Here is a 71,533-nt window from a genome sequence, read left to right on the forward strand (position 1 = left end):
GCCCAGCGACTGGCCCAGCCTGCAGAGCGCAGCGCTGCACAGGGCAAACTGGGTCTCTCAAGTACAAACACCTCTTGGGCCTTCGCTCACCACCCCTCCCCCGTGGACTCCGAGCCCATCACAGCCCTGCCGCGCTTCTCAGACAAACCCCGCCACCATTCACACAGCCGCACCTAGCGCAGGGAACGCAGCCGGAGCACAGACCCATGGTTCCCAGTGGCTGCTGCCGGCTCCCGGGGAGCAGAGGTGAGGTGCGTGGGCGTTAACCTTAACCTTGCATTTCCTGGGGTTCACAATCTGAGCTGTGCTGGACTCAGTGCCCTGGCAGGGCAGGAGCTATCGCCGGGCACCTGAACCCTGCGTTACCAGCGTGTTTTGTCAGTGACTGATCCAGAAGCAGCTCTCACAAGTGTGTCCTCCCCTGTTCTATGCCGCTAAAGCAGCTTCTCTGCAGACACCCCCAGAGCAGGTGTTGTGTTCCCCTGTCATGGGGGAGAATTCCTGCTACAGTCAGCTACTGACTGGGGGAACTGGGGCAAGTGGCATCATCTCCTTGGGCCTGATAAAATGGGAATAATTCTCCCCTGCCTGCCAGAGGTGTGGGGAGGGAGAAATCCAGGTATGATTGGGAGGAGCTGAGATGCTACAGCGTCTGTCAGCCTAGCTAGACACGGCCAAGACAGAATGCCGTCTCCCCGTTCCAGAGAGAAAAGCAGCCTCAGTCAGGCAACCCGGGCAAGCCAGCAACAGAACTGACAAGCCTGACAAACAAATAATGTGGTGAATTCATGTTACTGGGGCTGGAGCTGTGGGAAGTAAAACCTGGGTTTGGACAAGAGACAGCAATTCAATATCTGATGACTCTGGAAAGGTTGATTGGGTTGCTAGGAATCCCCGTAGCACGTTCCAGCGGGTGGGCGAGGAATGTGCAAAGAGAGAGTTGAGGGTTGATGGCTAGAGATGTTTTTTTTCTGGGGCCTGGCTGAAGGTGCCAGGAAGGGATGCTCAAGACACCAGAGACTAGTCCAGGGGGGGCTGTATGGTCCAGGCAACTGGGAAGGCGGCACTGAGACCAAGTTCTGAGGATGTAAGACCCAGGAGTTTCTGAGAAGGACGTCTGCCCTGGTGTTGCCGGCACCCAGTGCCGAGAGGCTGAACAACAGCTTGAGTTGGTTCGTTACCCGGTGTGCTGCACCCAATAATCACAACGGGGTGGAGAAGCAGAAAAAGTTTATTTGAAGCTTCAAAAAGGTACAGGGAGATTTGAATCTCAAATCCTGTACAACAAAGCAGGAAGTTACACAGGCTTTTATACATCCTTTTTCCCAGCATACTTATCCAATAGTAAGCTGCTCCAAGTATCCATATAGCCAGCCAATCCAGTTCCCAGCTAGTTCCCTGATTCTCTGTATCATTTGTTAAACTATACATAAAGCTGCTTTATTCAGCATTGTTCTTCCATATCTCCCCTGTTTGGCCTTGCTTAGTTTCAGGCAGTCTGACTCTGCAACATACTGTTGCAGATTCTCAGCATAACTGCTGTGTGTGCCTCCAGGCGGGGGGGCCAAGGACACTTGGGCCTAGCACGCAGAGCTGCTGCGAGTGCCTCCAGGCGGGAGGGGGGGCCAAGGACACTGGGGCCTAGCGCGAGGGGGCTTCATCGACACTCGTGGTCTTCCATCCCCTCGAGTTACCCAGTGGCCATGCCCCAGTGTTCCCAACAACTCCCCCCTTTGAGAACACTCAACAGCCTTGGCTCTGAGTTTTCTCACTTGGGCTACTTATTTCTTTACAATATGACTTTGCATAAGCACTTTGTGATAGCCCTGAAGAGAATGACTTATTAACTTTTGCAAAAGGGCCCTGACACATGATACCGCACAGCATAATACCAGTAATACAAGCAATACAGGAAAGAGAATTTTCAATAGCAGGCTAAATAAACCACCAAGCCAAGACGACAAACCCCAGCCTGAAAACAAGGTTTGCAACCAATCGTTCTCTGGGGCAGTATAGGCAACCTGTGCTCCGGCTCGGGCATGGGCCTCAGCCTGTACCACCTTTTCATAGATTTCATAACTGCTATCATTTACATATACACAACATCGGGGCCTGACGAGGGCACAAACCCCTCCTTGGGATGCCAAGAGATAGTCCAAAGCCAGCCTGTTTTGGAGGGAAAAGGTCCTGAGCTGCTGTACCTCTTTATTTAATGTTTTTTACTGCTGACCCTAAATTACTAACCGAGTCCTCTAACTCTAAGGCCACTTTCTCAAGTACCATCTGCAGCCTTATAGTATAGCGGCCTATGCATGCCAGGGCTGGCCCGGTAAACAGTGGCACTATTCCCAGTACAGAGCACCCTACCAGCTTCTCGGTTGTGAGGGGATTCTTCATATTGCCCTCCAATGCCTTAGTCAGTCGCCGCAGGGTTTTTTCTCGTGACTCAACAGAGGTGTCTCGGGCATTTCTAATCTTTCCTTTGGGCAGTGTGGCAGTTATGGAAAGATGAGGAACTCCATGAGCTATATAACAGCTACCTGTCCAGTTGGCTGGCAGTACCTTGTAAGCCTTTCGGCCACATACAAAATAGTGACCCTGTAGGGCCCAGTAAGGACTATTTCTTAAGGGGATTCCTGGGATATTTAAGGCTGCTTTTCCAAACAGTTCATATGCCCCTAGGGGGGCATCCCATCCTCCTAATTGGGTACAAGTGGGGGCATTTATAATTGTGCCATTCAAATTACACTCGCCATAGGGACCACTACAAACCCACCATTGGCTTGCTACATTGGAGATATTAACTGGACGGCAAGTTACATTTCCAAACCCCTTTTTTGTGGTAAGATTATTTGTAAGTGTTTCCTTAAAAGGGGAGGAACCATTACACCCACACTGTTGGCCTCCCCTGTTGGTTTTTATCCAATACCCATCAGCCCACTGTGTAATAACACAGGAGCTCTTTCCCACAGGATGCCCATAGGGATCAGTTTGGTTTCGGGTAAAACATAACACTCCCTCAGCGAGTACTGCAACTGAATACTCCTGGTCCTGATAGGTGGCTTGCTGTAAAGAGATCTTGTTCCAGAACGGTGAGTCCGTTCTTTCCTGCTCTTTGGTGGTGGCTAATTCTGCTAGGGTCAGGGGCAGCATATCAAGGGGCATTCCCGTTTTGGGGGATAGTGGAGTTGGAGCACACACCCAGCAATCAGTCTGGTTCGTTAAATTAGCAACATGGTGCGCAAGCAAAACAAAGGAGTTATGCTCCCGATATGCACAGTTTGGAAATACCAATACAGAGAATAACAATGTTACCCAATTAATTATCACCAGAGTCTTTCCAACCCAGGGTCTTTAGTACCTGGGTGGGCCCATTTTAGCATTAAGGTGCCCGCTATTTGTGTCTTTTAAACAGTAGCTTTAGCCCGAGATCGTCACTAGATGAGGAGTCAGCAGGTTGGACGGTCCACTGTCCTGCTGACGAGGGGGCGGTTACTGCCTTCAGACGAGAGTGATGGATCCAGTTCTTGTGTCCCTCGATCTTTGCCGCTGTATGGGAGACCAGCAGGACGGTATAGGGTCCTTTCCACTTTTCCTGGAGAGGCTCGTCTTTCCAGGTGCGAACAAGCACGGAGTCACCGGGCTGTAAGGAGTGGACGGGAGAGTCCAAGGGGAGAGGCTGGGAATCCTTGGTATACCTGTGAAGAGACAAGAGAACAGCAGACAGGGAACACATATACTGTGACAACAAAACCATTACCCAACTCCCATTCCCCTGACAGAACCGGGGTGCCATTCATAGGCCATGCCCTTCCAAACATAATTTCAAAGGGACTGAGCCCTAATCTACCCTTTGGGAGAACGCGGATACGGAGTAGGACGAGGGGCAAAGCATCAGGCCATCGCAGTGAGGCTTCTTGGCACACTTTTGAGAGATGCCGTTTAAGGGTCTGATTGGTACGCTCCACTACACCACTGGCTTGCGGTCTCCAGGGCGTATGGAGTTTCCAGGGGATCTGTAAGGCATGTGAGATGCTTTGAATGATTTTTGACGTGAAGTGTGTCCCATTGTCAGATTCCATCCACAGGGGGAGTCCAAAGCGAGGAATGATCTCCTTAACAAACTTGAGGGCCACTGTCCTGGCAGTGCAGTTACGGCATGGGAAGGCTTCCGGCCATCCGCTGAACCGATCCACTATAACAAGGAGATATTTGAACCCTTGGGTCCGGGGAAACTCAGTAAAGTCTATTTGCCACACTTGTCCAGGGCCCGGAGTGGGTTCTAGGGCAGCTGGTGGCACAGGATGTCCCGGTCGGGGGTTATTCTTTTGGCAGACTAAGCAGTCCGCTTGTACCTGGGCAGCCAGGGGTCGGAGTCCAGAAGTGATAAAGTATTTTCCCATTAGTTGGATAAGTGCTTCCCTGCCAGCATGAGTAGTTTGATGTAGTTTCTGCAGCACTGGCCGGATTAGGCCCTTTGGTAAGAGGACCTTCCCTTCTGGGGAATGGAGCCATCCCTCCTTTTCCCGGAGATCGAGTTTGTCAGTTAGCTGTCTCTCCTCCCCAGAGTACTGAGGAGTTGGAAGTTCCCCTACTGATGGGATAAGGGCATGCATATGGGCGTTCTCAGCCTGAGGGGATGGCAGGGTGGCAGCATGCTTAGCCTCTCTATCTGCTCGGGCGTTACCTCTGGCCACATCTTGATCCTCCCTTTGATGGGCTTTACAGTGTACCACTGCCACTTCTGAGGGGAGTTGTACAGCTTCTAGGAGCCGGAGGATTTGGGGCCCATACTTGACTGGGGAGCCTTGGGCTGTCAGCATTCCCCTTTGCTTCCATAGGCCAGCATGAGCATGCAGCACATCAAAAGCATACTTTGAATCAGTAAAAATGTTGACCCGCTTTCCTTTTGACAGTTCAAGTGCACGGGTCAGGGCTATTAGTTCGGCAAGCTGGGCAGAGGTCCCAGCAGGCAAACCTTCAGCTTCCACAGTGCCATGGAGGGTCACAACAGCATAACCCGCCCTCCTTTGCCCATCTATTACAGTACTGCTACCATCAGTGTACCACTCATAATCTGCATTTGGGAGGGGTACATCCTTTAAATCCAGACGGCTGGAGTACTGGACATCTATGATCTCTAAACAGTCATGTTTCTGTTCCTCTGTTTCTGGCAAGAGGGTGGCTGGGTTAAGGGAGGGGCAAGGCTGTAAGGTGACTTCAGAGTTCTCTAACAGCTTAGCCTGGTACCGAGCAATCCGAGCCTGGGTGAGCCAAAGCCCTCCCTTTGCATCCAATAAGGCTCGGACCATATGGGGAGTATAGATTTGCATAACCCCTCCCAATGTTAGCTTCTCAGCTTCCTCAAGCAATAGGGCAGTAGCTGCGACCGCCCGTAAACATGCCGGCCAACCCTTTGCAACCTGATCCAATTGCTTAGAAAAATAAGCCACAGGACGCTTCCATGCTCCTAACAGCTGTGTAAGCACTCCTAGGGCCACCCCCCTTTATTTATATACATACAACTGAAACGGCTTAGAGAGATCCGGCAGGCCCAGAGCCGGGGCTTCCATCAATTTTCTTTTCAGGATTTTAAATGCCCTGTCAGCCTCTGGGGTCCAATAGAAGGGGTCATGATCTGCTCCTTTTACACAGTTGTACAGGGGTTTAGCCCACAGTCCAAACTCTTGGATCCATATCCTGCAAAAGCCTGCCATACCCAGAAATGCCCTGAGCCGCTTACGGTTACTTGGGGTAGGAACTTGACAGATAGATTCCTTTCTTTTTTTTCCACTTGAACGCTGACGCTCCCCTTGCCTTAGCTGTAACCTGATCCCTCTCCACCTCAGACAACAGGGTTCTCAGGAGGATATTACAGTCGTTTCAATCGGCTTGTGACTACTGAGGCACCCCTCAAAGACTGAAAAAAACCTGCTTGCGTTCGTTGAGAATTCCCCAGCCTGTGTTTTAAAAGCTGCTAAGTCTATTGGATTGAATGGCACATGGGTGTAAACTTGCATAGTGGTAGCCTGACGTCCGTCTGCCCCTGGGCAAGCCACAACAGTCTCGGTAAGCAAAGGATAGAGTCCCACCGAGGGGGCAATCTCTGTAACCCGAGGCATCCTACCCTTATACGGTGGGAGTGTGGGGGCCGAAGGGGACACCGGCTCTGCCATTACAGTGGGGGTGGGGGTCTGGGGACTAACATTAGCTGCTACCGAACCAGTCGGAGTCAGATTACAGCGCTGTAAAATATCTGGTCGAGTACATAAAGTCAGAAACAAATGCGCATACATATGTTCATTCCATTTCCTTGTTCTCTGACAGAACAGGAGTAACTGAAGGATCGTGTTGTAATTAATTGACCCTCCTGGTGGCCACCACTCCTGGTCCTCTAGTTGATATTGAGGCCAGTCAACTGTACAGAATCGTTTTAATTGGCTCTTAGTCATCGGATCCGCACCAAATACCTTCCAGTTTGCTAGAATGCACTCTAGGGGCGTACACCGTGCCCTAACCTCTGAGCTCTGTCCCTGTCCCATACCTACAGGGTAACTCTGGGCGTCCCCAGGTTCCAACAGAGCATATAATCCGGATTTCAAAAGGTTCCTACCTTATCCAAGGGACCGGTTCTTCACCGTGGTCTGCAGCTGCTCCTCCCCCACGTCTAAGGGACCGGTTCTTCACCGCCGTCCACAACAGCTTCTCCACTATATGAGTGCGTTGCACCGTTGTGCCCTCCGGGGTCGATCAAATCGCGTCTCCTCCGAGGCCCCCGATGAACTCACCGGTGCGCGCTGGGCGTCGGTTCTTGCCGCAATCCTCGACCTCCAGGAGGGGTCCGGGCAAGGCTAAATTGCAGCCTCGTCGCCCACCCAGGGACACCAAAAGCTGTTGCCGGCACCCAGTGCCGAGAGGCTGAACAACAGCTTGAGTTGGTTCGTTACCCGGTGTGCTGCACCCAATAATCACAACGGGGTGGAGAAGCAGAAAAAGTTTATTTGAAGCTTCAAAAAGGTACAGGGAGATTTGAATCTCAAATCCTGTACAACAAAGCAGGAAGTTACACAGGCTTTTATACATCCTTTTTCCCAGCATACTTATCCAATAGTAAGCTGCTCCAAGTATCCATATAGCCAGCCAATCCAGTTCCCAGCTAGTTCCCTGATTCTCTGTATCATTTGTTAAACTATACATAAAGCTGCTTTATTCAGCATTGTTCTTCCATATCTCCCCTGTTTGGCCTTGCTTAGTTTCAGGCAGTCTGACTCTGCAACATACTGTTGCAGATTCTCAGCATAACTGCTGTGTGTGCCTCCAGGCGGGGGGGCCAAGGACACTTGGGCCTAGCACGCAGAGCTGCTGCGAGTGCCTCCAGGCGGGAGGGGGGGCCAAGGACACTGGGGCCTAGCGCGAGGGGGCTTCATCGACACTCGTGGTCTTCCATCCCCTCGAGTTACCCAGTGGCCATGCCCCAGTGTTCCCAACACTGGGATCTGCAATGAGACTTTCCCGTGTTCAAGAGGGTAAAGAGGGCACTTCTAGATGGACAGTCACTGAGTTCACTCCTGGCTTTACGTGCAAGTAATAAAGTAAGAGTTCGTTAAACAAGCCCAGAGTAGCGTTATGGTGACTGTCTGTTCCTGCCCGGGCTTTGAAGAGCACCTACCGTGTTCATCAGTGAGTAGCCCACTCCTGGGGTAGGGGTCTGGGATAAGGTAGAACAGTGGGAGAAGGCACAAGTAAAATTTCCACTTGTGGAGCTTGGTGGTGGCAGGAGATACATAACCCCAAAGCATAGGGAACCGGACGTTGTAACAGGCGGCTATATTATATAATGGGCACTAGGATCAGCAGATGGTGAGGGGTGGGAAAGGGGCATCTACGTGCTGAGGAGAAGATGATTATATACTGATTATCTGTTACTGGAATCTGAAATCGAAGGCCCAATCTGCATAAAGAAACAGGCTGATCTGCCCAGTGTAGGTTCTGGTTATGAAGCAGTTAAAAATTTGTAACCTCAGGGAAAATCCAGTTGTGAGTTTGGAAGCACTGACGCCTTCCGCAGCCTGAGGTGAACATCAGAACATGAGAACAGCCAGACTGGGTCAGAACAGTGCTCCATCTAGCCCAGTGTCCTGTCTTCTGAAGAGAGCAGGCAATTTGTGAGTGATACGTCCCCTGTCGTCCACTCCCAGCTGCTGGTGGTCAGAAGCTAGTGAGACACAGAGCACCGGGTTTCGTCCCTGACCATCTTGGCTAATATTGATGGACCGATCTTCCGGGAACTTATCTAATGATTCTTTGAAACCCATTATACTTTTGGCCTTCACAACACCCCTGGCAATGAGTTCCACTGACCGACTGTGTGCTGTGTGAAGACGTACTTCCTTTCGTTTGTTCTATACCCGTTGCCTATTTAATTTCATTGAGTGGTCCCTGGTTCTTGTGCCATTTGAAGGAATAAATAACATTTCCTTATTCACTTTCTCCACACTAGTCACGATTCTATAGACCTTTATCAGATCCCTTCTCAGTCATCTCTTGTCTAAGATGAAAAGGCCCAGTCGTTTTAATCTCTCCCCGTATGAAAGCTGTTCTACACTCTTAATAATTTTTGTTGTCCTTTTTTTGTACTTTTTCCAATTCTAAAAGATCTTTTTTTGAGATGGGATGACCAGAACTGCATGCAGTATTCAATATGTGAGCATACCATGGATTTCTATCCAGGCATTATGATATTTTCCCTGGTAGTTCCCAACATTCTGTTCACCTTTTTGACTGCTGCTGCACACTGAGCAGATGTTTTCAGAGAACCATCCACAATGTCTTCAAGATCTTTTTCTAATTTAGACTAATTTAGACTCCATCATTTTGTATGTGTAGTTGGTATTAGTTTTCCAATGTGAATTACTTTGCAATTATCAACAATGAATTTTATCTTCCATTTTTTTGCCCAGTCTCCCAGTTTTGTGAGATCCTTTTGTAACACTTCGCAGTCTGCTTTGGATTTCCCAATCCGGAGTAATTTTGTATTGTCTGCAAATTATGCCACCTCACAGTTCACCCCCTTTTCTAGATCATTTATGAATATGTTGAACAGCACTGGTCCCAGTACCAATCCCAGGGGAACACCTCTATTTATGTCTCTCCATTCCTTTGTTTCCTAGCTTCTCACCAATTACTGATTCATGAGAGGACTTTCCCTCTTATCCCATGACCACTCACTTTGCTTAAGTGCCTTTGGTGAGGGACCTTATCAAAAGTTTTCTGAAACTTCAAGTACATTATATCCACTGGATCCCCCTTGTACACATTTTTCTTGACCCCTCAAAGAATTCTAATAGACTAATGAGGCACGATTTCCCTTTACAAAAGCCATGTTGACTCTTCTCCAACAAATCGTGTTTGTCTGCTTGTCTGACAATTCTGTTCTTTACTATAGTTTCAACCAATTTCCCTGGTAGTGAAATTAGGCTTACCAGCCTGTAATTGCCAGTATTGGCTCTGGAGCCTTTTTTAAAAAATTGGCCTCACATTAGCTATCCTCTAGTCATCTGGTACAGAAGCTGATTTAAATGACAGGTTACAGATCACACTTAGTAGTTCTGCAGTTTCACATTTGAGTTACTTCCGAACTTTTGGGTGAAATCATCTGGTCCTGGTGAGTTGTTACTCTTTAATTTATTCATTTGTTCCAATACCTCCTCTAGTGACACTTTCGTCTGGGACAGCTCCTCAGATTTGTCCCCTAAAAATAATGGCTCAGATGTGGGAATCTTAATTGCTGCTAGGTTTTGAATCTTTGGATAGTTGCTCTTCAGATTCTTTATTGGCCTATCTAATTCTACTCTTACACTTGACCTGCCAGTGTTTATGCTCCTTTCTCTTTTCCTCAGTAGGATTTAACTTCCAATTTTTAAAGGATGTCTTTTTGCCTCTAGCCATTTCTTTTACTTTGTTGTTTGGCCACGGTGGCACTTTTCTGGTGGTCTTACTATGTTTTTTTTTAATTTGGTGTATACATTGAATTTGAGCCTCTATTACAGTGTTTTTACATAGTTTCCGTGCAGCTTGCAGACATTTCACATTTGCGACTGTATATTTTAATTTCCCTTTAACTAGCTCCCTCATTTTTGTATTGTTCCCCTTTCTGAAGTTAAATGCTACTGTGGTGGGTTTCTTTGGTGTCCCCCTCTGCCCCACAACACACAAGAATGTTAAATTGAATTATATTATGGTTGCTATTACCAAGCAGTTCAGCTGTAGTCCTCTAGTGTAATAGGTCCTGTTCTTCACTTAGGACAAAATCAGAAATTGCCTCTCCCCTTGTGATTTCCAGAACTAGCTGCTACAAGAAGCAGTCCTTTATGGTCTCAAGAAACTATATCTCTGCATCCTGTTCTGAGGTGACATGCACCCAGTCAATATGGGAAAGTTGAAATCCCCCATTATTATTGAGTTTACTATGTTTATACCTTCTGTAATCTCCTGGAACATTTCATAGTCACCATCACCACCCTAGTTAGATGGTTGGTAATATTCTTCTTTGCTTGGAGCTGGGGTTGATCTCTGTTAAACTTTTTAGCCTGTGTGTAGGTTCATATATTGTTTTAATCTGTTTTCTCTCTTTCAGCTTCAGAATAAATGTGGTGGTTAGAAGTAGCTGTGTGGCAACTTGTAACTGCAGGTGAGCCACTGGCCATAGCCCTCGGAGAGAAAGCAGAGCTCAAACATTGGCCTTTTAGGGAGTCTGGCTTGCTGGGGGTAGCACAGTGTAGGCAGAGAACTGTGCAGCAAGGAGGGACACTGGGATCTCCACGCATGAAAGGTGATGATTCAGGAGTCAGAAGCCTAGAGCAGGTGCTCTTAATGGACCACAGTGGGAGAATACAGGTGCAGTTGCCCAGAATTGCCCTGGTAAGTGCATATTCATAAGGGAAGTGATTTGGGAGCTCTCTCTTTCCTAGGCCACTAAGATCATTTCACGTAAAGACTTTAAATCTGTAGGCAAGCAATTGGAGAGGACTTCAATAACTTGTAAACACAAGGATGTATGGCTAAACCCACAGTGCAATGCCAATAAGAAATGCTGCCCAGGGTGTAGTATTTAAGCATAAGTGAGACTTTACTGAAGTTGAAGGGACACTGAACGCTTCTGCTAAGTTTCAAAGAAAGGGCCTGATCTGACAGCTGCCAGTGAGAGCTTGGCCATGGGCATCAGTGGAAGTTCTCACCATCACAGACCCTCCCTAGTCTCAAGGTTTTGACAATTTTTGTCTAGTAGATGCTAGAAGGACTTTGCAGCTTTGGAAAGGATGCTATCTGAGGAATGTCTTGTTAAATTCCCTTCCAGTTTTCTCACAATCTCTACTCCAGTCCCTGACCTGATTTACCAATTTTCAGACCACTCTGACTTTTCATAGGGGTTTAAAAAAGGTGCCAAATTCAGCTTTAAGCAGGGACACATCTGCAACTTGAACTCTGGAGAGGTGACCACCCAGCTGTCATTCCTCTCCGGTGTGACCCTGGCTCGGGTCTGATTTCAATGTTAAAACCACAATGTTCAGCGTAAGGCCTGTGACAAGAGCTGGGAGAGCAGCGTCCCTCTGGCCGCAGCAAGGCCGGTAGCAGACACGGCCATGTCTCTCAAAGGTCTGTGGCTTTTCTTCTCTCTGAACCGCGGGGAGCCCATGGCAGATCAGAGAGGGGCTGCAGCTTTTATGCTCCCTGCTCCCTGCAGATCAGAAGGGGAGAGGTCAGATCAGAGAGCCACAGAGACGTCTCTCTCTGAGACACTGAGGAGCAGAGAGAGACAGGCCTTCCCTTCTGCCGAATCCCTGAGGGGCTGCTGCGATTCTCACCACTTCTCCCAATGCTCCTGCCGCTGGGCCTCTGGCTGCTCTGTAAGTATGGACACAACTGGCTGGGTTTAGCTTGGCTTTAAGGGAGGACTGAGAACTGCTAATGAGTCACTTAATTATTTCTAGGAGGAATGTTCAAGGTCTCCTCTTTTTAGCTTCCACAGCTCCATCAATTACCATTGACACGTGTTACCAAGGGTTGCGGTGGATTCTCCGTCACTGGCAATTTTTAAATCAAGACTGGACATTTTTCTAACAGATCTGTTCTAGGAATTATTTCAGGGAAGTTCTCTGGACTGTGCTGAGCATCAGACTAGATAATCACAATGTTTAACTACTGTAAAATGATTTCAGTGCTTCATTCCAACTCATATTTCTGCTGCTGGCTTTGATTCAGAGGCAAATGCCACCAAATATGTTCTAAGAAAAGGAGTACTTGTGGCACCTCAGAGACTAACAAATTTATTTGAGCATACGCTTTCGTGAGCTACAGCTCACTTCATCGGATGCATGCAGTGGAGAATACAGTGAGGAGATTTATATACACAGAGAACATGAAACAATGGGTGTTACCATCCAGATTGTAACAAGAGTGATCAGGTAAGGTGAGCTATTACCAGCAGGAGAGTGGCAGGGGTGGTGGTGGGGGCAACCTTTTGTAGTGATAATCAAGGTGGGCCATTTCCTGCAGTTGACAAGAACCTGTGAGGAACAGTTGGGTTCGGGGGCGGGGGGGGATAAACATGGGGAAATAGTTTTACTTTGTGTAATGACCCATCCACTCCCAGTCTTTATTCAAGCCTAAGTTAATTGTATCCAGTTTGCAAATTAATTCCAATTCAGCAGTCTCTCCTTGGAGTCTGTTTTTGAAGTTTTTTTATTGAAGAATTGCAACTTTTAGGTCTCAGAGTAACAGCCGTGTTAGTCTGTATTTGCAAAAAGAAAAGGAGTACTCGTGGCACCTTAGAGACTAACCAATTTATTTGAGCATAAGCTTTCGTGAGCTACAGCTCACTTCATCGGATGCATACTGTAGAAAATACAGAAGATGTTTTTAGACACACAGACCATGAAAAAATGGGTGTTTATCACTAGAAAAGGTTTTCTCTCCCCCCACCCCACTCTCCTGCTGGTAATAGCTTATCTAAAGTGATCACTCTCCTTACAATGTGTATGATAATCAAGGTGGGCCATTTCCATCATACACATTGTAAGGAGAGTGATCACTTTAGATAAGCTATTACCAGCAGGAGAGTGGGGTGGGGGGAGAGAAAACCTTTTCTAGTGATAAACACCCATTTTTTCATGGTCTGTGTGTATAAAAACATCTTGTGTATTTTCCACAGGATGCATCCGATGAAGTGAACTGTAGCTCACGAAAGCTTATGCTCAAATAAATTGGTTAGTCTCTAAGGTGCCACGAGTACTCCTTTTCTTTTTGCAAACTTTTAGGTCTGTAATCGAGTGACCAAAGAGATTGAAGTGTTCTCCGACTGGTTATTGAATGTTATAATTCTTGACGTCTGATTTGTTCTATGTTCTGTTTTCAGTCATGTAACCCAGAAAGATGAGTTTTAGTACTGATGACAGCAGGATTTATGCAGCATTTATATTTTTATATTAACTTAGATTATTTTCATTCGTTGTAAGTCTAGTTTGAGCAGAGCGAGCGCGTGTCCATCTCCCCATGCTGGGAAGCTCTTGCCCAGCTGCAGTGTAGATGGACTCAGTGAGACGATACAGTCTCAGCTCACCAGCAGCCTCACCATCGTCAGGTCTATTGTAGGCAGCGTGACAATGGAGAGTTTCACGGCAGGATCTGGAGGATACAGAGGTAGCTTTGTGGATGTTTATGGGGATTCTTCCCAAGTGTAGGGACAAGAGAGGGGTTATTGGGAGAGTTAATGAGTGTTTGTACTGCGAGGGGAAAGAACCAGCAGAGAGTGAGAGATGAAGCGGAAGAGGGAGGGAGGGGATGAGCGATTAGAAGCTGGGATGAGATGAGTAGATGAGAAACTTCTGTGTTTGTGACAGGGAGAAGAAGGAGAGAGCTGTAGGATGTGGGGAGGAAGGAAGCAGTGGGAAGGTCACATCATATTGTGCCAGCTTTCCCTCTAAATACCTTAGTGAGACCCTGTGCAGAGAGAAGAGGAGGCGGGAGTGGGAAAATCTGAGGAGGGTGACTAAAGGGCTGGGGTTGTGGACGTGGCTGTTGATCTGAGGGGAGAGGTGCAGGGACTTGACTAGGAAGATGGCAGAACTGACGGAGGACAGAACAAATTTGTAGTGGAGGAAACCTGCCTGGGAACGAGATTCCCACCAGAGACGCTCGGCATCGCGAGACCAGGAGGACGCCCCGTGTGCTCATTACCATAATGGCAAAAGCTCCATGTATTTTAAATTTGTGTAGCTCTGATAAGCTCCCAACTGACCTGGCTGCACTAACGATGGGAATTTATATTTTAGTGCACAGGGGCGCTGGCTGCAAGTCAGGAAATCTGCCGCTCTCCTGGTGAGTGTTGGTGCCGTGTAACAACGTTAATTATAGAACAGAGGGGCCCGATCCTCAGGCACACTAAAACCTCTTAATAGCACTTGTGCAGTGTAAGGAGGCTAAAAGAGGGTGTAAATTCACACTCACTTTACCCGTGGGCTTTAGTGTAAATGAGAAGCAGGCCCTGTGTGTCTGGCGGGTGGGGCAGAGCACCAGGAATCAGGTCTCATGGGGGACACATTGGATATTGGCACTGACTGTAAAAAAGCCTGGTGCTGATTCATTGGGCCCGACTCCTTGTGACTTCAGTGGGAGAAGAGTCAGACCCACGGGGTGAGTGCGGGGGCCCTGAATCCAATGGGAGTGTAAATGGCAGCACACGGGATGGGGTGTAAATTGATCTGAAAATAGATGAAAGGTTGTACGTGGCAGAGCAGTGGAATTTGCACCAATTTGGCATCAGGTGAGGACCAAGTTCGGCCACTGGCATAATGGGAGCAGTTCCCACTGAACCCAAGTGGAGTTCCGCATGCTTCAGTAATGCCCTGCTTGGTGCGTACATGCCGCACTCCGGGCCTGCTCCACAGAGGGTGTGAGTGTGTCAGAGCCTCACTCACTTATGCTTTCAGCTCTGGAAGTCCCGGGGGTTCTGGCCATGACGACGGGTGTGTAAATGGGGGTTCAGCTGGGTTTCAGACCCAGAGTTCCTTGGAACGCAGGGCATGAGTTTTTATATCTTAAGCTGAAGCTCAAGTCACAGACCCTCCGCCCTCTGTGGAATGGCCCAGAGAGGACACACACACCCCAGAGGGTCCCACAAGTCCTCTGATAAAAGCAAACTTCTCCTGAGCATTGGAGGCCCCCAGCAGTTTGACTCCCGGATGAGCCCCACTTACAAGATGGACACCACCTTGGTCAACACACGAGGGGCTGAGCTCATCTCTCTCGCCCATTTTACAGATGGCAGTGACCTCACTCGAGGCGCGTCCCCCCTGCAGTCAGAGGTGTGATTAGAGCATGTGTAGACACGCCTGGGCTAGTTCAGATAACAACAGCAGTAACAACACGGCAGCCTGAGACACTGGGTTCACCCTCGAGCAGCTACCCCATTCTGCCGTGGCTTCACTTCTATGGCTACTCAAGCTAGTGCGACCAAAGCCAACGCGAGTCTGCTCCACGTACTGCAGCCACAACTTGGGATTGCAATGTGCAAAGTGCCAGGCAGGGAGAACCAGACCCCAGGGACATGGCTGCCGGTGGGGATAAGTCATCAAGCGAAGGCTAGTGACTCCACCCAGCTGCTTTCCCAGGTTGTGTCCTGCCAGTCCCCTTCCCTACGTGAAGTCTCTGGAGTAAACAGGCATAGCCCTGCTGGAGTTGGGGCAGCTTTGTCAATTTACTCCCAATGAGGAGCTGGCCCAAGAGGGATAAAAGCAGAAGAGCTGGAGGGAGCTGACAGGGCTGTAAAGCAGGAGGGGGCAGCTCCCCCTGAGTTAGGTGGGGCATCTGGGTTTGAATTTACAAATCCGGCTCATGAGAGTGAGACCCTTCTTCCCCATGGCAGAAAGTCCCAGGCTGAGGTGAGCCCAGTCCAGGGTGACACACAAGGGCCTGGCTAGTCTCTGCCATAATTCAAATGTCAGCTCCATGAGAGAGGAGCTGTTTCACCAAATAATGTTTCCTCCCCACGAAGGTGACCTCCCTGCCCCGACACTGATCCTGAACAAGGGCCCTACCCTCCAAGGGGACACCATCATACTGCTGTGCTTCGTCCCTATGGACACCTCAGTGACGCGCGTCATCTTCTGTAAGGACAGCAAGGAAATTTTAATGCTGCCCAAGGACAGAAACAAATTAATCTTTGAGTCAGCCCAGCCAGTGTCTCCAGAGAGCCCAGGGGAGTATTTCTGCCGCTACCAGCACAAGGACGACAGGAACCAAGAGAAGACTTCTCTCCCCAGTGCCCGCCAGTACCTGAGTGCACCAGGTAACACGCTGAATGAAGGGAGGGCTGCTTAGCACTCAGGGGGCAGGCAGTGGGGGTGCAGTGGGAGCAGCCAGTGGCAACTAGAGTAAAAGTTTCAAAACTTCCATCTCTTGTGCTGAACTCTCCATTCCTGAAGTCCAGCTCAACGCTAATTGTTTTGTTTTATTTTATTTAATGGTTGAACAAGATTCCACCAGCCCTTTCTGAGTTTTATGGAGGTGAAGAACAGGTTTAACCTCTTCAAAAAATGGATCAATCCTTAAATGAGAAATTTGTCAGGTGCATCGTCAGGAATGTCATATGGACTTTGCTTGAAGTTCAGAGCAGATGGGGGTAAACTAACCCGGTTGTGGCCATTTGAAAAACACCCCGGGCACATGCACAGCAGGAAATGATGCTAAATTATAAACTACTTGTGGCTGCATCTCTAAGTTCTGGGCACACATTATCCAGACCCATATTTTGCAATTCTCCCCTATCTAATGACCTTGGTCAAAACCCTGAGTTAAAATCCCTTCCATCTTTTCTTGGCACTGGGAAAGAGGAAGCTCAAAATCTGCCTTTGAATATTGCAGCTCCGACCCATCTCTCTCGTTTATGTTCTAGGGCTTATTTCATTTTAGAGACTCCATGGTAAGGGAACAGGTGCTCAGGCAGGGAACTCATTTAATATGTGGTGGATTCTCCATGGCTTGAAGTCTCTAAAGCAAGACTCGATGTCTCTTTCTAAAAGACATGTTCTAGCACAACAAAAGTTGCAGGCTGGAGATACAGATATCGCTTCTGTTATGCAGGCGGTCAAATCATCAAGTCCCTTCTGGCCTTTAATGTCTATGAATCTATTAATAGATAGAGCTAAAATATTTTAGTCCTAGTACCAACTAGATCTTAATTCCTTTGAATGCAAGAGAAAAGCTTCCATCGATTTCAGTGAGAGCAGAGTTAGCCCCTTATATATATGTCTCTGCCCAGTATCATGTGGAAGAAATTTAGGTTTTGTATATTTTACTTTGTGAGGCTGGGCACAAGGTGAAAAAGGCATATCAATTACTCAGGGTCTGATCCAAAGCCCATTGAAGTCAACAGGAGTTTTGGAACCCAGTTCAGTAGGGTTCCAATTAGTATCTGTTTTCTGGACAATGTATTCCTAATGTCCAGTTCACACCACCACTTGCATAGCCTGTGAATTCAGGACATTAGGGTTTCTCAAATCAGCTTCAATTTTTCAGTGACTCCCTTAGTTTACCAGTGGTTTTCCTGGTCACATGCTTTAAAGCTTAAAGGACTAATCAAGCAAGGTGCTGAGCAGCTGCAAATCTCAGTAGGCCCAACTGGAGCTGAGGGAAGCCAGGACCTCGTGCGGATTTGGGCTCTGAGTTCATCTTTCCTCACCTGGACTTTGGTGGAACTCAACTGATTCAGACCAACTGAGGAGCTGGTCCATTTTCTACTTTCTGAGTAACAATAAAGCCTGGTGAGCTGCTAGAGCCCTCTAGTCTGCATGTGGCACAAGACGTTCTTTTATTTATTTGATCATTGATTTTTTTGGTGTCCCCATATGATGATTTCAAACAGTCACATGTAATGACTCTACAATTTGTGGGATCCTGGGAGAATTTAAAATCCCACCTTTGTGTTGAGATAAAGAAAGCTCTTTTGCCTGTAAAAGTGGTGTTTTAACAACTATTTTGATTTTTACTCAGGTCAGTGGAAAATAAGGGAAATTAATTTACTGATTACGAAGAGATCTTTGTTTGTTTGCTTGCCCTAAACTGGAGGACATAAACCTTTTTGGTGTAAAATGTCAGATTGGGTGCTTGAATATGTGTGTTAATAATTAAGCTGCAGAATTCAGCTCCAGCTCTGAATTTTATTACATATTTGTGGTTTTCAAATTTTAATAGATTTTTAGCTTAGACCTTTTATCAAGTGCTCAACAATTTTGTTGTTTAACCATTTACTCCATTCATGATCAGAAGATCTTACAATCATTTTCCTCAAAGTGACATGATCCGCGGAGGCTGATTGATATTTTGGGACTTCCAGTAGACAGCCAGCAATGTACAGTTGTAGATTGAATGATTCTTCTGGATTTCTTCCAATTTCTTCATGACATTTGCTGTATTGGGTAAATAATCTGTCATAAAAAGATGACCTAATCAATCCTGATTGGATGAAACTCCATGGACAGTGCCGTGGAATTGTCAAAGTACTCCAGAGGAAGCGGGGCCATTAATCTTTAGAAGTGGAGGCAGATGGTGTCCCTGCCTAAACCATCAACTCCAGAAGCCATGTGACATCATGCCCTATGCTTCCTCCCCTACTGGCTGGCCATCAAATGGGTGATTGCCCTGTGATGTTACCAGCATATACATAGAGAAGTTAAATAAAAACATCAATACTCTTGTTGGAAGGTTAAAGCATAATACGACGATTATTTCTTAGAATTCAGAGTGACAACAGCAAAACCAGAGAGAGACAAAGCAGGCTGCTCCCTAAGGAAGCGAGACACTCCTCATACAACTTTACTCTGGGCTGGCTCTTACAATCCAGACTGACAGAAATCATATGACTTTCCTCGGAGCCCACAAGCCCACAAGCAGTACTAGGAACTAGCTCACAAATTAAAGTGATTGCCCTCAATTCTGCCACAGTTTTCAATACACCTCAGAACCCAATATCTAAGACATGTCATAGATAAGGCTGCGAGATTGTCATGGAGGTCACGGATGTTACCGCCGTGACTTCTGCAGCGCCCGGTGTGGCTGGCTCCAGGGCTGCCCGAGCAGCTCAGGCAGCCCCTGGGCCAGACACAACAGCTGCTGCTGGGGCAGTCTTGGGTCACTGCCCCCCGAGCCCCGCAGCAGCAGGAGTTTGGGTGCGGAGGGGGCTCAGGGCTTGGGGTTGGGGCATAGGAGAGGGGAAGGGCTCTGGGGGGGGGGCTCCCCAGAAGCGACAACATGTCCCTCCCTCTCTCTGCACCTAGCTCTGTGCTCTACCTCTGCCCGCAGGTGCCGCCTCCACAGCTCCTATTAGCCGTAGTTCCCAGCCAATGGGAGCTGCGGAGCTGGTAGCCTGCGGAGCTAGGAGCTTAGGGAGGGACATGTCACCACTTCCAAGAAGCCGGGTAGGGAGCCTGTCAGCCCCGCCAATCCCCCCCACATCACCAGCAGGGGTCCCGGGCTGCTCCCACCTGAGCACCTGTGGAGCCCCCACAGACCAGCCCCCCAGCTCTCATGGCACCCCCTGGGCTGCCCCTCAGCACTCGCAGTGACCCCCAGGCCATCCCCCCCAGCACCTCCCTCCCCCCTGCACACCCAGGGGGAATATGTTTATATAGCATTATCTTAGTTGTTAGGTTTAGTACATTGACATGACACAAAGTTTCAGGTTTTTTTTTTGGGGGGGGGGGGAGGCATATACACCTGAAATTTTGTGTGATGTCAATGTTCTTTAAGTCAGACATTGAGGAGTAGAATCTAAGATTTATGGGGTGATTTTACGAAGCCTGTGTCCTAGAAAGAAACCCCAGTCTATTGCTTTCACGCCCACGTACTTCTGTGGTAATTTCTGACATTTTGCTTCTGATTTATATACGGGTTTCAGATTATTGAAGGGAACCATAATCTGTACATCTACAGATATACTTGGGGCCAGCAACTCTGGAGGGGAAGCTTCTGCCAAAGATAACCAGTTTTCTTTAGTTCTGTGTGATTTCTCTGTAAGAAGGGGGAAGCCTTGCACTGAGATTAGACAATTTTGGCCTGTCCTAATTGGGAGCAGCCCCAGGGCGACAGCCTAACCCAGTGGTGAGTGTGTTACAAGTTTCTCTCACTGCCTAGCCACAGAGGCTGTGGCTTGTTACAGCCAAAGATGTCAGAGGCTTGGTTCTTTAGTTCATGAAACAGCAGCTGATGTTTTCGACTCTGGAGGTCCCCAGTTTAGTCCCCAATGTAACAGCCCAGATTCCAGTTGCTGGCACGTCTCAGAAAGGGCCCCAAGGGTGCAGAGCAGGGGACTGACACCAGCTGACCAGGTGCTAGGGCAGGATACCAGGGGGCAAAGAGGAAGCAGTGAGGAAGATCCTCGCAGGAGCGGAGCCAGGAAGGGTTACATGAGACCTCTAACCAGTAGGGCTGGGGTCAGTCAAAGGCCTCCCCCTGGCTTGTCCAGGATGCATCGTTGCTGGGTGAAATGCCCCGAACACACACCCCATGTATGTGGTGTGGGTGGGAAGCACTCAACAAAGACCCGTCCAGCCAGGCGGGGAGTGGGACTTGTCCTGTGCATTTGCTCCCACACTCAGCCCCATGGCGCGTGACCTCTCACCCCGCTCTCTCCCATGTTCCAGGACCTGCTGTTCTGCTCTGGGTCTGGATCCTGCGCTCCACCCTGGTCCTGCTCCTCATGACGGCTGCCCTGATCATCACCTGCAACGTGGAGAAAAGAGCCGTCACTCAGCCTGACCCGGAGCAACAGGAGAGGCCTGCAGGGAATGGCAGGGGAGAGCCCCCATATGCTGAGAGGAATGGCAGGGAGGAGGAGTAAGAAGAGGAATTCGGAGGTTTTGGGGGCCCATGACAGTCCCTGGGGGCACCCGGGGCTGTGAGGCACTTCACTACCAGCTGCCCCTGGCATGATCAAGCCTTGTCTGTGCCCACCAGGGATCAGCTCTCCGACTCTCCCGGCTACAGGCCACACAAGCTGTGCCCTCTAGGCCTCGCAGGGTGATCTCTCTCCAGGTTGGCAATAGGCACACTCCAGCCCCCAGCCCTCCGAGCATCCCCCTGCAGCACCCAGCCCCTGTCCCGCAGGGCACTCACAGCAGTCACAGATCCGCTGCTCCCAAAGGAACAGGGCCCCCAGCTGACCAGCTCCAACTCCAATGACCACCCCGATCAACGCACAGCTCTAGATCCCTTCATAGGGACACCAAGGACAAGTGATTTCACAGAGTGTAGAGATTCGAGGAGTAGCAAGGAGAAGGGTTGGAAAGAAATGGTTCCATGGCCAATAAAATCAAACCACCTTGACTAGAGCCTAGACTCACTGAACGAGATATTTTTATGTCTGATAGAGCAACGCTCACCCCAAAGCCTTCCAGGGTTTTACTCCAGGCTTGGCTGTGATCTCCTGTTCCTGAGACAAACACTGTCAGCCATCTCCTGGGTGAAAGGAAGCTCTTGTCCCCTCTCCTCTTTCTTTCTAGGTTCAGACCATTGTCTCTTCCCAGAGGAGGTGTCTCTTTGCAGACTTACCCTCGGGGTCCTTTGTCCTAGGCTTGGTCTACACTATCAGTGTATGTTAGTCTAACTACATCGATCAAGGGTGTGGAAAATCCACATCCCTGAGCTACGCAGTTATACTGACCTATCCCACAGTGCAGACAGCGCTGTGTCGACAGGAGGGCTTCTCCCTTTGGCCTAGCTACCACCTCTCATGGAGGTAGAGTACCCACGCTGAGAAACTCTCTCATAGGTAGCGTCTTCTCTAAGCAGCACTGTAAGTGTAGCCAAGCCACTGGAAGTGTAGCTGGGGGGAAGGATAGCTCAGTGGTTTGAGCATTGGCCTGTTAAACCCAGGGTTGTGAGTTGGGGATTGGTCCTGCTTTGAGCAGGGGGTTGGACTAGATGACCTCCTGGGGTCCCTTCCAACCCTGATATTCTATGATCTATGAGCCCTTTGCAGATTCTCAGGCCCACACCTGGCCCAGACAGTGCATATAACCTGTCTCCACAGCTGTGCTTTGTTCTGTGTGCTGATTGGCTCAGCCGAAGGGATTGCCATGGCACAGGAGATGAGCTTTTCTTCAACACTTCTGGAGCCTAATCTCTCACTTTTCACATCTCTCTTAAGCTATGTCCCATACAAACACCCTGCAGCAATGAAGATGCCCAGTGGGCTACGGACTCTTGGTAGAGACCTCTCAGGCCACCCTTTGGTGAGCTATTGTGCATATATCTCACCCAGGGGATCCCATAAAACTCTGTGCACCCCTCTGCCCTCGGTCAGTTGGCACCAAGAAGTTCCTGGGTCACCGGGGCAGACCAGAGGGCGGCTGGGATTAGAGAGGGGTCTGTGGGCTGCGTAACTGTGCAGCGATGTGTCCATGAGACTCGGGGCCGGGGGAGTAACTCACTAATGAGAATAGATGGGGCGGGGGGGGGCGGTAACTGATAAACATGGGGCAACAAGGAGTAGCTCCAAGAAGCAGCCCGCAGGCGCTCCTCTGTGGTGAGATCTGAACTTTATCTGAGGGCGTCTTCACTGGCAACGTTAAAGCGCTCTAAAAACCCACCTCCACGCGGGGAATAGCACGGAGGAGCACGGCTCCCAGTGCTGGTGCACTGTCTACACTGGCACTCCACAGCGCTGAAACTTGCAGGGCTCAGGGGGGTGTTTTTTCACACCCCTGAGTGAGAAACTTGCAGCGCTGTAAAGTGCCAGTGTAGACAAGCCCTTAAAGACAGAGCCCTGAACGGTGAGTGTGACTGAGTGCCTTTCTTAAAGGGACATGCACTGTTTCTGAGATTTCCCCAGCAGCCAGCTCACATTGTCTGTCTCTCTCTCTCTCTCACACAAACACACAGTCTCTTTCACACTCACCTCCCAACACATACTCGTATTATTGTTGTTGTTACTTCTTCGTACTTCCTGTAATGCACATATATTCTCTGTAATTTTATTCTTTCAAAGTGTGTGATTTTAGTGTTTTGACTGGTTTGTGCATTTCATATTTTTCATTTCTCTTCCCCTTAAATTTAATGCTTTGAGTAGTGAGTTCTAAAAGGCCTAACCTGTCCTGGCTGGAGTAATTATCCCTATGGTAACTTTTTAAAAATATATATTCTATCTAGTTTTTTTGTTTCTACTGATGGCACCCATAGGCACATACCTCGGTGCACATAACAAAATTTATTTTGCACATGGATGGAAAAAATGAGAGGGAACATTGCTATGGCAGCTCCCGCTCTCTGTGCCCATGTCCCGTAGAGACTGCGAGGCGACTATGTAAAATGGCCCTCCCGCACACACCCCAGTCCACGCTCTTCAGTCACACTGCTCTGTGTGTGTGTGTAAATACAGAGGAACCCCACGGCTTGCAGCAGTGTCATTCTGGGATCGTGCTCCTGTCCCCAGAACAGAGTCCGGCCCCGTGTGTGAGCAGTGACACATTCACTTCATAAGGGTTTAATTTTCATTCCTGCAGGACCTGGCCTGGGGAGAGGGAGCCGTATCCAGCAGGAGAGAGCTGTGGGCCTGTCCCAAAGGGTGCTGTTTGCCTGCCCTCCCTGGGGTTGTGTGTCTATAAATACTGCCAGGGCCGAGGGGATGGGGTTGGGGTTGGGGGAGGAGAAACTCCTGTGCTGGGAACAGGGACCAAAGCCTGCAACCACAGCCCGCGCTCCATCCTCATCTCACGCGCAGCGCGGGGCTCTGTTTAGAACTAGGCTTGGATGGATGAGATTGTTATTGGGAAATATCAGTAAACATCAAGTTCCCTGCATGCACACAAACCCACAAGAAAATATTTCCATCGATAATAATCATACATTTGCAGATAAGCAAAGTAAGAGAAATGCTGCTCGAGACATTGTTAGAGGTTGATTTTGGGATATTTACTGTATATTTTGACATGTGATTATGCCAATTTGTGTCTTAATGGTTAGAAAGCTTTAACTTTTTGCATCTCAACATCTACTGCCATTAAATAATTATTGTCTGACCCCCCCTTTAATTCCCTCCACTGTGAAATATAAATCAATAAATATAAAAACGTTGCTGAAAACCCATGATTTTAACCAATAGTGGACATTTAAACTGATAACAAAAATTTAAAAACCCTTAAAAATCAACATTGACATTGTCAAAATTATAAAGAAAAAAAATTAAAAATTGAGTTCTATGAAGCCTATTTATAACCCAGGGCTGGGACCTGCGGGAGCCACCTGGGGGCATCCTCCAGAAACAGACACAGCACATGTTATGGGGTCAGTCATGTGACTCAGCCACACACACACCCCCCAACTGATGTCCCAGCACTTCCATTGTGATCTGCCCATGTGATTTCAAACACCACATTTATCTTTGGCCTTTCCTCCTTGTTCTGGTGGCAACAGCTAGGGAGCAATTGCCGTAGCATGTCTTTCACCCGCCAGGACTCACAGCCACCTCTCGAGAATGGGAGTCTTGCAGGAGGCTTCCCCAACACTAGCATGATTACAGGCTTCAGCACTGTCTTCAGCAGATCAAAGGACAGCTGGTGACACCAGAGCCCTTTTAACTGATGGCCTGGCTGACTGGTTAAGGCGATGGACTGCTAATCCGTTGTGCTCTGTATGGCTGCATTCGAACCCCCCTTGTGGTCATTGGCCTTTGCTTCTTATCTTGGCCATGGCCGGGTTATTCCTCCATTGCTCTTCTGGTCCTTCCTGCCAAAGCAACTCTTACAATAAACAGCAGAAGAAAAACTTCCAATAAAACGGATGCCATAGCATGGCTTGTACTAAGCGGAACTTGAATCCTGTTTGAAAGACTGGGACTGTCAAGGCTGATTCCCCACTCTGGCACAAGGTGGGGGCCTGCTAGGATTCAAAAAATTAATACTGGCCACTCCAGGCTTGTATTAAACTCCCAAGGTTACAGCTTCTCTCTGACCTTGGATGGATAGATGTTGCCACCACCCAAGTGCAGAACCCCTTTGAGAGCCCAGGAAGGCGCACTTGTGAATTCCTTCCTCTGGGGTACCCTCAAGCCCTTTCACCGCCACCCACTCGGGAGAAGAGTTGAGAAAGAAAACAAAGGAAATTAGTTGTTGCCCCCAGCTAATTAAACAACATGCACAAACCTCTTAGGACACCAAAAACTCAATCCTGTTCTTAAAAAAGGTAAATTTTATTAGAAACAAAAAGAAAGAAAATACATCTGGAACTTTGGCTTTTGCTAGATTTTAAAAGAGCAATTCCAAAAATTAAGCACGCAAAATAGCTTTCTTGGGGGTTCAGCTTAAAGGTTACAAGCAAACAAAAGCACCTGGGGTTAGCACAGAGGAGTCCACTAGCCATAAGAAATAAACAGAAATAAACCTAATTGTGTCTTTCTAAACATTCCTGATCTACTTACACATCTGGGGGTTCCAAATAAGTTGTTCTAGGAATGATCTGATGCTCTATGATCATATCTGGCTTAAAGCTTCTCATAGCATAACTGCTCCCCGTCCCCCTCTTTCCTGGAGAACAACATCAGATGTTTTTACCCCATTTTAAAAAGTTCTAGCCTTCCCATTGGCTCTTTTGGTCAGGTGCCCACTCCCTTTCCTTTACCTGGGGGACTTTTTAAGCCTTTACAGGTAAAGCAAGCAGAGAACAGCCACCAAGAGGGACTTTATAGCTAACTGGCTGGCTGGGTGTCCATAAAAAGGAGCTCCCCCCATCTTCATTTATCACAGGGACTCTTACTAGATATCTCTGCACCACCGCAGGCTTTAAAGGCTATGTCTTCTATTCCTGACTTTGGCTGATCAAAGGACAGCTGGTAGTCTATTGTCATTGCATTTGCTCTACCTATGAACTCTGAATCTGCACCTAGGAACCATAAAGAATATGCTGAGAGACAGAAACAGCAATTGAAAGACGTTTATGAACTGGCCTCAATATGTTCTCAAAACTCTGCTATTCATGGTAAGAATCATTATGGTCAGAAAGTGTATGGTGCTGCCCTCTGGCCAGGGGACAGGAGTACTTGTCAGGAAGGGGACCAGGCAAACTAACATCCTATTGGGAAGATAAAATTCATGTTAGAACATGAAAGGAAAGGGGAGAGTTCACAGAGTAAAGGCAGAAGGTGGAAAAGGAGGTGATAGAGTTTGTCACCACAAGTTTTTGCTTCTCTGGGTTTTCTTGCCCTTGGATATGACACTGTGCTGCACAGCACCACTGCAGAAGATACAGAGATCAAGGTAAATCAGCAAAACTGGAAATCTAAGGGCGAGTCTCTGCTAGAAACGCTACAGCAGCACAGATGCACCGATGCAGCTGCTCCACTGTAGCGCATCTGGTGAAGATGCTCTATGCTGATGGGAGAGCGCTCTCCTGTCAGCATAATAAGTCCACCCCTGCGAGAGGCAGTAGCTATGTGGGCGGGAGAGCACTGTCTACACAGGGGGTTAAGGTCGGTATAACTATGTCACTCAGAGGGTGTGGATTAATCACACCCCTGAGTGACGTAAGTGATACTGAAGTAGGCTGTAGTGTAGACCAAGCCTCTATAAGGACAGAATTTGGACTCCAGTGATTCTGACAGTGAGAGCGAAGACAAACAACATGGTACCCATGGCATGGTGACTCTGAATTCAGAGGCAGAAACATTCCTTCCACGGCTGGGAAATGGAGGTGTTGTTGATCTTGTAAACTTGAAGACAGATGACTAGTCTGATGTGACATCCACATCAGCCAATGAAAGACATGAATGGCAAAATGTGACCATGGACCCGGAAACCATCAGTGCACAAGAGGACAGATCTCGAGAACAATCCATTGTCACATGAGGTCCTCTGACTAGAGAGGGAAGAACCCCCCAGACACTGACCTATGAACCTACTCATCAGTGTCTAATTCCAGCTACTGGTGAATGCACCATGGCTTTATCCTTGTGTTTACATGCTGTACCCAGTACCTATTCCTGTATCTTACCCTGCATTCTCTCCAAGATTAATGTAAATGAAGAGACATTGGCTTCTGGTTTGGATATTGCTCTAGAAAAGGGGTCGATAGCGCTACATAGTTAGTTTTATGTTTCTTGAGTAGATATTTTTTATGTTAATGACTTTGTCTTATATGGTTATACCACTTACCATGTGGGAGCTGGTATTTCATAAGATTTGAGGATCTCTGGGGATTTAAACTGTTCAGAACTGGCTATTTGGCTGGGCAATGGAACAACCCTTGACACAGACATTTCCTGCTTAATGTGAATTAAACCAAAGAGAGATGCAAAAGTTTCCAGATCTGATGAAAAAGGAGCAAGACAAAAGCTCATCTGAGACCGAAACCACGAGCTTGTGGAAGTCATAGGTGTCTGCTAATAAGCCAAATGGCTGGACGGAATGTTTTATATTTTGTTAATGGGAATATTTGGGGGATATTATATTTCCACAGGAGGAGTGTAGCACTGATATGGGAATGTCAGGGTTCTACATACCTGCATCCTGTATCTCTAAGGCTGTGCCCTGTCCCTTTAAGGGTTTGGAGATCTGCTAGCGAGGCTAAAGAGGAACAGTGGGGATGCAAGCTGCACCCCCAGGAGGGTTTCTGTCGTTCTCCAGGGGGACCCAGCGGGTTGCAGCCTGCGTTTGTTTGGGGAGTTGGACATTAAGTTTAATAAAATTCCATTTTTAAAACCATCCCTGGTCTGGCAGTGTAACACATGCTCTGACCACCAGACCCCTACAGTCCCAGATCCAGCAGAGTTGGGGGTAACAGCTTGCACCCAGATTCTGGTCTGGTCAGGTTGGTGGAATTAACACAGCTCATCCCCCCAGTTCCCCTGGGTGTCCCCTGTGCAGCACAGAGACGTGGGCAGCAGTTGATGGGGATGTGGTTTGTTGGGAGTGGCAGGGACCTTGGTTTGCTCTCCCTGAGCATCACAGGCTCCCTGTGCCTGCCGCCCCCTGCTCAGTTCCTCATTTGAGCTCCTGGGGCATCAGGCTCCATGGAGCTGGGGACTGGGGTATTTGGAGCAGCACTGAGGGGTCCCTCGCTGTCCCATCATGTGGTGTGAGCTCACTGCCCTTTTTCTCCATGAGTGCCAGCTTGGGCGAGGGTCTGAGGCCAGCACTTGTGTCAGTGGGGCAGGATCGGAGACAAGGGTGAGTTGGCTGTTCAGGCAGCGTGAGAGGCCGGGTGCTGAGTACCAAAGGGGCCAGAGGGCTGGGGGAACGTTTGTCTTAATAATGGGGAGCTGAGTCAGGGAAAAGAGGAGCTGAGACCTGAACCTTCACTCCAAAATGGAAACAATATCCTGCACCCTGATCAGGTTGCCCGGGGTCAAGCCAGAGTCACTCATCGCCTGCAAAGGTAACAGGGCTAGAGTCTGATCTCAGCTCCCCTCAGGTTTCAGAGTAACAGCCATGTTAGTCTGTATTCACAAAAAGAAAAGGAGGACTTGTGGCACCTTAGAGACTAGTCTCTAAGGTGCCACAAGTCCTCCTTTTCTTTTAGCTCCCCTCAGGTCATTCTGGAGTCCCTGAGGGCTGCAGTTAGATCAGGGGCTACATTCGCATCTTTCATCCCAGAGTAAATAAAAATAAATATTGCAACCTAGTCAGGGTAATTGGATATTAGACCTTGTTTTGACCGATGAAAATGTGACTAGGGTTGCCAGGTACCCAATTTTCAACCAGAAAGTCCGGTCAAAAAGGGGACTTGGCAGTGTCCAGTCAGATGTACTGACCAGACACCAATAATCTGGTTACTGCGGGCGGGAAGGGAGAGGTGCCGAGTCATCAACCCGAGCCAGACCCCGCTCAGCTGAGGCCGCCTCCTACTTGCATCTGGGCAGGCAGGAGACTTCATGTCAGGCTGCAGCTCTGTGACAGAGGGATCCCAGTGGGAGTAGAGAAGGGAAGTGGAGAGGAGAGGAGCCAGCTACAAGGAAGGGGGAGGAGAGAGAGCAGTGAGGGGCGGGATGGGGAGGAGAGGAGCGAACAGGGGTAGGGGCTTGAGGGAAAGGATGGGGCAGGGGCGGGGTCTTGTGAAAAGCGGTGGGAAAGGGACAGGGACTTTGGGAAAGAGGCAGGGAAGGGAGGTCCAGTTGTCTGCAAATAGAAAGTTGGCAACCCTAAATGTGACCAATGCTGGGGCATGGTTTAAGATGTATCAGATGCCCCCAAAACACAAAATTCAGCAAATTGTGAAAGTGGCTTCTTCAGCTAAACCCCCATCCTGGTTATCAGTGGAAGTGAAAGCAGAAATAACAAATAATAATATTAAACAACTAGGAAATGGGGAACTTCATCTCAATAGGTGCAACTGAGGAGTTTGGAATTGTAGACACTTGATAAGAAAAATCTAACAATATCAACGAAAAATCAATGGCATTTTAGGATAAGGACAATAAGGAGTTCTTGAAACATATGGAAAACAAAATATCCTAGCAATCAGTTTTAGTGCAGTTGGAGATGAGGATGGTACAACTGAAAATCATGATGCAGAAAAAGGAGAAGTATTACAAATCTTTCTGTTCTGTATTTGGGAAGAAGTGGAATGACGTACCATATCCTACAGTAATAGTGAAATACTTTCTATTCCAGTTGCACCTAGCGAGGATGTTAAACATCAACTATTAGAATGCAACACTTTTTAAAGGTATAACAAGATGCATTGGCTGGAAGTTGAAGCCAAACAAATTCAGACTGAAAATCTAGCAACAATTTGTTAAGAGAGAGAGTAATTAACACTGGAACAATGGACCAAAGGACGTACTGGATTCTCCATCCAAAGACAGCCGACATGACAAACTTTGGATTGGATACCACACAGTCATTTTACAAGGATGAACATGGGGGTGTATGATGTTCCCCCGAGGTACAGAGCATAACCCCCCCCACACACACCAGCTCCTGCTGCCATGGCTCAGCAGGGTTGGGAAGAACAATTCTGCCCCTGATGGCCTGAGGGGCAGCTCCATCGGTAGGGGCAGGAGCCACCCAGGGGATATATAGGGCAGAGAATGCTCTGGAAATTCTGGGAGGATTCTGGGGGCTCTTCAGAGACTGGGGTGCTGGGAGACACTCCCTCCCACCAGGCTGAGGAGGGGTGATGAGGGGGGGTGGAGAAAAATCCTTCTGGTGACCCAGCAGGGCCCAGGAGAGCTGGGGAGAAGGTCCGAGGGGGCAGATGGGATCCAGGACTGTAGGGTCCATCCCTACAGAGATGGGATCAGCTACTGGGGAGGGGGTGAGAGCTGGGGGAGGGAGCCGGGTGATGTATAGAGTGGGGGACCCTACTGCAGGGACTGAGGCAAAAGAGAACTGAAGCTCCAGAGAGAGACCAGGACAGACACCCCGGGGTTGGGGGAGCAGTAAATGACTTTATTTCAGTGCCAGGGGCCAGACCTCATGTCCCCATGCACAGAGGGCTGGTCACTCTATCTCAGGAGCTGGGATTCTGCAGTGTCGGTGCCCATCCAGGAAGGGCTGTCTCCGGCTCTTCTTTGCCCCATCCCATTCCCAAGTGGGTGCTGGGTCGTGCTCACACATTGGCCGAGGTGGCTGTTTTCCCTGGAGGTGACAGATTGGCTGCATGTGCACGGAAAGCCACATGTTGGGCTGGACGGTGCCGGGCTCAGGACAGCAGATCCCTTCTGGTATCAGATTTCAGAGTAGCAGCCGTGTTAGTCGGTATCCGCAAAAAGAAAAGGAGGACTTGTGGCACCTTAGAGACTAACAAATTTATTTGAGCATAAGCTTTCGTGAGCTACAGCTCACTTCATCGGATGCTTATGCTTAAATAAATTTGTTAGTCTCTGAGGTGCCACAAGTCCTCCTTTTCTTTTTTCTGGTATCAGAGCGATTCCTGAGTCTGGGGAGAAATGGCCCCAGCATTAACATGTCCCCGAGGTGTCTCCTGTCCCCTTCTCCCTGCACCCAGATCCCCTGCCCCATGCTCCCCCCAGCAGACAGGACACTGGGCTGAACAGACCCAGTATGGCCATTCTTATGATCAGGGAATCTCGCTCTGCTCCACCCCCCTAGTCTGACATTGGCTCCGGGGCATACTCAGGGATCCGGCTCATCCCCTGAAGTCGGGAAGCAAATGCTCTGGCTAAGGAAGCACTAACGGCCTTCCCTCATCTTCTCAGGTCATGTCCCCAGCAGGGAGCAGGAGGAGCAGGGAATCTGGCAGGGAAGGGGTTATTTATTGAAGGGGCCCTATACAGCGCCCAGCCCCCCACATCCCACCCTGGGCTTCCCACAGACATAGGCAGCCCCTTCCCTGCACGGGGCTCTGCTACGGCCCTGCTTCCCCACCCCCTGGGGCCCTGGCAGGTGCTCCCTTAGCTGGTGCCACAGGGGCTGGTGTGCTCGGTGCAGGGGGTCGAGGGTTTGCTCCCAGGGGTCTGGCTGTTGAGTTGGGAGCACCATGGAATAAATGTGGATTCCCTGAAGCAGGGATTTCCTGGGGGAAGGGAGAGTGGCTTTTCTGCCCTGTGGAGCCCTCCAAGCAGATAGGGCTCTTCCCCCAGGGAGATCTTCATCTCTGCATGGCTGGATCCAGGCTCCCCTGTAAGCACAGAGAGACGGCGGGTTAGAGGGGCCAGTGTCACCCCACAGGCCCAAGCCCCCTGACTGGGATGGGATTGAGGGGAGGGGAGGACAAGACAGCTGCCCAGGGTGGGTAGGTTTCCAGGGGCTGGAGAGGTGGGAGCTGCTGGCCAGAAAGAGACCTAGTGTCTGTGTGCACTGCCCCCCACCCCCACCCCCCACCCGCCACCACAGACCTACCCACTTGGGGCATTCAGAGTGGGGTAGGGCCAGGCATTGGGGTGGCTCCAGCTCACAGTGGGAAGGGGCATCTCTGGACATCACACACCCTTCATAGCAGCCTCAGTGTGTGCAGGGGACACCCTGGTCTGACTCCTCCCCCCACTGACAGGTGGTACAGGAGCTGGGCCAGCTGCCCAAGGGTTATGTGCAGATGAGGTACCCCCATGTTCAGAGGGGCTTGGCAGACTTGGGGGGCCTTGTCCTGGGGTGGGGGAAGGGATAAGAGAGGGGGGTCATGCCACCTGGAGTCTCCTTCCAGCAGTAACCAGCCTCGGCCATGATCAGCAGCAGGGCCAGCAGAACCCCGGAGACCAGACCCAGACGGAGGATGTTGCCCCAGGTGAAATCCAGGTGCTTCGTGAGGGCTGTGAAAGGACAGCACAGGTCTGTGGAGTTCTTGGAAGTATCAGGGATGGATTCTGAACTCAGCTCCTCCAGGGTTAATCCAGAGTCACCCTCTGACAGCAATGGGTTGAGGGCCGGATTCTGATCCATTACCCCTGGATCTAGCTACCCATCTAGCTATTTAATGAAGGATAGATGGAAGAGGCCAGCTGGGCAGCCTCTGAGCCCCAACTCCTCTGTGCGCCCCCAGAACAGGAACAGACCTGAAAGACCTCTCTGCTCTGCAGCTAACCCTGGGGTCAGGGATCCCGCCTCTGCCTCCCTCAGATCTAGAGTTGCCCCTTTAATCTGTGATTCCACAGAGTCCCTATCCCATAAGAACATAAGAGTGGCCATACTATGTAAGAGCAAAGGTCCATCTAGCCCAGTAACCTGTCTTCGGACAGTGGCCAATGCCAGGTGCCCCAGAAGGAATGAACAGAACAGGTAATCAACAAGTGACCCATCCCATGTCACCCATCCCCAGCTTCTGGCAAACAGAGGCTAGGGACACCATTCCTGCCCATCTTGGCTAATAGCCATGGATGGGCCTATCCTCCATCAATTTATCTAGGGGTTTTTTTTTGGAACGCTGTTATAGTCTTGGCCTTCACAGCATCGTCTGGCAAAGAGTTCCACAGGTTGACTATGTGTTGTGTGAAGAAGTACTTCCTTTTGTTTGTTTTAAACCCGCTGCCTAGTAATTTCATTTGGTGACCCCTGGTTCTTGTGTTATGAGAAGGAGTAAATAACACTGCCTTATTTACTTTCTCCACACCAGTCATGATTTTACAGACCTCTACCATCCCCCTCTCCCCCCCGCCCCGGTTAGTTGTCTCTTTTCCAAGCTGAAAAGTCCCTGTCTTATTAATCTTCCCTCATATGGAACTGTTCCATGCCTGCCAATCATTTTTGTTGCCCTTTTCTGTACCTTTTCCAATTCCAGCATATCTTTTTTGATATGGGGCAACAACATCTGCACACAGTATTCAAGATGTGGGCATACCATGGATTTATAGAGGGGCAGTATGATATTTTCTGTCTTATTATCTATCCCTTTCTTAATGAGTCCCTGAATTCTGTTCACATTTTTGACTGCTGCTGCACACTGAGTGGATATTTTCAAAGAACTATCCATAATGACTCTACGATCTCTTTCCTGAATGATAACAGTTAATTTAGACCCCACCATTTTATATGTCTAGTTTGGATTATGTTTTCCAATGAGCATTACTTTGCATTTCTCAACATGGAATTTCATCTGCCATTTTGTTGCCCACACACCCAGTTTTGTGAGATCCCTTTGTAACTCTTAATGGTCCGCTTGGGACTTAACTATCTTGAGTCGTTTTGTGTCATCTTCAAATTTTGCCACCTCACTGTTTACCCCTTTTCCCAAATCATTTATGAATATATTGAATAATATTTGTTCCAGTACACATCCCTGGGACACACCACTATTTACTCTCTCCATTCTGATAATTGACCATTTATTCCTACCCTTTGTTTCCTATCTCTTAACCAGTTACTGATCCAGGAGAGCACCTTCCCTCTTATCCCATGAGAACTTACTTTGCTTAAAAGCCTTTGGTGAGGGAACTTGTGAAAGGCTTTCTCAAAATCTAATTACACTATACCCACTGGATCACCCTTGTCCACATGCTTGTGGACCCCTTCAAAGCATTCTAGTAGATTCCTGAGGCATGATTTCCCCACTCAGGTACCTGTCCGTGTGGTCCCTGGGCTGATTGGATACGGTGATGTTTCAAGCCCAGTGAGGTTGTTTTCACCTGTAGGTTTAGAATGAGAGCCTGTCAGGGCAGGGGATGAAATGGGTAATCAGGGGGAGCTAAGAGGTAAAAAAAGCGACTCAGCAATTGGGCCCCTCCCCCCTCGACTAAGCCTTTATGGTCACTCTAACCTCCAGGGGGTTATTGGATTTTATCAGCTGGGGAAGGGACTGGTTCTGCAGCTGCTGGCCCTGACTTCTCTGGGCATACTCTGATAGGGAGCATCCCCCTGGGAAAGGCCTCACTGTTCTGCAGCTTGCCCTGGGGGCAGCGTTCCCCCTTCCCTCTGCCTTACATCAACAGCTGCTGCTGCAGCTTCCCCCGGCTGCATGACAAATCCACTGATTTCCTGATCCCACACTGGGCATCCCCTCTGTAAAGCCCCAGGCAGATCCTGGCTGTGAGCATCTCCTTGGGGCATAGACTCTGTGAAGGCTGGGCTGGGTACAGGGCTGAGAGCGGGGACTCCAAACCAGGCCCCTCACCTCTCACCACCAGCTCCACAGGGTCACTGGGATCTGACCAGATGAAGGCTTGTGATGTGCTGCCATAACGTCAGGTGTAGCTCCTGCTGTCATCCTGTATAACACTGCGGATGGGAAACGCAGTCATGTCTGCAGGACTTTCCATGTGATGCAGCGTGGCGTGGTCTCCTCCTTTGTACAGAACAACCCTCAGCCCTGGTACCTACACTCACACTGGATGGTCACGGTGCACCCCATGGCCATTACCTCCCTGGGGCTCACAGAGATGGAGGGTTTGGGATAGAACTCTGCATGCACAAAGACACAGGACTTCTATGGGGGAGACATATACCCTTGCTCCTCAGTCTGTCTGTCTGTCATTTGATCTCTCTGTGCCCAGCCCTAGGGCATTCAGCTGCCTCCCCTTGTCTAATGTTCCCTGCATTATAAACCCAGCAACAGCACAGGTCTGTGGAGTTCTTGGAAGTATCTGGGCTGGATTCTGATCTCAGTTCTGCCAGTATAAATCTGGAGTTACCTCGTGACTGCAGTGGGGTCAGAGATGGGTTCTGATCCATTGCCCCATATCTATCTATCTCTCTACCTACCTACCTACCTACCGATCTATTAATGAATGCAACTCTGACAAGGTAGGAGCTGGCTAGGCAGCCCCTAAGTCCCGACTCCTCTATGCATCCCCAGATCAGGAGCAGCCAAAGAAAGCATCCCCTTATGAAAGGCCTCCCTGCTCTGCGGCACTCCCAGGGGCAGGGATCCTCCCTCCCCCTCCCCCCTCAAAATCTATAAGGTATCCCATTAGTCTGTGATTCCACAAAGTCCCATTGAGGCCCCACTTTACCTGTGTGTGTGGTCCCCGGGCTGGCTGGAGTCGGTGATGTTTCAAGCCCACTGGAGTAGTTTCTTCCTCTGAGATTAGAATGAGAGTCTGTTGGGGCAGGGGGTGAAATGGGCACCCGGGGGAGTGACAAGATGGAAACAATGACTCAGCAATTGGGACCCTCCCCCCCACAGCTCAGGATTTATGGTCCCTGTAATATTCAGGGAGGGTTAGTGGATATTATCAGCTGGGGAGGGTTCCGTGCCGGTGCTGCAGTGGCTGGGCCCTGACTTCTCTGTGTGTCCCCAGAGAAGGAGCATCCTCCTGGGAAGCTCTGCAGCTCTCCATGGGGGCAGGGATCCCCCTTCTCTTCCCCAGATCTATAAGGTACCCCATTAATCTGTGATTCCAGAGAGTCCCCATCAAGGCCCCACTTTACCTGTGTGTGTGGTCCCCAGGCTGGCTGGAGTCGGTGATCTTTCAAGCCCACTGGAGTTGTTTCTTCCTGTGGGATTAGAATGAGACTTCTGTTGGGGCAGGGGGTAAAATGGGCACCCAGGGGAGTGACAAGGTGGAAACAATGACTCAGCAATTGGGACTCCCCCCCCACAGCTCAAGAGTGTTCAATCTGTTTATGTTAAATTGCAGTTATAGGTTCTTATGTAAGCAGGCTCTGAATGAGCTTTCCCAACACCTAGTGATGAGCTGGGGAGAAGACATCAGGAACTGACCATGTTTGAATAGTCACACCCACTCTGCCTAGGTGAGCAACATAATGGGGCTGCTTTGCCCAAATGATCACTTTTGTCTGGTGCTAGATTGCAAATCACTTTGTTATTGCGGAGGCAGAGGTAATAAAGTGTGGTTATCCTTTTGTGAATCAAAGGGAGCAGAACTGACCTTGGTATGCCATGAACGAGGGGGTCACTCTCAAGTTAACTGCATTCAATAAGCAGGAGGTAGGGGTGCCAAAGGCCAGTGGAGATGTGAGAGGCTATTTGTGCCCATCTGGCTTTACGTGCCATTTGACTCTGCACTGTTTAATAACAGAGCTTCTTAAGGCCCAGTTGAGAGTCTCTTGGTTTGGATCACTCGAGCTGACGTCACTGATAGCCCAGTCTAAATATGAAGCCTTAGGTCCGTTGTGGGACAGTGTCTCTGGTGAACGAGGTTGCCTCGCTAACTGCTGGAATCACTGAGAATTGGAATTGCTGAGAGCTGAGTTAAGTGGTGGAACTTCAAAACATCCCAGAGGTTGCAGTGGAGAGGGCCGTGGCAGGGTGACCGATGGCAGAGCGCCGGAGAGTGGCAGAGGGAACACTGGGGGGTGGCTGGCGGTGCAGTCAATGATGGTGGAGTGGCTGGCTGTGGAGTGAACAAAGGCAGACAGCGATGCAGAGTGAACAGCGGCACAGCGACGGCTGCTGAATCACTGCTCAGTGCTGCCCCCCCCCACCCCGGGGTGGGAGGTTAACTCACGCAAACACACCTCCAAACACTGGGTTTTCACTGACCAAGGACAACTGTGAGTGGGATGCGGTGGAGGGAGAGAGGACTGGCGTGTTAAAGGGACATTTGTTTGTCGGACTGTCACATTGCAAGGTGAGAGACTGAGGAAACGGATGCTGCCAATGTACTCTGGGGTGGGTGTTTTATTCATGGTCAGATGTTTTCAAATCATGCTTGTGGTGTTTTCCCAAGTAATGCCAGGTTCCTTTCCCCTTGTATTAAAAGTTTTCTCTTCTATACATGTACTTAGTGCTTGTGAGAGGAGACGTACTGGCTCTTAGAGGTACCAAGTGGGGGGTGTAATTTTTTTCAGATTACTGGGTGGGGACTCAAGCTGTTTCTGTGTTGTGTTGTCAAAAGGAACCCAGCCCTGGTTGCTGCTGACTCCCCCCGGCAGAAGGGTTACACCTAAGCAGTTGCTTATGTTGAATTTGCAGTTATCTAGGGGTTACGGTTTTTCTCTATGCAGTGCAGAATCAGTCACTGTGCGCACATGTCTGTGTTTCTAATCCATGACTGTGCTAGGCCCACAATACACAGTGTGACTAGAGGCCAGCAGCACTGGATGTAATATTCCCTAAGAGATGTGGTCACCTTAAGATGAACCTAATTCGCTCCGTCAGTGTGGTGGTGTGATCCCTCCTTCTAGGGTTTTGGAAAATTGTGATTCTTTTCCTCTGGTGTTTGGAGAAACACTTGGTAGTGATCAACGGGGATTTTGGTTTTGCTCAGTGATTATTTGGTCTGAGAGAAGCTAGATTAAGGGCTGAGCCTTCGTTATTGTTGGACAGAATTGCTGTCCAGACAGTGCAGAAACGGCAGCAGCAGCTGGAGCTCTGCACTACCCAGTGAAATCACTGAGGTTTGTCTGCAGACTCAGGCTTGTGCTTCGGCCCTAACAATGGCTGTGTAGACATTCCTCCTCAGGCTCCGAAACCTGGGCTCCAGTCCCAGTAGAAACAACTACATGGCTATTTTTAGTACCATAATGAGAGCCTCAGTCTGTAGACCTGGGCTTTGAGATTTGTGGCTGCTGGTATTTTTTGCAACGTAGCCATAACCTAAGAGCTGAGAGCACTTGGGGCTGGAGCAGTGCAGAAACTTCAGAAGGTGACAGCAGTGTGCAGTGGCAGAGTGGGCAGTGACCGGAGTGGGCAGAGGCATCATTCGATTTTCCTGCATTCCTCCCCTAAGGCTGGAGCTGAATGCACCTAACGGCACCCCTAGACCCTAGGACTTCACTTATGGTGGACAGCAAACTAAGAGTGCGGTGTCATGGACAGAAAGGGGAGTGGTGTGTTAACGGGACATTTGTCCGCTGGTCTTTCAGAAAGGGGGAAACTGAGGCAAAGCCACTGCTCCACCTGGGCCCAGGGATTTACCTGTTGTTTGCATACGTTTGAGTCATTGTTGTCATGTTTTCTCAAATTAATGCCATTCTTCCTTCTCCCCTTAATAAAATATTTCTTTTGTCGCACACAGACTCAGTGCTTGCAAGACAGGAAGTATTGCTTCTTAGAAACACCCAGGGCTGGTGTTTAGTTTTCCCAGATTTCTGGGTGGGACCTCAAGCCAGTGTTGTGTTATAATTTTGAGAGGAACCCCTATATATTGAAGCCAGAGCTGGAACTGGAAGAAGGGTTACATATGTATTGCAGAGGAGTTTAATCTCCTCCTTTGTACAGAACAACCCTTATGCCCTGGCACCAACTCTTTCAGAGGGTGGTCACAGCTCCTCCCAGGGCCATCATCCACCCTGGGGCTCACAGAGATGGTGGGTTTTGCACAGAGCTCTGCATGCACAAAGACACAGGACTTCAAAGCGGGAGACACAAACCCTGCCCCTCAGTCTGTCATTCTGTCCCACAGAGGGGTATTCTGGTGCCTCCCCTTGTCTAATGTCCCCTTGGTAATAAATCCAGTGACAACACAGGTCTGTGGAGTTCTTGGAACTGGCGGTCTTGGGTTCTGATCTCTTCTCCCCCAGGGTAAAACGAGAGAAACCCGCTGAGTGCAATGGGGTGAGGGCCAGATTCTGATACATTACCCTGAATCTATCTATCTATCTATCTATCTATCTATCTATCTATCTATCTATCTATCTATCTATCTATCTATCTATCTAATGCACACAGTTCTGATAAGGCAGCTGCTGGCTGGGGAGCCTCCTCTGTACAGCCTCAGATCAGGGTAAGCCTGGGGAATTTAGGAAAGACCTCCCTGCTCTGCAGCTAGCCCCTCCATCCCAAATGTAAAGGTGCTCCTTTAATCTGAGATTCCACAGAGTCCCCATCCCAGCCCCAGTACCTGTCCATGTGGTCCCTGGGCTGGATGGAGCTGGTGATGTTTCAAGCCCAGTGGGGTGGCAGCTTGGGAAAGACAGGGCCGCACCTTCCTGGGGGCCACCGACTCGGCCGTGCCCTGTGCCATCCTGCTGGAACTGGCCACGGCCTTGGACGTGGAGCTGCTGAAGGCCAAGGAGCAGGTGAGAGTTTCCCAGGTTGGGGGTTCTACTCTTGTCTTGGGGAAAGGAATGGAGTCTAGTGTGCAAAACCGGGGGGGATGGGAGCCGGGACTCCTGGGTTCTATCCCTAGCTCTGCTGCTGTCTTGGGTGAAGTCCCCTCACCTGTCCAGCAGTGCCAGGTGTTGAGTGATCCCCATGTCTCTCCCCAGGGCTCTGAGGTGACGCTGCAGCTGCTGTTCCTGGATGGCGAGGACGCCTTCCGGGAGTGGAGTGAGAGGGATTCCCTGTACGGGCTGTCCATGGCCAAGGCTCATCACCAACCGGGCACCAGCCAGCTCCAGGCTATGGTGAGAGCCGCCCGCCTGCCCCTCTGAGGAGTTCTGCATGGGGGATCTTTCAGGCTGGAGGGAGATGGTGGGGGTGCCTGTCCGGGGTAGGCGGGGGGCTCAATCTGTCTGCACTGGATCTTGTACCAATCCCTCCCTTAGATCCTCCTGGGGTGACTGGGCCCCTACAGATTTAAACCCTCGTTGCCTCCTTGCAGAGCCTGTTTGTCTTGCTGGACCTGCTGGGGGCCCGCCACCCGACCATCCAGAACCACTTCCCCTTCACCGCCTCCTGGTTCGACCGGCTCGTCGGCATCAGTACCAAACCTTCCTTTCTTCCAGGGGTGGGAGGGGGCTTGCCCCCCCAGGCACCTGTAGTGGGACAGCTACCTCCTCCCCCACCCGCCAGTCCTGATGGTCCTGTGTCTGTCTGACAATGAATAAAGGTGCCTGGGTTCTAGGCCCAGCTCTGGGAGGGGAGTGGGGTCTAGTGGTTAGAGCAGGGGGGCTGGGAACCAGGACTCCTGGGCTCTATCCCCAGCTGTGAGACAGAGCTGGGAGTTGGGGATTCAGTCCCCGGGGCTGTTGACCTGGCATCTTTCACCAACACTTTATTTCCCTCAAACACGACTTGTCAGGTTTGAAATCTCCCCTCCCTCCCTGGCAGTGTCTCCATGTCCTCAGGGAGCTCTGTTGTGAGCGGCCAGGTGTAGCCCCCTGTGGGGCTCGTTCTGCCGTGCCCCAGCCTGGCAGGTCCCAGGAACCAGCCCATTCCTCACTCTCTTCTCTGTGTCGCCCAGAGAAGCGTCTGCACCAGCTGGGCCTGCTGCAGTCCCACCCCCGGGAGCAGACGTACGTCCAGAGGGAGCCTGTCTATGGGCCTGTCGAAGAGGACCACGTCCCCTTCCTTCGCAAAGGTACCTGTCCTGCCCCATGCTACCGGACATCCAGGCGCAGAGCAGTGTGGGATGGACAGCTGGGGAGGCCTCCCCGGGGGAGCCAGGGCAGAATGTGTGCAGACAAAGCGTGGTGAGACTCCCCCAGGCTCCCACACAAGCCTGGCCTCATGAGTGGAGCAAGGGACTGAGACCTGGGTTCAGGTCCTGGCTTTGCCGCTGCCCTGCTGGGTGACTTTGCTGCTGTCTTCCTCAGTTTCCCCATCTGTGAAGTGGGGGGAATCATTCTGACCCCCTTTGTAAAGTGCTTTGGGATCCCCTGAGGACAAGGGCTATGCAAGAGCTAGGTGTTATTTACAGGGGTAAAATGCTTTATAGATGATGTTTGCCTGCCTGGCACACTTCACCCCAGAGGTGGCTGCATTTTGAACTTAGGCTCTGGGATCCTTGGGGGTAAAAGACTTTATAAACATATCATTGCTATCTAGCCACTTGGCCCTGACTCGCTTGATGTCTCTGTCCAATCTGGTTCCCATAATGCACCTGGCCAGCTGCTCGTTGCTAGGTCAGGGGAGCACACGGCTCCTAGACGTAAGGTCAGGTCGTGCCTAAGGGCCTGGCTCCATCTACTGAGACAGTGTGCGCATTTAGAATGTCGCCCGTCGCCCGCTAGTGGCTGGGCCACATGGGGATAATAGTCTACTACTGCTGACAATAGTGGAATTACTCTTGTAGCTCCAGCAGTAGAGGCTGGTGCTTGCAGTGATGCAGATCCTGGGTTGGATCCCTGCTGACTATCCACGTATCTGTCTGGCCGCAGGAGTGCCGGTGCTGCACCTCATCGCCACCCCTTTCCCGTGGGTCTAGCAAACGATGGAGGACACGGAGCAGAATCTGCACCCCCCGACTGTGGAGAACCTCTGCAAGATCCTGGCTGCCTTCCTGGCCGAGTACCTGTGGCTGCGACTACCCAGAGCCTCCCCTCCCTGGGCCTCGCAGGATCCTTCACCCCTCCTGGGCCGAGCTCCATGGGGCCAGCAGCCAAAACACCCTAGGGACCAGGCAAGGTGGCTTGGGGGGCCTGGGCTGTGGCAGCCCCGCAGGGTTTTGGGGAGGTGTTACAATGCTGGGAGGATGGGAAGGGAGATTGTGCTGAGTCTGTTCCGGGGCTGCAGCGGGGCTGTGGCCGGCCCAGGAGTGAAACCTCTTGCTTGAGGCCCTTGAGCCCCTTCCTGGGCTTTACATGCCCCCCAGAGCTCCAGCCGCCAGGGCCTGGACTAGCCTCTTCCCAACAGGGAGCCTGGATCCCAGCTGGTCGCGTCCCCCAGGGTCCACGGCTCAGAAGCAGAAATAACTGGGCTGAACCTGGACGGTGCCAGGGGCAGGACACCGGGGGCTGCGGGGGGGCCAGACCTGCACTCTCTGCAGTGTGGCCTCCAGCTGCCAGCCCACCAGGGGTTGCTCCTGTTTACGGGGCCCGTCCAGCCCTGGGGTGCTGGGCTCCCAGCCTCGCTCGGGGGCTGCTCCACAGCGACTCTCGTAACAAAGAGCTGCCCTGTCAGTGCTGCTGCCCCCTTCCCACATGCTGGGCAGCCCTGGGCACTGTGGGGCTGGGACACTGCTCCTGGCATGGCTGTTCTGTCCGCTCTGGCCCCTCCTGCCAGTCTCCAGCCACAGCCCCAGCTCCCATCAGCAGGCGCAAACCCCAGCTCCCCTCCCCTTCCTTCAGCTCAGGGCTGCCGGGCCTGACTGTGTGTGACCCATGCGGAACCAGCACCCCCTTGGTTTCGCTCCACCTCCTCCCTCTGGATTGAGAGGCAGCACAGCCTAGTGGGCAGAGCACTTGACTGCACCCAGGGGATCTGTTCCACGCTCTGCCACTAACTGGCCCTGTGAGTTTGGGTAAAACCCTTTTCCCCTCCCTGTGCCTCAGTTTCCCCTCCCCTCCTTTGTCTAATTAGACTGTGAGCTCTTTAGGGCAGGGACTGCCTGTCTCATGTTCTGTGTGTATAGCACCTAGCCCAAGGGGGCCTCTTAGTGCTAATCTGACAGACCATAATCACACCCTCTGAGCTCGCCCAGCCCAGCCCAGCGGCAGGGTGGTTATGGTTTAACAGGAGATGAAATGATTCCCGGCGCTTCAACTTTTCATGTGCTAGAAGCTGGTTTATTGTCACTGCTCAGTAGCTCCCAAGCAAAGCAAGCACTAAGCCGCGGGGCGCTGAGGTAAAGGCAAATTGCACTTGAACTAAAAACCCCTTTGTGGGACTCTGCGACCCACCCGACGGGTCCTTCCCCGTCCAAACACTTTGCCCCCCTCAGTGAGAGAGGCTCGTGGGAACGGACTGTCGGGGCGAAAGGGGCGAGGGCTGAAAGCTTTGAGAGGCAGACCCTGCGGGGGCCAGGCAGAGCCGAGTGTCAGGGCTCAGGGACACTTGGGTTCCCTTTGTCGGGGGTTAACTAGCGACCGGTTTCTGGGGGATTCCAGATGAAATCTTCGCTGCAGAGCTCGGGGGAGCTGGGGGCAGAGGCGGATTTCACTCTGGAATTGATAATTGCTCAGACGTTTCACACGGGAATGGAGGCGATGTTTCCTGAGCTGCCCAGGGATTGGCAGGGCCGTCACCACAGAGCTCGGCTGAGGCTTGGCCCCACCCCCCTGGACACTGTAAGACCCTGGGCTTGGCTGTGTGTGGATCTGGGCTAAGCTGACATGCCCGTTGCGGGTGGGAGCGAGGGGCTAGGCCTGGCGTCTGCTGAAGGAAGTAGCCTGGGGGAGGCAGGTGGCTTCCAGGCGCCATTAGAAATCTGAGCCCTCGGGGGTGGGGGAGGCAGCAGATCCCAGGGGAGACGGGAGGGTAACCCCAACTCTCAGAGCCCTGCTCTCCAGGCCTCAGGAGGCAGCAGGTGGGCGAGAAGTGAGAGGCCGCCCCATGCTTGGGGGCAGAGGTGTAGCTCAAGCAGGCAGAAGCCGCGGGCGGGGTCAGCGATGGGTGCAGGGGCTGCCCCGAGGCTGCAGGGACTCAGGCTTCAAACTCAGGCCACTGGCTTATGGCCTCATAGAGGGCGTCCCCGGGGCATTGGGTTGACTTCATGTCGCGATGCCCCTTCAGGGTGTAGCTTTCACTCAGGAAGCCCCCGAAGACAGCACATTGGATCAGGCTCTCAGCAGCGGTCAGGGTGGTGTTGTCAGGGGCTGTTTCTGCAGGACACCAGCAGGCCCCTGTTAATTTCACACACGCCCCTGGCCCTTCTCTGCTGCTCAGGGGATGTGAATGTGGCCTGAGTAAATAAACACCCTCTAGCCCCGTTCTTGATTGACCATGTCAGTGTCTCTCTTCCCCACCCCACTGCATTTGGTAATGCATCTCCCCGCCTCCACACACACATTTGCTTCGCCACGCTCCCCCTCCCCCTCTCTTTCCTGACCCTGTGCCCCAGCCCAGTGTCCCACCGCGGTGGAACCAAGAGCAGCTGTGAACTTCCTAGTTCCCCTGGGGGCCTAGCAGGGAAATCTGTACAGATGGGACCCACATACTGGAGAAGCTGCCCAGGAAGCTGATTCCCAGTGACTTATCGTTCCAGTTCTTGGCATGGGCCCCCATGGTGCTCCAGCCTCTGCCCTCGTAGACTGTGTCGTCTTCGCCGATGAGGAAGCAGCAGGCAGAGCGCAGTGTGAGACCTGCACAGGCATGTCGGCCGCACCCTCCCCTCCCCATCGCTCTTGGCAGCTTCCCCAGGGTTGTCGCTGGCCGGCCCGGGTTTGAACCTGGGACCATCAGAGCTAGAAGCTCAATCCTCTGCCATTGAGCTAAAGACCCACTGAGGAAAAGGACTGGAATGGAGGGGCCCTAACCTGTATTGCACTCTTTGGCCATTAGGTGGCGCTGTGTGTAATACCCCTTATGGAAGGCACCAAGGGCCCCACCTGGACAGAGCTGGAGGTCGAGTGAGGGCTGTAGCGGGCCCAGATGTGGGGCAGGAGAACAGCACTGGGAGCCGCTGCCCTGCTGGAAATTCCCAGCTGGGTTTCCATCTCCCGACATCACCATCTCAAAGCATTTGACGGAGCAAAATCTCTTGCCAGGTTTTCGTTGCAGGGCGTCAGGCCGGCTGCAGGGAAACGTGTCAATAATGCCGGCATGGGGCGGTGTCACAGAGGCCTTTGTTGGCCCCCACCCCATTGCCACGGCTCCAGCCCCACACACAAATGCTGTAGGAGTGTAACTGTCCCAGGCTAGTTAACACATTACAGCCCCGGTGGGGGGACAATCCTCGGTGCTTACGGTGACAGCACTGCCGAGAACACATGTTAAACCAATCAGCGAACCCGCCCGCCTGCTAATGGGCTTACCAGGGATCCCTCCCCTGACTCCAGCCAGGGCTCCGGCCGGGGTGCAGCCCGTCAAACCCACCCACGGGCTTTCCAGTGCTTCCAAGCTCAGCACAGCTTCTGCTGCGAACACGACCCCTGGGAATTTGTGAGTGCCGCAGGCCGGTCCCTCGATCTGAAACAGGTCATTTGCAGCCAGTGTCTCGCTTCCCAGGGCGTCGCTTCGAAAGGCTGGGGGCAGAGGTGGGAATTTGCATCCCCGCCTTGGCTGGTCGGTCGTTTCACAAGTGTCCTGTGATGGTCCTGACCCTTCCCAGGGTTTGCTGGAGTCACGTCTCCCCCAGAAGAATCACGTCCCATCCCCACAGACTCCAGACCCATTTGCATTTGTAATACAATGAACTCCGGAAATACCCACACTTCGTCCAACCAGCTTTGTGCAGGGTCTGGGAGGGAACTGCCGTCTCTGGCCCATTTCCCCCTACAGAAATGGTGGAACCAAGTGCTGTCCGGCACCCTTGGGGAACCCATTGACTTAGTGCCTGGACAGGTTTCTTCTCTGCCTGGCATTTCTGCTATGGCCTGTCACAATGTCAGGTTTTGACGTTGCTTTTAAGAAGCATTCTGCCATCACGCCAGCACCCGGCCTTCACAAACCCACCCGGTCGGCTGGCAGCCTCCTACCCCAGTTCTCTCTAGAGCCCCTGGGCCGATCTCTCCCACGCTCCTCCTTACTCGGGGTGCCCCCAAACCTTTTCCTTCCAGCACGCAGTTCATTTTCTTAACTTCCAACACGGCTCAGCTGCATTATTAACGATGAGGCTTGTCCTGCTCCATCACATCCTCCGGGTCCTCCTTGCACTCAGCCGACTTCCCCGGTGCTCCCAGTGTCACCGCAGCCAATTGCTCCTGTGCCGGCCGATGAGCACTTCCACCGTCCTCCGCCCGTTTCTGACAACCCCACGTCTGCACCGTCTCCTCAGCTCCTTCCCCTTGCCCGCCTTCCGCTTTCCTTGCGGCGCTCGCCAGCCGCCCGTTGACTTCCCCATTCTGCGGCTTCCCTTTCTGAGCATTTTCTGTCACTTCCTTAAGCTTCTGATTAAAAGCCTCGCGCGCCCGATGCTGAGCTGCCGCCCCAGGTCACGCTTTCCCCTCCACTCTCTGGTCAGCCTCAGAGACAAGCAGCGCACACGTGTGATCCCACTGGCCGGCCGGACGCTGTGCGGCCCCAGATCCTCCATGCATAACAGCACATTTCTTTACAAAGAATCCAAGCCCTCCTTTACTATTTGGGCCATTCTTTGCCCACATTTTACTCTTGATGGAGTTAACGTTTCGCTGGATCTAGTCTTACATCTCTTCTTCAAACTTTTCCCCTCCCCTGTAGGCCCCTAGACCGTCCCAGCCAGAGTCTCCACACACGGCTAGGTCTTTACTCCCGACACAGAGGTTGTTACCCTGCCTGGTCCGGTTCCAGCCGGTAAACTTGGGTTGGAGGATCCCCCAGGGAAGCAGATTTATTACCAATTCAGCTTCGATCTTACTTCCTACTTAAAGAGACCTCAAGGACCCAAGCCCCAGCCAGTATTTATTAGTTATTAGTACAGCGCTCAAACAGAAAGGCAGATCCATTACCAAGTCTGCTGAACCAAATTTTGCAGCCGTTGATATAAACGACAGACTGATCCCCATGATGTCTTTTGCCACGGCATGCATACAGCCTTGCATTGGGAAAGAGGAAGAGATAAGCTGGAACTAAGTTACCTATAAGTAGTCCAAGCTGTATGCAAGCCGTGGCAAAAGACATCACGGGGATCACTCTGTCGCCTGCAAAATTTGTGTCTGGTAAATACCATAGACTTCCCAGCACACAATCACATATCTGCTGCTCAAGCATAAACTTTTACCATCACTATGTTATTTATACATTTCCATTTGTTTGTGGTTAGTACATTTCTCGCACAGTTGCGTGGCAACGCAAATAACAGGGCGCTAGGCTTCAAATTTTAGCAAACTGGCATTTTTCAATGCCTGTGAGAGTTTAGCAGCTTTCCCAAAGCATCTCAGGAGTTTGGGTCACCAGTTGGCCTGAGGTCTGATAGTAATTTGGCCTCTACCAGTCAACAAACCTTTGTACTGGTATAACGGCATCCCCATGGATGGGGTGGGGGGGTGTTGTAATGTTTTAACTAATCTGGTCCGGTTAAAGTCCTCAGGCTTTTGCATACAGACATGGCCGGCCTGTGGAGTGACCTTGGTTAAGTCACGTCCCCCTTGTGTGCCTCAGTTTCCCCATCTATAAAGTGGGGATAGTGATGCCAACTTCCTTTGTGAAGGGCGTTGAGATCTGCTGGAGAAAGGGGCTAGCTCAGGGCCAGGTGTTATAACTGGGGAGCAAGAGGGTCTGTCGCTGCCCCAGGCAGGTGGTGGGAGCTTCGTGGAGCGGAGAGATGGTGGCAGACATGGGTAGCAGAGGGCGCTGTGCTGGGCTCCAGTGGGGCAGGTTGGTGGCAGAAGGGGAGGTCTCTCCAGAATCCAGCAACGCACCCAACAGCCACGTGCCCTGATGCCTGACCCCACTGTCATCGCCCCCAGCACGGCCCCCAGCACCTCTCTCATGTGTGTCGGGGGGGAGGGGATTTCTGCTTGGACTGCCCCCACGCGCTGGTGCTTAAACTCCAAAAGGAAGCTTACAAGCAGTGGAAATTTGGACAGATGACTAGGGAGGAGTATAAAAATATTGCTTGGGTATGCAGGGGTGTAATCAGGAAGGCCAAGGCACAACTGGAGTTGCAGCTAGCAAGGGATGTGAAGGGGAACAAGAAGGGTTTCTACGGGTATGTTAGCAACAAGAAGAAGGTCAGGGAATGTGTGGGCCCCTTACTGAAAGTGGGAGGCAACCTAGTGACACATGAGGTGCAAGAAGGTGAAGTACTCAATGCTTTATTTGCCTCAGTCTTCACAGACAAGGTCAGCTCCCAGACTGCTGCACTGGGCAACACAGTATGGGGAGGAGGTGAGGAGTGCTCAGTGGTGAAAGAACAGGTTAAGGACTATTTAGAAAAGCGGGACGTGCACAAGCCCATGGGTCCAGATCTAATGCATCCAAGGGTGCTGAGGGACTTGGCTGATGTGATTGCAGAGCCATTGGCCATTATCTTTGAAAACTCGTGGTGATCGGGGGAGGTCCCGGACGATTGGAAAAAGACAAATATAGTGCCCATCTTTAAAAAAGGGAAAAAGGAGAATCCGGGGAATTACAGACTGGTCAGCCTCACTTCAGTCCCCGGCAAATTCATGGAGCACGTCCACAAGGGATCCATTTTGAACCACTTGGAGAAGAGGAAGATGATAAGGAACAGTCAACGTGGATTCACCAAGGGCAAGTCATGCCTTCTGTGATGAGATAACTAGCTCTGTGGATATGGGGAGAGTGGTGGTTGTGATACATCTTGACTTTAGCAAAGCTTTTGATACGGTCTCCCAAAGTATTACTGCCGGCAAGTTAAAAAAGTATGGATTGGATGAATGGACTATAAGGTGGATAGAAAGCTGGCTAGATTGTCGGGCTCAATGGGTAGTGATCAACAGCTTGATGTCTAGTTGGAAGCCGGTATCAAGCGGAGTGCCCCAGGGGTCGGTCCTGGGGCCGGTTTTGTTCAACATCTTTATCAATGACCTGGATAATGGGATTAATTGCACCTTCAGCAAATTCACAGATGACACTTAGCTGGGGGAAGAGGTAGATACACTGGAGGGTAGGGATAGGGTCCAGAGTGACCTAGACAAATTGGAGGATTGGGCCAAAAGAAATCTGATGAGGTTCAACAAGGACAAGTGCAGAGTCCTGTACTTAGGACGGAAGAATCCCAGGCACTGCTACAGGCTGGGGACCGATTGGCTAAGTGGCAGTTCTGCATAAAAGGTCCTGGGGATTACAGTGGACGAAAAGCTGGATATGAGTAGCAGAGTGCCCTTTTTGCCAAGAAGGCCAAAGGCATATTGGGCTGCATTAGCAGGAGTGTTGCCAGCAGATCGAGGGACGAGATTATTCCCCTCTATTCGGAACTGGTGAGGCCACATCTGGAGTATTGCGTCCAGTTTTGATCCCCCCACTACAGAAGGGATGTGGACAAATTGGAGAGAATCCAGCAGAGGGCAATGAAAATGATTGAAAATGAAAAGGGGCACATAACGCACGAGGAGAGGCTGAGGGAACTGGGGTTATTTAGTCTGCAGAAGAGAAAAATGAGGGGGGGTTTGATAGCAGCCTTCAACTACCTGAAGGGGGGTTCCAAAGAGGATGGAGCTCGGCTGTTCTCAGTGGTGGCAGATGACAGAACAAGGAGCAATGGTCTCAAGCTGCAGTGCGGGAGATCTAGGTTGGATATTAGGAAACACTATTTCACTAGGAAGTTGGTGAAGCACTGGAATGGGTTAACTAGGGAGGTGGTGGAATCTCCATCCTTAGAAGTTTTTAAGGCCTGGCTTGACAACGCCCTGGTTGGGATGATTTAGTTCGGGTTGGTCGTGCTTTGAGCAGGGGGTTGGACTAGATGACCTCCTGAGGTCTCTTCCAACCCTGATATTCTGTGATTCTCTGAAATGCAAGTGGTGCAAAATAATAGCGAGATGGCGCCCTGGTGATGCAAATCCAAGGCAGCATCCACACTGGGGCGGTCAATTTGAGCCAGGGGTGGTGGGTTTTGTGATATGGTGACATATCCAGGTAGGGGTTTCCTATCCCTTTTCCAGGGCTGGGATAGAACCCAGGAGTCCTGGCTCCCAGCCCCCCGTTCTAACCACTAGACCCCACTGTCATGGGGCCCCCTGGCGATGCTCTGGAACTGCTCCAGACGAAGCCAGTCAGGACTCTGGGGAAGTCTCCTTTCTGTGAGCAGCCGGTCTTCAGGACACACAGCTCACACAACTTCCACCTTCCTTGGTCTGACCTCGGAGCATTCAGCATCCTCTGCCCCTCTGTGCGCTTCCCATGGCGAGTCCACCCAGGTGGAGTCCTGGGGAAGCCAGAGGGTCCTGCCCCACAACTTCGCAGTCAGATGTGACTCTCAGCCAGCCAGTAAAACAGAGGTTTATTAGACGACAGGAACATGATCTAACACAGAGCTTGTAGGTGCAGAGAACAGGACCCCTCAGCTGGATCCATTTTGGGCGGCAGTGAGCCAGAGAACCACGTCTGCCCTTCACTCAATGTCCCCAGCGAGCCCCAAAGTGAAACTATCTCCAGCCCCCGCCCTCCTCTGGGCTTTGTCCCTTTCCCGGGCCAGGAGGTCACCGGATTCCTTTGTTCTCCAACCCTTTCGCTCTCACCTTGCAGGGGGGAAGGGCCAGGCCATCAGTTGCCAGGAAACAGGGTGTCGGCCATTCTCTGTGTCCAGACCCCTGCACACACCTGCTCTCTAGGGCTCTGCAATCATCATATACCCTTATCCCACCATCTAGATACTTAAGAACTGCCTAGGGGAAACTGAGGCACCCCCACAATATTCAGAGGAAACATTAAGAACAGTCCCGCTTCATCACACCTACTCCCTTCCCAGGGCTGGTGATAGAACCCAACGGTCCCAAGCTGCCGGGTGCTTTGGCCATGGGGTGTAAAACGGTCCCGTCTTTGCTTCCTCTCCCACCGCTGCAACGGTGCAAAAGCTGCTTTAATAGCAGCCTCCCCCTGCCCCCCCACCACGCCCAACTGAGTCTCAGGCCTTGCTCACGCTCAGTACCACGGCAGCCCCAGGAGATGATTGCTGCGGGGGTGTCAGCCCAGGGGGAGGTAGTGACTCCTAGAAGCAGGGAGAGCAGCAGCACCGTAGATCAGGGAGGTCTGGCAATGCCAGTGGCTGTCTGGGGTCTGGCAGCCCTGGCACTCAGAGCAGATTGTCAAAGGCCAAACCCCTCTCACCACCAGCTCTGTAGCTCCCCCTTGCTTTCGGTCTGTCTTAGGCACCATCCTGGCCCTCATCCCCTTGGCATCCGAGCACTGCCCAACCTCAATTGCATTTATTCTAACTGCCCCCTGCAGGGCAGGGCCTGGCTGCTACCCCCACTGTACAGACAGGGAACCGCTGCAGAGAGAGAATAAGGGGAATGGGATGTTAGATGGGGTGGGATCTGAGTTACTACAGAAAATTCTTTCCTGCGTGTCTGGCTGGTGAGATTTAAACACAAAAAAGAAGCTTACAAGAAGTGGAAGATTGGACAAATGACCAGGGAAGAGTATAAAAATACTGCTCGGGCGTGCAGGAGTGAAATCAGGAAGGCCAAATCACACCTGGAGTTCCAGCTAGCAAGAGAAGTTAAGAGTAACAAGAAGGGTTTCTTCAAGTATGTTAGCAACAAGAAGAAAGTCAAGGAAAGCGTGGACCCCTTTCTGAATGAGGGAGGCAACCTAGTGACAGAGGATGTGGAAAAAGCTAATGTACTCAATGCTTTTTTTTGCCTCTGTCTTCACGAACAAGGTCAGCTCCCAGACTACTGCACTGGGCAGCACAGCATGGGGAGGAGGTGACCAGCCCTCTGTGGAGAAGGAAGTGGTTCGGGACTATTTAGAAAAGCTGGACGTGCACAAGTCCATGGGGACGGACGAGTTGCATCCGAGAGCGCTAAAGGAGTTGGCGGATGTGATTGCAGAGCCATTGGCCATTATCTTTGAAAACTCATGGCGATCGGGGGAAGTCCCGAACGACTGGAAAAAGACTAATGTAGTGCCCATCTTTAAAAAAGGGACGGAGGAGGATCCTGGGAACTACAGGCCAATCAGCCTGACCTCAGTCCCTGGAAAAATCATGGAGCAGGTCCTCAAGGAATCAATTCTGAAGCACTTAGAGGAGAGGAAAGTGATCAGGAACAGTCAGCATGGATTCACCAAGGGCAAGTCATGCCTGACTAATCTAATTGCCTTCTATGATGAGATAATTGGCTCTGTGGATGAGGGGAAAGCAGTGGACGTGTTGTTCCTTGACTTTAGCAAAGCTTTTGACACGGTCTCCCACAGTATTCTTGCCAGCAAGTTAAAGAAGTATGGGCTGGATGAATGGACTATAAGGTGGATAGAAAGCTGGCTAGATTGTCGGGCTCAACGGGTAGTGATCAATGGCTCCATGTCTAGTTGGCAGCCGGTATCAAGTGGAGTGCCCCAAGGGTCGGTCCTGGGGCCAGTTTTGTTCAATATCTTCGTTAATGATTTGGAAGATGGTGTGGATTGCACCCTCAGCAAGTTTGCAGACAACACTAAACTGGGAGGAGAGATAGATACGCTGGACGGTAGGCATAGGATACAGAGGGACCTAGACAAATTGGAGGATTGGGCCAAAAGAAATCTGATGAGGTTCAACAAGGACAAGTGCAGAGTCCTGCACTTAGGACGGAAGAATCCCATGCACAGCTACAAACTAGGGACCGAATGGCTCGGCAGCAGTTCGGCAGAAAAGGACCTAGGGGTTACAGTGGACGAGAAGCTGGATATGAGTCAACAATGTGCCCTTGTTGCCAAGAAGGCCAATGGCATTTTGGGATGTATATGTAGGGGCATTACCAGCAGATCGAGGGACGTGATCGTTCCCCTCTATTCGACATTGGTGAGGGCTCATCTGGAGTACTGTGTCCAGTTTTGGGCCCCACAGTACAAGAAGGATGTGGAAAAATTGGAAAACGTCCAGCGGAGGGCAACAATAATGATTAGGGGCCTGGAGCACATGACTTATGAGGAGAGGCTGAGGGAGCTGGGATTGTTTAGTCTGCAGAAGAGAAGAATGAGGGGGGATTTGATAGCTGCTTTCAACTACCTGAAAGGGGGTTCCAAAGAGGATGGCTCTAGACTGTTCTCAGTGGTAGCGGATGACAGAACGAGGAGTAATGGTCTCAAGTTGCAGTGGCGGAGGTTTAGGTTGGATATTAGGAAAAACTTTTTCACTAGGAGGGTGGTGAAACACTGGAATGCGTTACCTAGGGAGGTGGTGGAATCTCTTTAAAAATATCTAAGGTCAGGCTTGGCAAAGCCCTGGCTGGGATGATTTAGTTGGGCTTGGTCCTGCTTTGAGCAGGGGGTTGGACTAGATGACCTCCTGAGGTCCCTTCCAACCCTGATATTCTATGATTCTATGATTCTATGACTTGCTCAAAGCCAAACAGAGCATCTGTGGCAGAGCTGGGAAATGAACATGGGTCTCCTGGGTCCCAGGATGGCACCTTCTCGTTCAACCTCCTGCCCCCTTCGTCCCTGGTTCAGTGGGAGCTGTGGGAGTTCTCTGGGGCACAGGAGCTGGCTGGTGCCCAGATGGAGCTACGTTGCCTATTGCACAGATCTCGCTTTTCCCCAACATTGAAAATGCTGCTCCAACCATACCTGGGACCGCCAGGATCCTTGCAGCTGGTCAGTGCTAAATTGTGAACTGTGCTCTGGCCTCCCATAGCGGGGCAATGGGAGAGGGTGGGGCTGGCCATAGGCCCTGCTGGATTGCGGCTCACACGTACGGAGTCCCAGTGCTACAGAGCCCTGTGCCGGGGCAGCGCTTTGTGGGGGTTTCTCAGCTCCTCTCTCCAAGGCCTGTGTGGCAGCAGCTGCTGCAGAGAATCCCAGGCCTGATTCCCCCCACGCTGGGTCTCCTGAATGGCCCCTGCCCTGGGGGGCTCCATTCCTCACCCAGTGTCTCCTGCTGACTCTCCAGCAGCTGCACGGCAGGTGTCCTAAGGCACCTCTAGTCCTCTCCAGAGCTCAGGGGGACTGTCCTGGCATCGGACTGTCCTGGTGAATGGAACAATGGCTCCGGGCAGCCGGAGAATGCCTGTTCTCCTGGCAACCTCAGTGCCATTCCCTCTGGAAGTGATGGTGTCAGAGAAGGTGCTGGAGGTGGTCAGGCCTCGTGGTTGGAGCTGGACTCAGGCGGCCGGGGCGTGGGTGGAGAGAGGCTGGAGCGAGAGCAGGGCTGGAGCAGGACGAGGAGCAGGGCTGGAGCAGCCTAAGACTGTTGCTAATGTCAGGCAGGAGCGAGTTCCTGGCCCTGGAGTCGTGTTGAGCAGACTGAGCTGCTGCTGTGAGACTGAAATACTTGCTCCGGGAGTCACGGGCCTGTTCCTGGCTTGTGGATTGGCGGGAGCCCGGCACAGGAGGGACTTAGGGCCTGACACATGGCTCCAGGGGGCGCTTGGCTCCCGGCCCCGCTGGGCACTGACAGGCCAGGTGCAGGGGGCCAGGCGCAGCACCAGGGAGGAGATTGGGGAGGCAGGAGCGCTGAGGTGGGGCTGAGCGGGCAGGTGCTGAGGAGCTGCAGCCGGCTGGCCAGCAGGGAGGAGGAGCAGCACCCAGCTGTGGAGGGCCCAGCTGCAGCTCCACACGGGGCGCAGCCAGAGCCTGGCAGGCGGCTGGCTGAAGTGGCACTTTGTGATCTGGCGCAGGGGGGAGCTGGCTCCCCACATCCGAACGCTCTGCAGCGCCGGCGGATTCACATCTAAACCCAGATCTGGCTCCCAATTCACAGCTGGCCCCTCCCCCCGATCTGGAGTGGCTGAGACTCCAGCGCTCTGGGGAAGAGGCCAACAAATGGCAGCTCCTGGGGTGGGCTTCCCCCAGAGACAACCCCGTGCTGGGAAGGGAGGTTCCAAGAGCCGGCAGCTCCACCACTCACACTCCCAGCTTCCTGGGAATGAGCCAGGAGCAGAGTCCCAGTCCCCGTCCCCCGGCATTAAACCAGGGACTCCGCACTGGGGATGTGCACCTGGCAACACGCAGCCTCCTGAGGACACACAGGCCAGGGTGCAGGGCGAGGGCTCCCAGAGAGAAACGGCAGGAGGGCAATGCTGGGAACCCCCAGGCCGTCTTCAGCTCAAGCATGAGGGCACCCCAGCATCCTGGAGAGCAGGAATCTAGCTTCAGCTCAGCCTTTATGTCCCCCCATTCTCTGTGCTAGATGGGTTGGTCTCCCGGAGGGACGAAAGTGCCCATCAGGGCTTATCCAACGTCAGTTTCCCGCTCTTGTGAAAAAAACGGTGACTTCCCTTACACAGGAGCTGGTGTTCTTCAGGCTGGGCTGGGCCTGTACATGTTCCCCTGTCGGGGTGTGTGCACCCAGGGCCTGTGAGTCGCAGACGTTTGCCAACAAACATTTGCCAACAGACGTTGGCCCCCTGCTCTCCCCGTGTGCTCAGGGACCACCATCGAAAGGGCACGTCTGCCACCTCCCTCTCAAGTCCTTCGCACCTGCATACTGCCAGGGGAACATCCCCATTTCTACTGAGGCCTCAGGGACAGGGTTTATGATGAAGCGGCTGGAGTTGATCTCCCCCCTCGCCCCCCCGTGTTGCACCCCAACAGCTAGCTGGAGATCCAAAGTGACACTCCCCGGTTTGAGCCCCTGCCTAGCCAGGCCCTATTCCCTCCCCGCAGGCAGTTGTTGGCCCTGAACTCCTGCAGGCAGCCATGACACACAGGTGCTTGGGGGCTTGAGAGAAGGGCTATCACCAGCTGAATGACCCCTGCCTGTACGGTGGGGACTGAGGCCACTTTGCCAGCAGGTGCCCCCCAAGTCCTGTGCTATGCTGAGTCTGGGGAGATGGGCAGGTTCAGTCTCATTAGAAGGGATCGGCCAGACAGAAAGGCAGAATTGGGTCCCCGCACAGAGCCCCTCTACTTCCTGCCTGTGTCCTAACCACCAGGACAGTGGCCAATCCCACCTTCAGGTCAGGTTCCAGCGTCGGGCCCTGTCCATACCCACAGCGCGTGGCACCCAGCATGCGCTGATAGACTCCGGTACACGCAGTAAGTTCACAGACACTAGAAACTGCCTAACGCCAGGCTGGGGGCTGGGGATGTGTAGGGTACAGAGCACAGCACCCCCTAAGGCCGGGCAGGAGTGCTGGGAAATGCATATGATACAGAGCACAGCGCCCTCTAACACCTGGCAGGGGGGCTGAGAGATGGGGGATGTAGGGTACATAGCACAGCGCCCCCTAATGCCGGCCAGGGGGCCTGGAAGCTGGGGGAATATGTAGGATCCGGAGCACAGCATCCCCTAACACCAGGCTGGGGGGCAGGGAGAGGGGGGATACGTGGGGTACAGAGCACAGCGCCCCCTAACACCAGGACACGAGGTCTTGTCCATCTCAGGGCGGAAATGATCACACCCTTCGAATGGGGGATCTGCCACGGACACTGGCAGGAGCGCGCTGCTTTACATTAAGGTTCTTTGGCTGACGGGCGAACCTCACCCCGCCCTGTGTTTCGAGTGTGAACAGCTGTCGATGGAAACCCAGACAGCAGAGATGGAGCAGGACTAACCGGGGTCACTGGGTCTCGCCCTCACCCCGTGTCTACACTGTACGAGGGTGGGAAATAGCAGGTGCCTTTTCTTGCCCTGATACGATTTTGGAGATGCCGACGCTTGCGACAGCTTTCTCCCTGTGTGGGTTGTGGGATCCAGGGAAGCCGTCTGTGTGCTCTGTACAGGACAAGGCGTGTAGATCATTTATACCTCAATGGATCACAGTAAATACAGATATTTAATATATCAAATAAAAGCAGAACAATACATCAAAAAGCATCGAAATGAAACAGAGGATTGCTATGTACAGGGGGGATTGCTATGTACAGGGCGGATTGCTATGTACAGAGGGGTTTGCACGTGACTAGTAAACTGCTCGAGAGCTTTCATCACCATGTACTTTCTGACAGGTTTCCGCGACCTGTGTAGGGTTTACGTCCCGCCCTCCGTCCCCGTTTCCGGTTGTGTACGTTTTTGGCGCCGTCGGCCCTTTTGAACATTTCTTTTGTATTGTTTTCTGTGTTTGGCCTGGGGAAGGTTGCGTTCTTGTGTTTTGACATATTTAGAGAAAAAGTATGAACAAATAGAAAGAAAGGCTGTAAGGGGTTTGCGGCTCCCTCCCTGTCCATCAGGGTGGGAGACCACGCTCCTCGCTACGATACTTCCGGGGTACCTTGGTTCAGGGGAAAATTAGCCCAGTGTTAATGGTTCAGGCCTGCAGCCAGGCCGAGCAATGGTAGAGAGTCTGTTTGCCTGGGGTCCTCATTCAGGGCAGGGCTGCAGTCAAGTAGGGGCTCTGGCCTACAGTCAGGCAGGCAGAGCAGCAGAAGGTCCATTTGCCTGGCCCTTGATCAGGGCGGGGCAGCAATCAAGTAGCGGGGCTCTGGCCTACAGTCCGGCAGAGCCGTCGCCGTCTAGGGGAGGTTAGCTCTCTGGTGGGAGAGTCAGCACAACCGTCTGGCGTCCTGATTCAGGTGGGTGCCAGACCAATCAGGCCTCCTGACAACCAGGTGGGGAGCCTGCCACTCCTGACGGTGGCGTGGCAGTGGTAGGGGAACCCAGGCCTTCCCGCTCCACTGCGTCCCCACCCAGGGCCCTAAACAGCAGCGGAGTGGTCTGCCACTGGGTCAGCGGGGAAAATCTGATCATAACACGCTAGCCGACTTGTAGTCAATAATACAGCTGAACCCGATTTGGCTGCCCTGGGCTCCTTCCTACACACCCATTCCGTGTGTATATGGGTTCCAGGGTTGTTGTTCGCTTACTGGGGTAGACGGCTAATGGCAGCCCCACCAGCTCCTTGGAGTCCCCGGCATCTGGCAGCTCCGGCAGCCCCTCTGGCTCTCTGTCAGGATAGCGCTCTCCATTAGGGGAGCAGGGAAGAGACGTTCTGCTCCTCCAGCAGCTCTCTCCCAACTCAGCTGGAGGGGCGGCCTTTTATAGTTCCGCTTCCTGTCCCACCCCTCTGCTTCTGGCAGGGTGGCATGCGGTGGGAGACAAGCTGCTTTCTGCAACCCTCCTGCCCCCAACAACCCATTTCAGCGAGTCCCAAAATCAAATCCACTTACCAGGGGCCTCCTCTCCTCTTTGCGCTTCGCCAACATCCGGGGTAGAAAAGAGCTCCTGGCCTCATGCATCTCTGACCTCCGAGTCATCTTCTGCCTCTGGGTCCCCCTCCACATCCTCGTCCAAGATTTCCTCCTCCTGGCTCGGTCCACTCTCAACTGACATGCGAGCCACCGAAGTATCCACAGTGGTGTTAGCAGTGGAGGTGGGGTCGCCGCGGAGTATCATGTCCAGCTCTTTGGAGAACCGGCAGCTCATAGGCGCAGCACCGGAGTGGCGGTTTGCCTCCCGCGCCCTGTGCTCAGCGTTCCGCAGCTCCTTCACTTTCATCCTAAACTGCCGTGTGTCCCGGTCATCGCCCCTTTCTGTCTTGCATCGTGAAATCTGTCCGTAGGTGTAATGATGCTGGTTCTGGCGGGACCCAACTGAGAGTGCCAGTTCAGGACAAACTGCTTCAAGCAGGGCAGTTACAGCCGAAGGCTGGGGGTTTTCCACCTCTAAGGCAAACCAAATCAGGCAAACAGAGCAGACTTTGGTCTCACCCCACTGGCTCACCACAAGTCACACACACAATTCCCTTAGACACTCCAGTTTCCCAGGATCACCAATTGTTATGGGGACAAATGGTTATGAAAACCAATACCCCAGGAAAAGAAAAAAGGCTCTCTTGATCCCAAAGGACCAAGCCCCACACCCAGGTCAATATACAAATCAGATCTTGTCCCAAATCACGTTGTTGCCAATGCTTTAGAATCTAAAATCTAAAGGTTTTGTTCATAAAAGGAAAAAGCTACAGATGAGAGCTAGAATTGGTGAAATGGAATCAATGACATACAGTCATGGCCAAGTTCTTGGTTCAGGCTTGTGGCAGCGACAGAATAAACTGCAGGTTCAAATCAAGTCTCTGGAGAACATCCACAGCTGGGATGCGTCTTTCAGTTCTTGGTTCAAAGCTTCAGTGTAGCAAAGTCCCTCCAGAGGGATGAAGCAGGACTGAAGACAAGATGGAGGAGCTGCAGCAGCTTTTTATATTCTCTTGCCATGTGGTCCTTCTTTCTTTGTCCCAAAACAAGCTGTCCATCACGTGGCCTGGAAAAACCTCTGAGTTCTGTCCATAGGCAGGTCCCTGCACACCGTGCTGAGTCCCAAGGCTTGTCTGCCTTCTTTCAATGGATCAGTTGTGTAGCTGATGGTCCTTAATCGGTCATCAAGCAGGCTAGACATTGCATCCGATGAAGTGAGCTGTAGCTCACGAAAGCTTATGCTCAAATAAATTTGTTAGTCTTTAAGGGCCACAAGTCCTCCTTTTGAACTTGTCTGGGGTGTCACCCAGAAGCATAGTACAAGTTTGAATCACAGACAGTACAGAGTCAATACTTATAACTTAAAATACAAAAATGACACAAACATATAGAGAGCATAATCATAACCAGCAAATCATAACCTTGCCTTAGACACCTTATTGGACCCCCCTTTATACAAGATTTGGTGCCACTACAGGACCTTGGTTGCAACAATGATCTATATGGTCCCAGTTCAAGTCAATAACGTCACAGGAGGTATCATAATTGCTACGTCCGGAGTGCAGCTGGGACTGTACAGCCTCCTCTCCCCAAATGCTGATGAGGTCCAGCAGCTCAGCATAGCTCCAAGCAGGTGGATCGCCTGGTGCGTGGAGCAGGCCTGGCCACCTGGAAAGATGCGCTGCACTCATCACTGAGCAAACAGGAAGGGGACTTTCAAAATGGCAAAGGAGTTTAGGGAGTGGGGATGATGGATGGTCACCTGAGGGCCGGGCAGTAGAGTTCAAACCGATGACCAGAGAGGCGAGAGCAGGCATTGTGGGACACCTCCCGGAGGCCAATCGCAGCGCCGTAATCGACCTCGGTGTCTACACTGGCACCGCAGCCCTGTAGCCCCGGTGCAGAAAGTTTTTTAAACTGTGCAGGGCTTTTTTTAAAGTGCTGCAACTGCCCTGTTTCCGCGCCCTGAGTGGCGTGGCCGTGCGTACACGTCACCAGTTGCAGCGCAGAAAGCTGCTTTACCGCGCTGCAACTTGCCAGCGTAGACAGGACCTAAGGAAACAGTGCCATGACTTTAAACCTCCTGTTCACCGGAAAAAAACAAGGCTGTGTTTTGGAGTGGAATAAAAATGCACCTTTTAAAAATGCAGTAACAGTTTTAACACATGCTGAAAGTTATATTAAGCTTATTAAACATTTTAGATTTTTGTTGCATTATCAGACTGCTTTTGTTCTTAAATGTTTGCAGCCCAAGGGCTGAGACATAGATACATGCTTCTGTGTTTGTTTTGGGTCTAGAGGCTGTATTAAAAGTAATGCTTTATAAAAGCAAAAAGGCTTTTTCATTTGTACTTTGTGTTTCTAAGAAGACAAAAAGCATTTTAGTAATAAGTTTGACAGGGGCATTTTTGAATTAGCCAGTTTGTTTTCCAAAGATGTCTAGTTACCATTAAGCAAAAGCCAGGGCCCTAAAGTTAATTAAAGGAAACAGGCATGTAGATTTCAAAGCCTCCTGGTTACAGAAATGGGAATGGCCATATCACCATTTACAAAATCTTTTTCTTAACTCTTTAAATAAACTTACTATATAAAAGAATACAAAAAGAGACCGAAACCAAAACAGCTTTACCTTTAAATTGTAAAGAAAGCTTTAAAAATCAGGGTACAGTTAAAACCCTCATGTTTTTAAGGTTTGGATTTAGACAAAAAAGAAGAAAAAGCAGCTGATGTGAAAAAGTTCTGACAGAGATAAGGGGCTTGTTCTGTTCCCAACATACACACACATACGTTCTTCTTCTTTTCTCATGTTTTTTTGAAATGTAAACCAGGACAAACAAGTTTGCTTTAGGCCTGTCATAGAAAATCTGCATGAAGCAGGATTTAAAAATAGCTGCCTTCCCCTGTTTAGCTCGCATGTCCTGTGACCACAGTTGTTTCACTGTAAAGATGGCCAGAACATGTATGAATTTAAAACAAACAAGAACCCACAGCAGATTGCTTTTCAAAAGATACCCTTTGAACTTATTAAGAGTGTAAAATAAAGAAGCATCTCGGGGTTAAAACCACAGGCAGTTTACAAAAGTAATTTGTTAAAGTTAAATTAAGTTTTTATTGACTTAGGGATTTTAGTATGATTTTTTGTTGCATTATCAGACTGTCTTTGTTTCTAAATGTTTGCAGTCCGTGTGCTGAGACCCAGGTACAAGCTCTTTTTTAACTGTTTAAATGGACTTAATATATCAAAGAATGCAAAAAGAGAAAGTTGGTTTTTTTGGTTACCTTGAAATTATAAAGAAAACTTTAAAAATCAGGGTATAGTTAAAAACCTCACCTTTTGAAAGTATGGATTTCTACAAAACACAAGAAAAAGCAACTTATGTGAACCAGTTAGCTTTTTTTTTTAAACCAGAGATAAGGTATTTGTCTCCCACACTTCCGCCACACCCCCCCACACACACACATTATTCTTTCCTAGTGATTTTTTAAGTGTAAACCAAAGGCCAAATTTGACCTATTTGAAGCAGGCCCTTCTGCTTTTAAATTTTTTTTGCAGGAAAGGCAGAGGATTAAAACTAAATGTAAACCTAAGGGGCTGCCAAGTTTTACTGAACACTAGTAAGATCAACACCTGTTTACAGGAACGTTAATGGTAAAGAGAAAGCAATATTACCATTCACAATCTATTTAACACATTTGTAACCCTTGAAATGAACTCCCTTGTTCTGTAGGGAAATAAAGAGGCCCCTTTGTAACACAAACTGGTTTAAGCTCTTAAGAAGGTGTCTACACTGCCCACGTGAAATCGCTGCCGCGACAACGCTTTAAGGTGGCAGTGTCCTCGCGGCTCCAGCTGAGGAGGGTGTTTTTTCACACCCCTGAGAGGGGCAAGTTTCAGCGCTGTAAGTGGCAGTGTAGACAAGCCCTAATTGAACTGTGGAATTTTAAAACAGGGAACACTCTCTAAAAACCCCGAAAATTATTTTTGTTGTTTGTCAGTCCCAGTGGGAAAAGTCCCATAAAATTTAAAAGGCCTTAAAGCCAATGGGGTTATCTATCTATCTATCTATCTATCTATCTATCTATCTATCTATCTAGTGGGAAAGGTGCTTGGGGCCTGTTTTTTTAGATAAGAATAAGGCAGTTAAAGGGGGTGGGTAGTGAGGGGAGGGGCGGGAAGGGGAGGGAGAGGGCTCTTGTTTAAAAATCTTGGGTTGATAGGATTGGTTCAGGAAAATGCATTCTATGATGCAGCTGTAGAACAGTTTCTGATTGGTCCGCCCGAGAGGCAGAGATAACCATGCTGGGGGCTGTGAGCCTTGGGAGCTCCCTCTTTCCCCGGGGGCAGCCGCAAGGGAAGAATTAGTAGGGGAAGCAAAAGGGGATGGGAACCTGGGAGGCAGTGACCATGAGATGGTCGAGTTCAGGATCCTGAAACAAGGAAGAAAGGAAAGCAGCAGAATACGGACCCGGGACTTGAGAAAAGCAGACTTTGACTCCCTCAGGGAACTGGTGGGCAAGTTCCCCTGGAAGAATGACATGAGGGGGAAAGGAGTCCAGGAGAGCTGGCTGTATTTTAAAGAATCCTTATTGAGGTTACAGGGACAAACCGTCCCGATGTGTAGAAAGAATAGTAAATATGGCAGGCGACCAGCTTGGCTTAACAGTGAAATCCTTGCTAACCTTAAATACAAAAAAGAAGCTTACAAGAAGTGGAAGACTGGACAAATGACCAGGGAGGAGACAAAAAATTGCTCGGGCATGCAGGAGTGAAATCAGGAAGGCCAAATCACACCTGGAGTTGCAGCTAGCAAGAGATGTTAAGAGTAACAAGAAGGGTTTCTTCAGGTATGTTAGCAACAAGAAGAAAGTCAAGGAAAGTGTGGGCCTCTTACTGAATGAGGGAGGCAACCTAGTGACAGAGGATGTGGAAAAAGCTAATGTACTCAATGCTTTTTTTGCCTCTGTCTTCACGAACAAGGTCAGCTCCTAGACTACTGAACTGGGCAGCACAGCATGGGGAGGAGGTGACCAGCCCTCTGTGGAGAAAGAAGTGGTTCGGGACTATTTAGCAAAGCTGGACGAGCACAAGTCCATGGGGCCGGATGCGTTGCATCCTAAAGGAGTTGGCGGATGTGATTGCAGAGCCATTGGCCATTATCTTTGAAAACTCATGGCGATCGGGGGAAGTCCCAGATGACTGGAAAAAGGCTAATGTAGTGCCCATCTTTAAAAAAGGGAAGAAGGAGGATCCTGGGAACTACAGGCCGGTAAGCCTCACCTCAGTCCCTAGAAAAATCGTGGAGCAGGTCCTCAAGGAATCAATTCTGAAGCACTTAGAGGAGAGGAAAGTGATCAGGAACAGTCAGCATGGATTCACCAAGGGCAAATAATGCCTGACTAATCTAATTGCCTTCTATGACGCGATAACTGGCTCTGTGGATGAGGGGAAAGCGGTGGACGTGTTGTTCCTTGAGTTTAGCAAAGCTTTTGACACTGTCTCCCACAGTATTGTTGCCAGCAAGTTAAAGAAGTATGGGCTGGATGAATGGACGATAAGGTGGATAGAAAGCTGGCTAGATTGTCGGGCTCAACGGGTAGTGCTCAATGGCTCCATGTCTAGTTGGCAGCTGGTATCAAGTGGAGTTCCCCAAGGGTTGGTCCTGGGGCCGGTTTTGTTCAATGTCTTCATAAATGATCTGGAGGATGGTGTGGATTGCACCTCAGCAAGTTTGCAGATGACACTAAACTGGGAGGAGAGGTAGATACGCTGGAGGGTAGGGGCAGGCTACAGAAGGCCCTAGACAAATTGGAGGATTGGGCCAAAAGAACTCTGATGAGGTTCAGCAAGGACAAGTGCAGAGTCCTGCACTTAGGATGGAAGAATCCAATGCACCGCTACAGACTAAGGACCGAATGGCTCGGCAGCAGTTCTGCAGAAAAGGACCTAGGGGTTACAGTGGATGAGAAGCTCGATATCAGTCAACAGTGTGCCCTTGTTGCCAAGAAGGCCAATGGCATTTTGGGATGTATAAGTAGGGCCATTGCCAGCAGATGGAGGGACGTGATCGTTTCCCTCTATTCGACACTAGTGAGGCCTCATCTGGAGTACTGTGTTCAGTTTTGGGCCCCACACTACAAGAAGGATGTGGAAAAATTGGAAAGAGTCCAGCGGAGGGCAACAAAAATGATTAGGGGACTGGAACACATGACTTTTGAGGAGAGGCAGAGGGAACTTGGGATGTTTAGTCTACGGAAGAGAAGAATAAGGGGGGATTTGATAGCTGCTTTCAACTACCTGAAAGGGGGTTCCAAAGAGGATGGCTCTAGACTGTTCTCAGTGGTAGCAGATGACAGAACAAGGAGTAATGGTCTCAAGTTGCAGCGGGGGAGATTTAGGTTGGATATTAGGAAAAACTTTTTCGCTAGGAGGGTGGTGAAACACTGGAATGTGTTACCTAGGGAGGTGGTGGAATCTCCTTCCTTAGAAGTTTTTAAGGTCAGGCTTGACAAAGCCCTGGCTGGGATGATTTAGTCGGGGATCGGTCCTGCTTTGAGCAGGGGGTTGGACTAGATGACCTCCTGAGGTCCCTTCCAACCCTGATATTCTATGATTCTATGATTCTATGAAGGGTAAGTTCTCTTCCCCCTCCCCTCCCCCCCTGCAGCTTGCTATACTTTCCTTGTATAATGACAGGTTTCAGAGTAGCAGCCGTGTTAATCTGTATTCGCAAAAAGAAAAGGAGGACTTGTGGCACCTTAGAGACCAACGCATTGGATGCTCATGAAAGCTTCTGCTCAGATAAATTTGTTAGTCTCTAAGGTGCCACAAGGACTCCTTTTCTTTATACTTTCCTTGTCTCACTAACCAAAAAGGATCTCTTCCTGTTTTCTATATTCTCCTTCTCTCACTAACCAAAAAAAGGATCTTTCTCTCTTTTGCACAGCTCTGTGTTCTGCTTAGTAACAGAAAAGGATCTTTCTCTCTCTTTCTGTTTTCTGTACTTTACACAGCCCTGTGTCACTGACAGAGGATCTCTAGTTCATTTTTCGGCCGTGTGATTTCTTTCACCCGACCTTCTCAACCTTCCTTTAGAGTTTCCTCTTTTCTTTAATGAGCCTTTGCTTTTTAAAATTGATTTCAATTTTTTTACTCTTATTATTTTTTAGTCCCAACAACAATAACCTTTTACCACGTTCTTACTAATCTATAAAACATACTCCTCTCTCTTGTTGCTTTCTATAGTTTCCCCTCTTCCTTCTATTTAAAATCACCTTTCTTTCCTTTTTTCTTCTAAGGCTAAGCAATCTTTCTTCTTTAAAAACTCCTTTCCTTTAAAACTCCTTTAAGGCCTCTGTCATGAGGGGGCGTGGTCTCCTGCCCTGGCAGCCTGGGAGGGAGCCGCGAACACCCCCTGGTGGGCAGAACCGGGACACCCATGGCAGCAGAGGGGCGGGGCAGGAAGCGGCACTATAAAAGGCTGGGCCTCCAGCTCAGATGGGAGAGAGCTGCCAGATGAGCAGCACGTCTCTTCCCCGCTGTGGAAGCACGGACCGAACAGAGAGCGCTATCCTGACAGAGACCCAGAGGGGCTGCCAGATGCCAGGGACACTGAGAAGCTGGTGGGGCTGCCACTCACTGTCCTCCCACAGAGCTCGCTGTTGCCGGCAGGGAAAGGGCTGGGGGGAGTCCTCCTCTCTGGCCGCTATCCCGGACCAGCCTTCCTGCACCCCAAACTCATCCCCAGCCCTGACCCACCCCAGAGCCCACACCTGCCCCAGCCAGAGCTTTCACCTCTCCACCACACCCTCAATCCTCACCCTGAGCCCCTCCAACACCCCAAACACCTTATCCCCAGTCCTAGCCAGAGCCCTCATCCCCCCCACACCCCAACCCTCTGCCCCAGCCCTGAGCCCCTTCCAACACGACAAACCCCTCATCTCCAGCCCTAGACAGAGCCTCATCCCCCCACACCCCAACCCTCCGCCCCAGTCCTGAGCCCCTTCCAACACCACAAACCCCTCATCTCCAGCCCTAGACACAGCCTCATCCCCCCACACCCCAACCCTCTGCCCCAGCTCTGAGCCCCCTCCAACACCACAAACCCCTCATCTCCAGCCGTAGAGATAGCCCTCATCCACCCACACCCCAACCCTCTGCCCCAGCCCTGAGCCCCTTCCAACACCACAAACCCCTCATCTCCAGCCCTAGACAGAGCCTCATCCCCCCACATCCCAACCCTCTGCCCCAGCCCTGAGCTCCTTCCAACACCACAAACCCCTCATCTCCAGCCCTTGACAGGGCCCTCATCTCCCTACATTCCAACCCTCTGCCCCAGCCTTGAGCCTCTCTAACCCCCTAAACCTCCCAGCCCCAAACAGAACCCTCACCCCCTACACCCTGACTCTTGCCCTGAGCCCCTCCCAAACCCCTCAGCCCTGCACCCCCTCCCTCTGCACCCCCTCCCATCCCCAAACTCCCTCCCAGAGCCTGCAGCCTGCACCCCAATACTCTGCCTAAGCCTAGGACCTGCACCCCAGACGTCCTTCCTCACCCAAACTCCCTCCCGGAGCCTTGGGCAGGTGGGGGGCGAAGTAGGGGCGGGTTCTGGGCACCACCAAAATTTCTACAAACCTGCCACCCCTGAACCCATGTACACACGGAATGGGCGTGTAGCAAGGAGCCCAGGGCAGCCGAATTGGGTTCAGCTGTGTTATTGACTACAAGCCGGCCAGTGTGTTGCTGTCGGATTTTCCCCACTGACGCAGTGGCGGACCGCTCCACGGCTACTAGGGCCCTGGGCTGGGACGCAGTGGAGCGAGAGGGCCTGGGTTCCCCTACCACCGCCACCCCACCATCAGGAGTAGCAGCCTCCCCACTTGGTTGTCAGGAGGCCTGATTGGTCTGGCACCCGCCTGAATCAGGACGCCAGACGGTTGTGCTGACTCTCCCACCAGAGAGCTAACCTCCCCCAGACTGCGACGGCTCTGCCGGACTGTAGGCCAGAGCCCCCCTACTTGATTGCTGCCCCGCCCTGATCAAGGGCCAGGCAAATGGACCTTCTGCTGCTCTGTCTGCCTGACTGTAGGCCAGAGCCCCTACTCGACAGCAGCCCTGTCCTGAATGAGGGCCCCGGGCAAACAGACTCTCTACCGTTGGTCGGCCTGACTGCAGGCCAGAACCATGAACACTGAGCTATTTCCCCTGAACCAAGGTACCCCGGAAGTATCGTAGCGAGGGGCGTGGTCTCCCTCCCAGACGGATGGGGAGGGAGCCGCGAACCCCCTACAGCCTCTCTTTCTACTCGTTCATAATTTTTCTCTAAATATGTCAAAACACAGCACGCTGTTAGGGCCCTGGGCGGGGACGCAGTGGAGCGGGAGGACCTGGGTTCCCCTATCCCCGCCACCCCACCGTCAGGAGTGGCAGCCTACTTGGTTGCTGCCCCGCCCTGGTCAAGGGCCAGGCAAATGGACCTTCTGCTGCTCTGCCTGCCTGACTGTAGCACAAGCACGCAACCTTCCCCTGGCCAAACACAGAAAAATAATACAAAAGAAATGTTCAAAAGGGCTGATGGTGCCAAAAATGTACACGACCGGAAACGGGGACGGAGGGCGGGACGTAAACTCTACACGGGGCATGGAAACCTGTCAAAAAGTACATGGTGATAAAAGCTATTGAGCGGTTAACTACTCACGTGGCTGGGCAGGGCAGGCGGCCAATGGGGAGAAAGCCATGGTGCGGCATGATGTGTTCCACCCTGCTCCAGGCGGGCTCTGGTGCACCAAACCCCGAGAGTAGGGAGGCTGGCTTTTACTGGGGCAGCTGGGCAACTTCAATGTCTGGGTTCTCCCTTGTATGCGTCAGTCTCATCCTGTGCAAGAGTGTCCGTAGGCTGGCGCGGGCTGGACGGTGTTTCTTGCAGGCCTTGAGGATCAGAATGGTCTGCAAAGCCAGGCACCTGACAGAGGACTTGCTGTCCTGCTGGAAGCCTTTGAGGACTAAGATTGAAAGGAAGGAAATGGAGGTCAGAGCCATGGTGTTCTGGAAAGCCCTGGCAGAGCAAGCCAGCGCTGTACCTCTCAGCCCACGACAAGAAGGCAGCAGGCTGGGAGGCGGGAGGCAGGGGACTAGCAGGAACAACCACCAACCCTCACTAAACATCCCCACTGCCCTTCATAGCTGGGGGAGCCCCCAGACACAGGCAAGAAGTCACAATGAACCCCATTCACTCAAAAAGAAAAGGAGTACTTGTGGCACCTTAGAGACTAACCAATTTATTTGAGCATAAGCTTTCATGAGCTACAGCTCACTTCATCGGATGCATACTGTGGAAACTGCAGAAGACATTATATACACAGAGACCATGAAACAATACCTCCTCCCATCCCACTCTCCTGCTGGTAATAGCTTATCTAAAGTGATCACTCTCCTTACAATGTGTAAGCCCTCTGCACCAACATTCCACACAAAGATGGACTACAAGCCGTCAAGAACACTATCCCCGATAATGTCACAGCTAACCTGGTGGCTGAACTTTGTGACTTTGTCCTTACCCATAACTATTTTACATTTGGGGACAATGTATACCTTCAGATCAGCGGCACTGCTATGGGTGCCCGCATGGCCCCACAGTATGCCAACATTTTTATGGCTGATTTAGAACAACGCTTCCTCAGCTCTCGTCCCCTAACGCCCCTACTCTACTTGCGCTCTATTGATGACATCTTCATCATCTGGACCCATGGAAAAGAAGCCCTTGAGGAATTCCACCATGATTTCAAAAATTTCCATCCCACCATCAACCTCAGCCTGGTCCAGTCCACACAAGAGATCCACTTCCGGGACACTACAGTGCTAATAAACAATGGTCACATAAACACCACCCTATACCGGAAACCTACTTACCGCTATTCCTACCTACATGCCTCCAGCTTTCACCCTGACCACACCACACGATCCATCGTCTACAGCCAAGCTCTGCGATACAACCGCATTTGCTCCAACCCCTCAGACAGAGACAAACACCTACAAGATCTCTATCAAGCATTCTTACAACTACAATACCCACCTGCGGAAGTGAAGAACCAGATTGATAGAACCAGAAGAGTTCCCAGAAGTCACCTACTACAGGACAGGCCTAACAAAGAAAATAACAGAACGCCACTAGCCGTCACCTTCAGCCCCCCCAACTAAAACCCCTCCAACGCATTATTAAGGATCTACAACCTATCCTGAAGGATGACCCAACACTCTCACAAATCTTGGGAGACAGGCCAGTCCTTGCCTACAGACAGCCCCCCAACCTGAAGCAAATACTCACCAAAAACCACATACCACACAACAGAACCACTAACCCAGGAACCTATCCTTGCAACAAAGCCCGTTGCCAACTGTGCCCACATGTCTATTCAGGGGACACCATCACAGGGCCTAATAACATCAGCCACACTATCAGAGGCTCGTTCACCTGCACATCCACCAATGTGATATATGCCATCATGTGCCAGCAATGCCCCTCTGCCATGTACATTGGTCAAACTGGACATTCTCTACGTAAAAGAATAAATGGACACAAATCAGATGTCAAGAATTATAACATTCATAAACCAGTCGGAGAACCTTCAATCTCTCTGGTCACGCAATTACAGACATGAAGGTCGCTATCTTACAACAAAAAAACTTCAAATCCAGACTCCAGCGAGAAACTGCTGAATTGGAATTCATTTGCAAATTGGATACTATTAATTTAGGCTTAAATAGAGACTGGGAGTGGCTAAATCATTATGCAAAGTAGCCTATTTCCCCTTGTTTTTTCCTACTCCCCCACCCTCAGACGTTCTGCTTAATCTTGGATTTATGCTGGAAATGGCCCACCTTGATAATCATACACATTGTAAGGAGAGTGGTCAGTTTGGATGAGCTATTACCAGCAGGAGAGTGAGTTTGTGTATGTATGGGGGTGGGAGGGTGAGAAAACCTGGATTTGTGCTGGAAATGACCCACCTTGATTATCATGCACATTGTAGGGAGAGTGGTCACTTTGGATAAGCTATTACCAGCAGGAGAGTGAGTTTGTGTGTGTGGTTTTTGGAGGTGGGGTGGGGGGTGAGAAAACCTGGATTTGTGCTGGAAATGGCCCAACTTTATTATCATACACATTGTAAGGAGAGTGATCACTTTAGATAAGCTATTACCAGCAGGAGAGTGGGGTGGGAGGAGGTATTGTTTCATGGTCTCTCTGTGTATATAATGTCTTCTGCAGTTTCCACAGTATGCATCCGATGAAGTGAGCTGTAGCTCACGAAAGCTTATGCTCAAACAAATTGGTTAGTCTCTAAGGTGCCACAAGTACTCCTTTTCTTTTTGCGAATACAGACTAACACGGCTGTTACTCTGAAACCCATTCACTCACTGTTTCTAGGACTGCCCCGTCCCTGCAGTTCTGATGGCCTCATCCCTGCCTGTATTTACGCTCCCCCTTTCCCCCAGTGCACAGATGGGCACTCAAGCCCAGAGAGGGGGAGATTCACAAAGGGGGCTTGGGCATTGTTAGGCTACGCCTAACTTCCGGTGCCCTGCTGCCCTCCAGCAAATGCCGAGGAGGGAGCTCAGCCATTCTCTAGCTCTGGTTGGGACCCAGCTATGAACCTGCTCTGGGAGTGAGGAGCCTGAGCTATGTCACCCGCCCATCCCCCTTCTCCCCAACAAATGTGGAGGAGACGCTGCTCTGCCCTGCGCTGGCCCAGGGTTCCGGGCACGCAGCAGGGAGGTAGATGACCGGACGTCACCTCAGTCTCCTTTGGAGCAGTGGCTTGACACCAGGCACCCCACTTGGAGGTGACTGCAACAAACCCTGGGCTAGTGAGTGCAAGGGGGGGAGGCAGGACCCCACCTTTGCTGTGTTGCGGGGGCGGGGAGGGGACAATCATCTGCGAAGGCCAGCCAGCTCAGGCCCAGTTTGGGGATTTGCCAGGCCACAGCTCTGAGGTCAGGGCTAAGTGCCTGGGCACATGCCAACCAGCAGGCACCACAGGGTGAGGGGGAAGCTGATCAGGGGTTTGGGGATCTACAGTTTGCCACCCTTTGTGGCTCTTGCCCAAGATCACATTGCTGGCGTCGGAGATTGAACCCAGCCCGCAGCCCTGGGCCATTCGTCCCTCTAGTGCTCAGTGCTCAAAGCAGATACCACTCACCCTTGCAGATGGCATCCAACTTCTCCTGGCTCTGCTGGTCCAGCTGCCGGGCAGTCAGCCCTACACACACAAACAGCTCGTCACATCCCTGCGTCCTTAGCGAGGGTATCAAAGAGTCTGTCACCCTCCAAGCAGTGGGGCTTTCCCCTGCCCCTCGCTGTCCAGGACGCACTCCTGAGTCCCCAGGGGAAAGGGCGAGTCCCCAGGGATGGCTGTGGGGCTGGTTGCCAAAGGAGAGCATTGCGCCTTGAGGTTCCACTACCAAGAGCCCATGGTGGGGTGGGGGTGGGGGTGATGGGGACTGCATGGGGAGCAGTGGAGTTCGAGGGGGCCCATCAGCCGATCAGGGCAGTTTGGGGTGAGCTTGCTCCTGCGGGTTTCTGACACCCCTGAGCTTTCATTCGGCAATCAGGAGTCCAGGGGTTACTTCTCGCTGCTGGCAGGGACTGAGGAGAGCCTGGGACTGGATCCAGCCCCTCTGCTTAAGGGACCCCTCTGCTCTGTGGTTACCTAGAAACCTGATGGCCGCTTCTCTAATGGGAGCCTGCGGGTTTTCGACAAAGGCCATGGCCTGGCAGAGGAA

General features: G+C 51.2%; 2 pseudogenes; one reads left to right on the top strand and one right to left on the bottom strand.

Moving 5' to 3' along the window:
• Positions 1-16,134: 16,134 nt before the first annotated feature.
• LOC144279292 (glutaminyl-peptide cyclotransferase-like) lies at positions 16,135-41,842 on the top strand (annotated as a pseudogene).
• A 1,546-nt stretch (positions 41,843-43,388) lies between these two features.
• On the bottom strand, positions 43,389-45,671 carry LOC144278743 (peptidoglycan recognition protein 1-like; annotated as a pseudogene).
• Between the last annotated feature and the right edge of the window lie 25,862 nt (positions 45,672-71,533).

Source organism: Eretmochelys imbricata, chromosome 23 (assembly GCF_965152235.1).
Source record: "Eretmochelys imbricata isolate rEreImb1 chromosome 23, rEreImb1.hap1, whole genome shotgun sequence".
Lineage (NCBI taxonomy): Eukaryota > Metazoa > Chordata > Testudines > Cheloniidae > Eretmochelys > Eretmochelys imbricata.